This window comes from Canis aureus, chromosome 10 (genome assembly GCF_053574225.1).
Source record: "Canis aureus isolate CA01 chromosome 10, VMU_Caureus_v.1.0, whole genome shotgun sequence".
NCBI classification, from domain to species: domain Eukaryota; kingdom Metazoa; phylum Chordata; class Mammalia; order Carnivora; family Canidae; genus Canis; species Canis aureus.
This window is the reverse complement of record NC_135620.1, coordinates 805362-877450: the sequence shown is the minus strand read 5'-3', so window position 1 is coordinate 877450 and position 72089 is coordinate 805362. Positions and strand designations below refer to the sequence as shown.

Sequence of the window (72089 nt, the reverse complement as noted above, 5' to 3'; positions counted from 1 at the left end):
TGGGGGACTCCAGCACTCGCCCCCCCACACCGTGTGATTCTTGCTCTCCCCTAAAGAGAGAAGGGTCTCCTTCCCCAGGGGAAGGCGCGCACCCTCTGCTCTGAGCCTGTTTGCTGTAGAAAGTCAATAAAGTGTTGTGGTGCAAAAATGCACAACCAGCCCATTTCTGTGTCTCCCAGAACTCTGTGCATGGGGCGTGGAGAGACCCACAGTGAGGAGGAGGGGGCACCACTGAGGCCACAACCAGCTCATGCAGGGGTGCCGCTAGGCACACACAGTTGACGTCCCCATGTGCCATCCAGGGGCGGCCGGACGCCAGGGTCAGGCCTCACAGACTTTACTGGGACTCAACCTGTGCCCCGTGGGCCAGAATGGGTGGGAGAGTGTGACAGCCAGGGAGCCTCAGGTCACCAGGGTCTGTGCAAAGTGAGAGGTCACTGCTCCCTCTGTCCAGGGGGCCGGGGCTGGCCGGATTCCGGGGCACTTTCTCCCTCCCCGCATCCCCGTGCCTGGGTGCCTGGGGCACAGAGGGCCTGCGCGGTGGTCAGCGTGGCCATGGAAGTGATATCAGGACAGCAGGCCCTTGTGTTGTGCCCAAGATTGCGAATCCAAGACCACCAAGGAACCAACACCAATGCAAACTCCCGAGGGTTTCTTTACAAGCTGGAGCCCCCACTGGGACCAACCAAAAGTTGGTCCAAGTGCACCAGACACATTGCAGCAGGGACTTGGACCCTGAGACTAAGAGGCGAGGCAGCTTTATAGGGGCCAGTGGACCATGGGATACGCAGAAATTTGCACAGTCATGTCGGTCCACATGTAGGTGGCCGATTGAATTACACCTTACCCTATAGTATCCACTTGAGCTGGTCTATTACTTTGGTCAGAATCGCCAGTCGGAGAAGGACAAACATTATATGTTCTCATTCATTTGGGGAATATAAATAATAGTGAAAGGGAATATAAGGGAAGGGGGAAGAAATGTGTGGGAAATATCAGAAAGGGAGACAGAACGTAAAGACTGCTAACTCTGGGAAACGAACTAGGGGTGGTGGAAGGGGAGGAGGGCGGGGGGTGGGAGTGAATGGGTGACGGGCACTGGGGGTTATTCTGTATGTTAGTAAATTGAACACCAATAAAAAATAAATTAAAAAAAACAAACAAAAAAAAAGAGAGAATGTGATATACTGTTACTGTAAAAATTTTCTATTAAGTTTTTCTTTATTAAATCATATCTCATTCATTAAAAAAAAAGAAAGAAAAAAAAAGAAAAAAAAAAGAATCGCTGCGGGGTTTTGGCGGGCACAAAGCACGGTTACATTGTTATGAGCAGATTTCCGATTAGGGTGTGCCCAGCGGAATGACTAGGGTGGGGCAGCGCCTTAAGCCATAAGCAGGTCATTTGGGGGTCATAGGGGAGGTGGCGGATGTAGCACAAAATGGAATCACTCCTGCTCTGCTTGTCCAGGGGTAGGGGATTTTTGTTAAATTTCCTGGGTCCTACACTTGCAGCTCATGCACCTGGACCACCCTCACCAGGTGGACTCAGCGTGCACACCTTTTGGTGCTGGATCTCTCACACCAACGTGTGGAGCGCACCCTCCTTGCCCGAGTGAGTAGGGGGTGAGTGAGCATGGGGCTCGGCCTGAAGGCCAGTCAGCACAGGGGAACAAGGAACCCCAGCCCCATCCCCACTCTGACTCCCACATACAGGCAGCCTCATGGCTCCCCGCCATGGGCAGCCGGTTCCTCAGGAGCTCCCCCCAAGGGTGGCCCGAATGTCTGGCTCCCTACTGGAGAGGCATTGGGGAGAAGAGAAGCAGCCGGCGCTCGGCAGGACCCACTGCCAGACATGGGAATGTGGCCGAGCCGGACCTTCCAGCTCAGCTGACTCTCCAGCGGAAAGACACTGCATGAGCGAGCCCCGGGGTGGATAGGAGAGCCCAGCTAGACACCCAGCGCCAGCCCCAGAAATGATGTTGTGCCAACCATTTCCGGGTTTTGGGTTACCCAGCCAGAGGATACGATAGCTGCACGTGATAGCTGCATGTGATAGACACACACACCCCAAAACCAACAAAAGTCAGAATCCCCCCAATGTTGTCAAACAGCAGCCGGATGGTTACATACACCACACTCTGATCCCCAATAGGATACATGGAAGATGATATAAACCACGACTGGAGACGTGCTGAAGGCATGGAGATGTGCCTGCTGGGTTCCAACAAGGGCACAGAGGGAAAGGAAGCATCCTGCTGATGCGGGGCCCATGTTAGGAAAGGACACCAGTTCCCTGTGAAGGCTACAGAGGGTGAAATCTCTCCTTCTCTCTTTGTGCTTCTGGTTTTCCTCCTACATGCCATTTTCCTCAATCATATTAGAAAGAATTTATTTTAGGTTTTTAAATTTCTTTTTATTGGAGTCCAATTTGTATGAATTCTTCTTTCAGTATGGGTGTCATTCAGGAGAGAAGGAGAGATAAAGATTTTCCTAGACAGGCAACATATAAAGGAGTTCATGACCACTTAACCAGTCCAGTAAGGAATTTTAAGAGGGACTCTTCTAGTGGGGGGAAAAAAGACACCAAAAGAAACAAAGACTAGAAAGGCCCAGAGAACATCACCAGAAACACCAACTCTTCCAGAAACACAAAGGCACAAAGTTCATATATTTGAATAATCACTCTGAATGCTGATAGACTAAATGCTCCAATCAAAGGTATAGGGTATCAGAGTGGCTTAAAAAACAGGATCCGGTATGCCTGGATGGTTCAGGGGTTAAGCCTCTGCCTTTGATTCAGGGTGTGATCCTGGAGTCTGGGATCAAGTCCCATATTCTGCTCCTGGTGGGGAGCCAATTCTCTCACTGCCTAATTTTCTGCCTCTCTCTCTCTCTCTCTCTCTCTCTCCCTCACTCTCTCATTTTAATCGTTATTAAAAAAACAAGATCCATCTGTATGCTGCCTACAATATGCTCATATTAGACTTATAGACACCAACAGATTGAAAGTCAGGGGATGGAAAATCATCTATCATGCTAATGGATATCAAAAGAAAGCTGGAGGACCCATACTTATATCAGACAAACGAGATTTGAAACCAAACCCTAGGGGACACCTGGTGGCTCAGTGGTTGAGCATCTCCTTCGGCTCAGGGGGTGATCCTGGGATCCCAGGATCAAGTCCCACATCGGCCTCCATTTGTGGAGCCTGCCTTTCCCTCTGCCTATGTTTCTGCCTCTGCTTCTCTGTGTATCTCTCATGAATAAATAAATAAATAAAATATTTAATCTCAAAAAGAAAGAACAAATACTGTAAGAAGTGATGAAGAAGGGCATTATTTCATAGTTAAAAAGACTCTCCATCAGGATCAAACAACTAAATATTTATGCTGCCAACATGCGAGTACCTACATATGGAACCCAATTACCAATAAAAGTACAGGAACTCACTGACAATAATACAATGACGGGATTTTAACACCTACCCACTTATGGCAATGGACCGATCGTCTATGCAGAAAATCAACAGGGGAACAATAGCCTTGACACACTGGACCACAGGGACTCCACAGATATAGTCTGAATATTTCTTCCTAAAGCAAAATACACATTCCTTTCAAGTGCACATGGGACATTCTCCAGAACAGATCATATCATGGGCCACAAATCAGCCCTCAACAAGCACAACAGGTACAAGAAGGTTGATATCACACCCTGTACATTTTCCTTTTTTTAATTTTTTTTATTTATTTATGATAGTCACAGAGAGAGAGAGGCAGAGACACAGGCAGAGGGAGAAGCAGGCTCCATGCACCGGGAGCCCGATGTGGGATTCGATCCCGGGTCTCCAGGATCGCGCCCTGGGCCAAAGACAGGCGCCAAACCGCTGCGCCACCCAGGGATCCCACACCCTGTACATTTTCGACCACGACGCTATGAAACTCGAAGTCGACAGTAAGAAAAAATTTGGACAGACCTAAAATACGTGGAGATTATGAACATCCTACCAGAGAAGGAATGAAGCAACCAGGAAATTAAAGAGGAAATTTAAAACAAATGAAAATGAAAACATGTTTCTCCAAACCACTGGGATGTAGCAAAGGCAGTCCAAAGAGGGAAGTACATAGCAATACAGGCCTATCTCAGGAAACAAGAAGTCTCTAATACACAACCTAACCTTACACCTAAAGGAGCTGGAAAAGGAATAGGAAACAAAGCCTAAAGCCTACAGAAGTAGGGAAAAAATAAAGATGAGAGCAGAAATAAACTATACAGAAACAGTAGAATGGAATAACGAAACTAAGAGCTGGTTCTTCAAAATAATTAATAAAATGGATCAAGCCCTAGCCAGCCAAATGAGCGAGAAATGAGAAAAGACCTAAATAAATAAAATCACAAAAGAGAGAAGAGAGATCACAATCAACACCAGAAACATAAGACAATCATAAGGGAATACTATGAAAGATTATATGTTAACAAACTGGGAGACCTGGAAGAAATGGACAAATCCCTAGAAATGTACAAACAAGCAAAACTGAAATAGGAAGAAATAGAAAATGTGAATAGACCCATAACTAGCAGAGGAATTGATTCAGCAAGGTACCTGGGTGCCTCAGTGGTCGAGCATGTGCTTTGGCTCAGGTCATGATCCCGGGGTCCTGGGGAATCAAGTCACACATCAGGCTCCCCGCATGGAGCCTCATTTTCCCTGTGCCTATACCTATGAATCTCTGTGTCTCTCATGAATACATAAATAAAATCTTTAAAAAAGAAAAAAGATAAAAAGATGAGAAAGGACCCAAATAAAATCACAAATGAGAAAAGAGAAATAACAACCATCACTAGAGAAACACAAACGATTATAAGAGAACATTATGAAAAATTATATGCCAGCAACCTAGAACCTGGAAGAAATAGATAAATTCCTAGAAATATATAACATAGCAAAAATGAAAAATGAAGAAATAAGAAATGTGAACAGACAGTTAACCAGCAAAGAAATTGAATCAGCAATTAGGGTTCCCCAACAGGAGACGCTTAGATCAATAGAACAGAATGGAAAGCCAAAACAAGATACAAACATGTATCTATGACCCATAATGGACAACAAGGAAGGAAGGAATATCCAATGGCACAAGACAGTCTCTTCAACAAACACTAACCCTGACCCCCAGTTAAGAACAAATGGTGTTGGGAAAACCAGGCAGCCAAATGCAGAAGAATGAAACTGGACCACTTTCTTACACCATATATATAAAAAATGAATTCAAAATGGATGAAAGACCTAAATGTGAGATCTGAAACAATACAAAGAAGAAAAGATAGGGATCCCTGGGTGGCGCAGCAGTTTGGCGCCTGCCTTTGGCCCAGGGCGCGATCCTGGAGACCCGGGATCGAATCCCACATCAGGCTCCCGGTGCATGGAGCCTGCTTCTCCCTCTGCCTGTGTCTCTGCCTCTCTCTCTCTCTCTCTCTGTGACTATCATAAATTAAAAAAAAAATACTTTAAAAAAAATAAGAAAAGATAGGCAGCAACGTTTTTGACATTGGCCATTGGATCTTCTTTCAGGATATGCCTCTGAGGTGAGGGAAACAAAAGCAAAAATACTATTGGGACTTCATCAAATTGAAAAGCTTCTGCAAAGTGAAGGAAACAACTAAAGCTAAAAAGCAACATACAGGAGGAGAGGCAAGATGGCGGAAGAGTAGTGTCCGCAAGTCACCTGTCCTGACCAAATTACCTAGATAAACTTCAAATCATCCTGAAAATCTAGGAATTCAGCCTGAGATTTAAACAGAGACCAGATAGAATGCTACAGTGAGAAAAGTTCACACTTCTATCAAGGTAGGAAGATGGGGAAAAAGAAATAAAGATACAAAAGGCCTCCAAGGGGGAGGGGCCCCACAGAGCTGGGCTAAGGCCAGGGCGAGTGCCCCCCGGGCAGGAGAGCTCTGTCCCAGAGAAGCAGGAGCTGCAACATTCTTCCAGGGGGAAATGACGCCCGCAGGGATTCAGAGCAAGACCCCAGGAGGGCGGGGATACCCTCGGCCTCCATGGGACACAAACATACACCTCCACTCCCAGGAGATTGCACCGAGCTCCCTAAGGGCTGTAGGGCACATGCATTGACCCAGGAGCAGCTCTGAGGGGATCCAGCAGCGGCTCTGTGCAGAGGGGGCAGTGGGTCCCTGGGAACAGCTAGGTGGCGGCGCCTAGGGCAGAGGAAGTGGCTTCGTGTGGAGGGGGCTGCGGGGCTCCAGGAGCAGCTCAGAGGGGCTATGACGGCTACATGGAGAGGTGCCTACCCGGCCGGGAGCGAAAATCCAACAGTGCAGGTCCCGGAGCACCGGGCCGGGACACAGCCCAGGATTCGGCCTCCCCCGGGACAGGCAGAGGCCTGGAGGGCCCAGGACAGAAAGGACGCTCCTGCCCAGAGCTGAGCAGATCAGCAGCCCTGCCCCAGAGCCTCCAGGCCCTGCAGATGGACTGCTCCAGAGTTACTGAGGGGGCTGAATACAGGTGTTCCGACCTGGCTGCTGCCACTGGGGTTGTTCCTCCTTGGGCGTCACAGGGTATACAACCCCCACTGAGTGCTTCACCAGGCAGGGGGAGAGGAGCTCCCCCAAGGGCTAGCACCTGAAAATCAGCACAACAGGCCCCTCCCCCAAGAAGACCAGCTAGACGGCCAAGTTCCACGAGAAGTCAAGGGACTTAAAGTAGACAGAATCAGAAGATACTCCACCATGTTTTTTTAAAATTTCTGATTGCTTCCCCCATCCTTTCCCCCCTTTCTTTCTTTTTCTTTCTCCTTTTATTCTCTTTTTTGCTTTTTCTTCATTTTTCCTTTTTTCTTTTTCTCTTCTCTTTTTTTCTTTCTCTCTTCTCTTTTTCTCCTTTTCCCAATACAACTTGTTTTTGGCCACTCTGCACTGAGCAAAATGACTAGAAGGAAAACCTCACCTCAAAAGAAAAAACAGTCCTCTCTCCCACAGAGTTACAGATCTGGATTACAACTCGTCAGAAAACCAAGTCAGAAGCACTATTATACAGCTACTGGTGGCTCTAGAAAAAAGCATAAAGGACTCAAGAGACTTCATGACTGCAGAATTTAGATACAATCAGGCAGAAAGTAAAAATCAATTGAGTGAGATGCAATCCAAACTAGAATTCCTAATGACGAGGATTAACGAGGTGGAAGAATGAGTGAGTGACATAGAAGACAAGTTGATGGCAACGAGGAAAACTGAGGAAAAAAGAGACAGACAATTAAGAGACCAGGAAGACAGATTAAGGGAAACAAACGACAGCCTGAGGAAGAAAAACCTATGTGTAATTGGGGATCCCGAGGGTGCCGAAAGGGACAGAAGGCCAGAATATGTATTTGAACAAATCCTAGCTGAAAACTTTCCTAATCTGGGAAGGGAAACAGGCATTCAGATCCAGGAAATAGAGAGATACCCCCCTAAAATCAATAAAACCCGTCCAACACCTCGACATTTAATAGTGAAGCTTGCAAATTCCAAAGATAAAGAGAAGATCCTTAAAGAAGCAAGAGACAAGAAATCCCTGACCTTTATGGGGAGGAGCAGACCTCTCCACAGCGACCTGGCAGCCCAGAAAGTGCTGGCTGGATATATTCAGGGTCCTCCATGAGAATAACATGCAACCAAGAATACTTTATCCAGCCAGGCTCTCATTCAAAATGGAAGGAGAGATAAAGAGCTTTCAAGACAGGCAGGAACTGAAAGAATATGTGACCTCCAAACCAGCTCTGCAAGAAATTTTAAGGGGGACTCTTAAAATTCCCCTTTAAGAAGAAGTTCAGTGGAACAATCCACAAAAACAAGGACTGAATAGATGTCCTGATGACACTAAACTCATATCTGTGGATAGTAACTCTGAACGTGAATGGGCTTAATGACCCCTTCAAAGCGCAGGGTTTCAGACTGGATAAAAAATCAGGACCCAACTATTTGCTTTCTACAAGAGACTCATATTAGAGAGAAGGACACCTACAATCTGAAAATAAAAGATTGGAGAACCATTTACCATTCAAATGGTCCTCAAAAGAAATCAGTGAAAAAAAAAAAAAAGAAAGAAAGCAGTGGTAGCCATCCATATATCAGATAAACTAAAATTTACCCCGAAGACTATAGTGAGAGATGAAGACGGACACTAAATCATACTTAAAGGATCTATCCAACAAGAGGGCTTAACAATTCTGAATATATATTCCCCGAAAATCGGAGCTGCCAAATATTTAAACCAATTAATAACGAAAGTGAAGAAATACTTAGATAATAATTATCTTATACTTGGTGACTTCAATCTAGGTCTTTCTACCCTCGATAGGTCTTCTAATCACAACATCTCCAAAGAAACGAGAGCTTTAAATGATACACTGGAGCAGATAGATTTCACAGATATCTACAGAACTTTACATCCAAACTGAACTGAATAAACATTCTTCTCAAGTGCACATGGAACTTTCTCCAGAATAGACCACATACTGGGTCACAAATCACGTCTGAACCGATACCAAAAGATTCAGATCATCCCCTGCATATTCTCAGATCATAATGCCTTAAAATTAGAACTACATCACAATAAGAAGTTTGGAAGGACCTCTAACATGTGGAGGTTAAGGACCATCCTGCTAAAAACTAAAGGTTCAACCAGGAAATTGAGGAAGAATTAAAAGGATTCATGGAAACTAATTGGAATGAAGATACAAACGTTCAAAATCTTTGGCATGCAGCAAAAGCAGTCTGAAGTGGGAAATACAACACAATACAAGCATCCATTCAAAAACTGGTGAGAACTCAAACACAAAAGCTAACCTTACTCATAAAGGAGCTAGAAAAAAAAAACAGCAGCTAGATCCTACACCCAAACAGAATAAGAGATTTAATTAAAATTTGAGCAGACCTCAAGGAAACTGAGACCATAAGAAATGTGGAACAGATCAACAATACCAGGAGTTGGTTCTTTGAAAGAATTAATACCATACATAAACCATTAGCCAGTCTTATTAAGAAGAGAGACAAGACTCAAATTAATAAAATCATGAATGAGAAAGAGATCACTACCAACACCAAGGAAATACAAACGATTTTAAAAACATATTATGAACATCTATACGGAAATAAATTAGGCAATCTAGAAGAAATAGATGCTTTCCTGGAAAGCCACAAACTACCAAAACTGGAACAGGAAGACATAGAAAACCTAAACAGACCAATAACCAGGGAGGAAATTGAGGCAGTCATCAAAAACCTCCCAAGTCACAAAAGTCCAGGGCCAGATGGCTTCCCAGGGGAAATCTATCAAACGTTTAAAGAAGAAACCATACCTATCCTACTAAAGCTGTTTGGAAAGATAGAAAGAAATGGAGTAATTCCAAATTCATTCTATGAAGCCAGCATCACCTTAATTCCAAAACCAAAGACCCCACCTAAAAGGAGAATACAGACCTATATCCCTGATGAACATGGATGCAAAAATTCTCAACAAGATACTAGCCAATAGGATCCAACAATACATTAAGAATATTATTCACCATGACCAAGTAGGATTTATCCCCGGGACACAAGGCTGGTTCACCACGTGTAAAAAAATCAATGTCATTCATCATATCAGCAAGAGAAAAACCAAGAAACATATGATCCTCTCATTAGATGCAGAGAAAGCATTTGACAAAATAGAGCATCCATTGCTGATCAAAACACTTCAGAGCGTAGGGATAGAGGGAACATTCCTCGACATCTTAAAAGCCATCTACGAAAAGCTCACAGCAAATATCATTCTCAGTGGGGCAGCACTGGGAGCCTTTCCCTTAATATCAGGAACAAGACAGGGATGTCCACTCTCACCATTGCTATTCAACATAGTCTGGAAGTCCTAGCCTTAGCAGTCAGACAGCAAAAAGACATTAAAGGCATTCAAATTGGCAAAGAAGAAGTCAAAATCTCCCTCTTCTCAGATGACATGATACTCTACCTAGAACACCCAAAAGCCTCCCCCCCAAGATTGCTAGAACTCATACAGCAATTTGGTAGCATTGCAATATAAAAACTCAATATTCAGAAATCAATGGCATTTCTATACACTGACAATGAGACTGAGGAAAGAGAAATTAAGGAGTCAATTTCATTTACAGTTGCACCCAAATCAAAAGATACCTAGGAATAAACCTAATCAAGGAGGTAAATGATCTATACCCTAAAAACAATAGAACACTTCTGAAAGAAATTGAGGAAGACACAAAGAGATGGATAAATATTCCATGCTCATGGATTAGCAGAATTAATATTGTGAAAATGTCAATGTTACCAAGGCAATGTACACGTTTAATGCAATCCCTATCAAAATACCATGGACATTCTTCTGAGAGTTAGAACAAATTATTTTAAGATTTGTGTGGAATCAGAAAAGACCCCGAAAGCCAGGGGAATTTTAAAAAGAAAACCATATCTGGGGGCATCACAATGCCAGATTTCAGGTTGTACTACAAAGCTGTGGTCATCAAGACAGTGTGGTACTGGCACAAAAACAGACACATAGATCAATGGAACAGAATAGAGAACCCAGAAGTGGACCTTGAACTTTATGGTCAAATAATATTCGATAAAGGAGTAAAGACTATCCATTGGAAGAAAGACAGTCTCTTCAATAGATGGTGCTGGGAAAATTGGACATCCACCTTCAGAAGAATGAAACTAGACCACTCTCTTTCACCATAAACAAAGATAAACTTAAAATGGATGAAAGATCTAAATGTGAGATAAGAATCCATCAAAATCCTAGAGGAGAACACAAGCAACACCCGTTTTAAACTTGGATACAGCAACTTCTTGAAACGTACATCCATGAAGGCAAAAGAAACAAAAGCAAAAATGAACTATTGTGACTTCATCAACATAAGAAGCTTTTGCACAGCAAAGGATACAGTCAACAAAACTAAAAGACAACCTACAGCATGGGAGAAGATATATGCAAAAGACGTTTCAGATAAAGGGCTAGTTTCCAAGATCTATAAAGAACTTCTTAAAATCAGCACCAAAGAGACAAACAATCCAATCATGAAATGGGCAAAAGACATGAAGAGAAATCTCACAGAGGAAGACACTGACATGGCAACATGCAATGAAAACATGCTCTGCATCACTTGCCCTTAGGGATATACAAATCAAAACCACAATGAGATACCACCTCACACCAGTGAGAATGGGGAAAATTAAAAAGGCAAGAAACCACAAATGTTGGAGAGGATGCGGAGAAAAGGGAACCCTCTTACACTGCTGGTGGGAATGTGAACTGGTGCAGTCACTCTGGAAAACTGTGTGGAGGTTCCACAAAGTGTTAAAAATAGACCTGCCCGATGACTCAGCAATTGCACTATTGGGGATTTACCCCAAAGATTCAGATGCAATGAAACGCCGGGACACCTGCACCCCGATGATTATAGCAGAATGTCCACAATAGCCAAACAGTGTCAGGAGCCTTGGTGTCCATCGAAAGATGAATGGATAAAGAAGATGTGGTTTATGTATACAATGGAATATTATTCAACCATTAGAAACGACAAATACCCAACATTTGTTTCAACGTGGATGGAACTGGAGGCTATTATGCTGAGTGAAGTAAGTCAATTGGAGAAGGACAGTGTATGTTCTCATTCCTTTGGGGAATATAAATAATAGTGAAAGGGAATATAAGGGCATGGAGAAGAAACGTTTGGGAAATATCAGAAAGGGAGAGAGATCATAAAGACTCCTAACTCTGGGAAAAGAACTAGCGGTGCTGGAAGGGGAGGAGGGCGGGGGGTGGGGGTGAATGGGTGACAGGCACTGAGGGGGACACTTACGGGATGAGCACTGCGTGTTATTCTGTATGTTGGTCAATTGAACACCAATAAAAAATAAATTTATTTTAAAAAAAAGATCAAACAACTGCATATTTATGCTGCCAACATGGGAGTACCGAAATATAGAAACCAATTAACAACAAACGTACAGGAACACACTGATAATAATACAATGACTGGGGATTTTAACACCCACTTATGGCAATGGACCGATTGTCTATGCAGAAAATCAACAGGGGAACAATAGGCTTGACACACTGGATCAAAGTGACTCAACAGATATAGTCTGAATATTTCTTCCTAAAGCAGAATACACATTCCTTTCAAGTGCACATGGGACACTCTCCAGAGCAGATTATATCATGGACCACAAATCAGCCCTCAACAGATACAACAGGTACATGAAGGATGGTATCACACCATGTATATTTTCGGATGACGACGCTATGAAACTTGAAGTCGACAATAAGAAAAAATTTGGACAGACCAAATATTTGTGGAGATTATGATCATCCTACCAGAGAAGGAATGGAGTAACCAGGAAATTAAAGAGGAAATTTAAAACAAATGAAAATGAATACATGTTTCTTCAAACCTCTAGGATGTAGCAAAGACAGTCCTTAGAGGGAAGTAGATAGCAATACAGGCCTACCTCAAGAAACAAGAAGTCTCCAATACACAACCCAACACTACACCTAAAGGAGCTGGAAAAGGAATAGGGAACAAATCCTAAGCCTCCTTAAGAAGGAAAAAATAAAGATGAGAGCAGAAATAATTAATACAGAAACAACAAAACAGTGGAATGGAATAATGAAACTAAGAACTGGTTCTTCAAAATAACTAAGAAAATGGATCAAGCCCTAGCCAGCCTTATCAACAAGAAAACAGAAAAGAACTAAATAAATAAAATCACAAAAGACAGAAGAGAGATCACAATCAACACCAGAAAATAAGACAATTATAAGGGAATACTATAAAAGATTATACACTAACAACCTGGGAGACCAGGAAGAATTGGAGAGATCCCTAGAAATGTGCAAACGAGCAAAACTGATAGAGGAAGAAATAGAAAATGTGACTAGACCCATAACTAGCAAAGGAATTTAATCAGCAAGGCACCTGGGTGCCTCAGTGGTTGAGCATCTGCTTTGGCTCAGGTCATGATCCCGGGGTCCTGGAGAATCATGTCCCACATCAGGCTCCCTGCATGGAGCCTCATTTTCCCCCTGCCTATACCCTGCCTCTCTGTGTCTTGCATGAATACATAAATAAAATATTTAAAAAAGAAAAAAGATAAAAAGATGAGAAAGGACCCAAATAAAATCACAAATGAGAAAAGAGAAATAACAACCAAAACTAGAGAAATAAAAACGTTTATAAGAGAACATTATGAAAAATTATATGCCAGCAACCTAGAACCTGGAAGAAATAGATCAATTCCTGGAAATATATAACACAGCAAAAATGAAAAAGGAAGAAATATGAAACTAGAACACACAGATAACCAGCAATGAAATTGAATCAGCAATCAGGAATCTCCCAACAGGAGATGCTTAGATCAATAGAATAGAATGGAATGCCGAAACAAGATACAAACCTGTAACTCTATGATCCATTAATCGACAACAAGGCAGCAGGGAATATCCAATGGCACAAAGACAGTCTCTTCAACAAACCCTAACCCTGATCACAGGATAAGAACAAATGGTGTTGGGAAAACCAGGCAGCCACATGCAGAAGAATGAAACTGGACCACTTTCTTACACCATATATATAAAAAATAAATTCAAAATGGATGAAAGACCTAAATGTGAGACCTGAAACCATAAAAAGAAGAAAAGATAGGCAGCAACATCTTTGACGTTGGCCATTGGCTCTTCTTTCTAGATATGCCTCTGAGGTGAGGGAAACAAAAGCAAAAATACTCTTGGGACTTCATCAAATTCAAAAGCTTCTGCAAAATGAAAGAAACAACCAACGCTAAAAGGCAACATACAAAATGAAAGGAGATATTTGTAAATAACACATCCAATAAACAGTTAGTATGCAAAATACGCAAAGCAAATATAAATCTCAAACTCCTAAACACAAATTATCCAACTGCAGATGGGTAGAAGACATGAATGGACTTTGTCTCTGACAAGACATCCAGATGGCCACCAGACACCGAAAGACACTCCGCGTCACCCATCATCAGGGAAATTCAAATGAAAACCACAATAAGATGTCACCTGACAGCCGACAGAATGGCTAAAATTAACAACAGAAGAAACAACAGGTTTTGTTGAGGCTATAGAGAAGAGGGAGCCCCCTTACACTCCTGGTGGGCAGGCGAACAGTTGCAGCCACTGTGAAAAACACTGTGGAGGGTCCTTGAGACGTTAAAAATAGGGGATCCCTGGGTGGTGCAGCGGTTTGGTACCTGCCTTTGGCCCATGTCGCGATCCTGGAGACCTGGGATCGAATCCCACGTCGGACTAACAGTGCACGGAGCCTGCTTCTCCCTCTGCCTGTGTCTCTGCCTCTCTCTCTGTGACTATCATAAAAAAAAATTTAAAAAGAAGTTAAAAATAGCGCTACCCTATGATTCCCAAATTGCAGAGCTAGGTATTTACCCCGATGATACAAAAGTCTTTTAGTAGATTCCAAGTAGGACACGCAGACCAGTGTTTGTAGCAGCGTTATCAACAACAGCCAAACTGTGGATACAGCCCAGATGTCCATCGAGTGATGAATGGGCAGAGACGATGTGGTAAATATACCCACTGCGACATCACTCGGTCATCAGAAGCGATGAAAGGAAGCCATTTACAATGACGTGGGAAAAGTGGAAAGGACTTATGCTTAATGAACTCAGTCAGAGAAAGATACGAAATACCATACAATTGCATTCACATGTGCTTTTTAGGAAACCAGACAAACTGGCAAAGGGGCAGAGGGGGGGATGAGAGAAGCAAACAAAAAAACACACTCTTAACCACAGAGAATCAACTAATAAATACCAGAGGAAGGTGAGGGAGATGGGGAATCAGGGGATGGGGATAGTGGAGGGCACCTGTGGCCAGTACCAGACATTGTAACCAAGAGTTGAATCACTATGTGGTAAACCTGAAACTATATCATACTGTGTATACAAACAGGAATTCAAGTAAAACTTTAAAATAATAATTGGTAGTATTGATGAAACATGTAGGCACTAGAGATAAAATCAGAAAGGCAACTGAAAATCCAAATAAAGAGTCTTTAGAGCCACAAATCCCCTCCTTAGCTCAGCTCGGGAGAAGGCTGCTATGTCTATTCTCACCCCAGCAGAAGCCTGGATTTTGATTCTCTGGGGAGGCCACTGACTTGGTGGAGTCAGGCTATCTTTGAACCCAAAACCTAAATAGAGTGCATAAAACTAAACGGCCCAAGATGCTAGGAGTCCCAGTGCAGGCACATGCCAAGTCCCAAACTCTAACCATACACAGACATAACCCTAACCCTACACTTAAGCCTAATGTTAACCTAACCCTTAAACAAGACCCATCACTAATAGAAAAACAAACACAAACCCCAAGACCAAAACACATTCACTGAACCTTCCCGCCAACCCTCACCCTAACTCCTAAATGCAGGTGCACCTAAACTTAGGTTTCCTTAACCCTGACCCCTACATTAAATCTAACACGAACTAACCTCTAACCCTATCCTTAAAATAAGGTATTCAAATCCTATTCCTAACCTTAACCTGTACCCTAACCCTAACCCTCTAATACTAATCCTATCTCATACCGCAAACTGTACACTAACCCATACCCTAAAACCAAACCCTAACCCACTCCCTAACCCTATATCTTGCCCTTTTCCAAAACCGTACCCTGACCCTGACCTGACCCTAACCCTAAATTCTAACCAAACACTAACACTAACCCTAGCCCTAACCCCTATCCTAATCCTAACCCTCGCCCTAACCCTAAACCTAGCCCTGACTTTAACTCTAACCCTTAACTCTAACCCCTAACTCTAACCCCTAACAATAACTCACACCCTAACCCCTAACCCTAACTGCAAACCTAAGCCCAACCCTAACTCTAACCATAACCCTATCCCCAACTCCTAACCTCCTGCCCTCATCCCTAGAGCCTAAACCCTAACCCTAACACTAAATCCTGTCCCTTACCCTAACCACCATCCTAACTCTTAACACTGACCAATACCCTTATGCCTTACCTAACCTCTAATTCGTAACCATAAGCATAATCACTAACCCCTAACATCTAACCTAAGGCTAACCACCAACTTCCTCCCCTCCCCTAACCCTACCATTCATTCTACCCTTTCACTTACACTGTGGTTCTGAGGAGTCCCTTCTGATATGGACGTGGCCCCCAATGGCTCCTCCAGATTCCTCCAAGGGGTCCTGAGGAAGCCGGGCTCCTGTGAGTGTGGACGTGGCCCCACGTGTTCCTGAGTCATAGTCAGCGGGTCCTGAGGATGCTGGGTCTCCTTTCACTGTGGACTATGCCTCACATTCTCTGGAAGCCTCACAGCAGGTCCTCAGGAGGCCGGGGGCTCCTGTCACCCTGGACATGGCCCCACGTCCCCCAGAAAACTCACTGCAGGTCCTGAGGAGGCTGTGGGCTCCTGTCAGCATACACACAGCTCCTTATGTCCCGAAGCCAAAGTGCAGGTCCTGAGGAAGACAGGGTTCCTGTCAGCATTGACGTGGTCCCACATTTTCCTCAAGCCTCACCATAAGACCTGAGGAGGCTGGGGGCTCCTGTCAGCATGGACGTGGCCTCAAATCTTCCCAAAACTTCACAGTGGGTCCTGAGGAGGCTGGAGACTCCTGTCACTGTGGGTGCGGCACCCACATTTTTCTTAGGCCTCACCACAGGCCCTGACAAAGCTGGGGTCTTCTGTCCACATGGACGCATCCACATATTTCCCCAAGTCTACACCAGGGGTCCTGAGGAAGTCAGCGTCCTGTTGTGTCCATGTGGCCCCAAGTCCTCCTGAAGCGTAGCCGAGGGTTCGAGGAGGCTGGGGCTCCTGTAACCATGAATGCGGCCCCTCAGTTGAGCTTCCAGAAGCCTCAACTTATGTCCTGAGGGACCCGGGAGCTCCTGCCAGAGTGAATGCGTCGCCATATCTTCCTGAAGCCTCCCCACAGTTCCTGAGGCTGCTCAGGGGCGCCTGTCAGCGTGGATGCGGGCCCACAATTTCCTGAAACCTCCCCGCGGGTCCTGAGGTGCTCAGGGCTCCTGTCACCATGAATGTGGGCCCACATCTTCCTGAAGCCTCCCCACGGGTCCTGAGGCGGCCCAGGGGCTCCTGTCAGGGTGGATGCGGGCCCATATCTTCCTAAAGCCTCAACGGGGGTCCTGAGGAGACCGCGGTTCCTGTCAGCATGAATGTGGCCCAATTTCCCCCTGAAGACTCCCCGCGGGTCCTGAGGAGGCTGCAGCTCATCAGCATAGATGCGTCCACATGTCTTCTGCAGGCCTCCCCAGCACAGGCTGGCTCCTGTTAGTGCAGACAGAGGAGGCCTACTGCACATGCGTGCCCCATTGGAGGGGTCTGGGCTCAGGCGCCCCCTGCGGGATGCTCTGGTGCTACAGGAGACTGTGCAGGAGGCAGCAGGTGCTCTATGGGCCGCACCTGTCTCCTTTCAGGCTCCAGCTGGGGCCTGTTAGCTTCGGAAACATCTCACTGAAAAGGAGCCCAACACCTGGTTTCCCAGAAATACTTAAGGACAAGGAATTGGAGCCCACAGGACGCGAAATGAAATGTGGACCAGACTTTTACCACGTCCTGCAAAACTCACTCAACCCTCTTCCACTGTGGGCGGGACCGCGGGTTGGTGCAGCCACCCTGGAAACAGTGTGGAGGCCCCTCAGGAAGTTACAAATAGAGCCGCCCTGAGACCAGCAGGTGAACGGCCTGGAGCTCACTCCGAAGATACAGATGCAGTGAGACATGGGACACCTGCACCCCAATGTCCACAGCAGCTGGGTCCACAGTAGCCACACTGTGGGAGGAGCCTCGGTGCCCTCTGCCAGATAATGGACAAAGAGGATGGGAGATAGATGATGGTCATAGAGAGAGGAATGGTACTCAGCTATCAAAGAGAAGGAAATCTTTCCATTTTCAATAATGTGGATAGAACTAAAGGGATCATGTTAAGTGAAGTAAGTCACTCGGGAAAGAGAATGACCGTGTGGTGTCATTCATAGGTGGAATTAAAGAAGCAAAGCAGATGAACAACTGTGAAGGGAAGGAAAAACAAATAAGATGAATACAGATGCAGGAAATACAGACCCTTAATGATAGGAAACAAACTGAGGGTAGCTGGAGGGGGCAGATAACAGGGGACAGGCATGAAGGAGGGCACGTGATGTCTCAAGAACTGCTGTTATCTCCAACTGATGAATCCCTGAATTCTTCCTCTGAAAGTATAATACACTATACGTTAGTTAATTGGCTTTAAATTAAGTTAAAAAAATCAGTTCTTTCAGAGCACATTTCCTTCTGGACTCTCTATTTTGCTCATTCAGCTTATGCCGGGACCACCCTCCGTGGGTCTGATTTGTCTACGTAGGCTCCACGCCTCATCCTTGGCCCAGCATAGGGCTAGAACTCACAACCCCTGAGATCAGGACCGGAGGTGAGGTCAGGAGTCGGATGCTTAACCGACGGAGCCAGCCGGGGGCCTGAGAACCACACTGCTTTATCTCTGTGACATCTTTTGAAATAGGAAAGTGCTGCGTCCCACTCTGTCCTGCTTCTCCAATACTGATTTACTGTCCGGGGTCATTTGTTGTGGGGGTTGGATGTTATGGTTTTTTTTTTTTTTTTCCTATTTCTAACATCTGCCACCATGATTTTGATAGGAATGACATTGAAACTGAGGGTGGCTTCAGGAACTGCGGACATTTTCACAAGGTGAGGCTCCCACCCCACAAGCCCAGGACGGCCTCCCAGAGCCTGGTTTGGCTCAGTGCACAAGTCTTGTGGTCCTATGGTTCAGTCTCATTATTTATTCTCCTTGATGCTCCTGAGAAGGGCGTCACATCCTTCATTTCCTTCCTGAGTGCTCATTGTCAGGACACAGTAAGGCTACTCTGCTCTGTAGGGTCAGTTTGTGTCCCGTGACTTTTGAACTCACTCCTTAATTCTAATAGGATTTGGTGGAGGCTCTCGGGTTTCTCGTTTCTAGTACCTCTTCTTCAGCATATAGGGACAGAGTGACGTCCCCCTTCCAGGTGTGGAACCTTTGCTGTTTACAGCTTAATGTCCTAGAAAGCCCCACAATTGAATCAAAACTGAGCCCAGGCCAAGGGCAGGAAGCCCATATTAGAATGAGAACAGCGCTCAATTCCCTTGAAGGCCCCATATCAAAATGTAAACAGAACTTGAGGAATTGCTTCTGCCCTTCTGGAGGTCCCCGAGACCAGCCCTTAAAACTAAGCTAAAACCCACCTCAGGGTCCAAGTCCCTGCTCTGCTGTGTCGGGTATACTTGGATACAAGATCGAGCTTGTAAATAATCCCTCGTGTGTTTGCATCGGAATCGGCTTCTTGGTGGTTTCTCATATTCACAATCTTGGGCACAACAGTCTGAGGTAAAAAACAAAACCAAAAGAAACTCGGACGCAGGCAGAGTGAAAGCAGGGTTCTGAGAGAAGCGGCAGAGACCCTGGGGATTGGCGGCTCCTTTGGTTCCTGCAGCCTGCAGACTGGGGGGCGAATCCTCAGCCCCAGGGCCAGAGGACCCAGTGTCCCCACCCGCATCCCCCCCATCAGCGCCGAGTCTCAGGGAGCAGCACAGCGCTGCCGCTGGAGCCCAGAGATGCTGACGCCCAACCCGTTTCTGATCCCCGCAGGTGCATATCCCAGGCAGATGTGCACCTGACAATCTGCACCACATTCCATCCCCAGACCCCACACAGACCACTCGCTTCCACCAAGTTGTCAGACCACAGAGGCTGCAGAGCTTCAGCTGTGCTTGGAAAGTATGGTCTAGCTTCCTTTGTACTTTGTGCTTTATTTTCATTTATTTTCTTTGATTCTTTTATATTAATTGCCTTACTTTAATTTTTATGTATGTACCTTATAAATTTCTTATTTTTACTTTCGTAGTATTTTAATTATGTTTCTTTTTTTAATTTTTTCAATTTATTTATGATAATCACAAACAGAGAGAAAGAGAGAGAGAGAGAGAGAGGTAGAGACACAGGCAGAGGGAGAAGCAGGCTCCAGGCACTGGGAGCCCGATGTGGGATTTGATCCAGAGTCTACAGGATCATGCCCTGGGCCAAAGGCAGGCACTAAACCGCTGCACCACCAGGGATCACGTTAATTGTTTCTATTTTGGGAGTTAGAATCTTTTAACAAGCAGGCCAAAATAATCTGTTTTTTTTTGGGGGGGGGAGGGCAGTTGTTATTGTTTTTCTTGGATTTCTTTTTCTTCCTTCTTTCTTTTCTGGAAAAAATAATGAGATGGAGAAATTCACCTCCATAAAATAACATGAGCTTCTAATCACAGCCAGGAAGTTCATCAATACACATATATGATGTCTAACTACAGTTTAAAACAATGATTATAAAGATAGCAGCTGGGCTGGATAAAGGGCACAGAAGAAAACTAGAGAAACGTTTACTGTAGAAATAAAAGAATGAAAATCTATTCAGGCCAATGTTAAAAATGCTATAACTGAGATGCAGTCCCAAGTGGAAACCTTAAAAACAAGAAAGGTTATGGACCACAGAGATAGACGTAGGGAAGTCAGCCACTTATTAAAACAGTAACATTCATACCATAGGAGACTCAGAAGATGAAGAGAGAGAAAAGGTGGGACGTGCTTAGACATTAGAAACGACAAATTCCCACCATTTAGTTCAACGTGGATGGAACTGGAAGGTATTATGCTGAGTGAAGTAAGTCAATCGGAGGACAAACATTGTATGTTCTCATTCATTTGGGGAATATAGATAATAGTGAAAGGGAATATAAGGAACGGAGAAGAAATGAGTCGGAAATATCAGAAATGGAGACAGAACATAAAGACTCCTAACTCAGGGAAATGAACTAGGGGTGATGGAAGGGGAGGATGGCGGGCGGTGGGGGTGAATGGGTTATGGGCACTGAGGGGGGCACTTGATGGGATGAGCAGTGGGTGTTATTCTGTATGTTGGCAAATTGACACCAATAAAATATAAAATTATTATTAAAAATAAAGGAAGAAAGAAAGAAAGAAAGAAAGAAAGAAAGAAAGAAAGAAAGAAAGAAAGAAAGAAAGAAAGAGTGGCACCTGTGTGGCTCTGTCAGTTAAGCTTCTCCCTTAGGCTCAGATCATGATCCAGGTCCCAAGGAAGGCTCCCTGTTCAGCAGGGAACCTGCTTCTCCCTCTCCCTCTGCCCCTCTCGTTCATGCTTTGTCTCTCCTCTCTCTCTCAAATAAATAGAAAACATCTTTGAAAAAGAAACAAACAAACCCACAAGGAAGAGAAATCGCCCATGTAGAAGAATTTCAAACAATTTGTGAAGACATTCCAGCCTCAAGTTCATGAGCATAGCTTCCCACTCTTAAGTGTGGAATACACATAGTAACTTCCTACTACAAAATATAATATGAAAATTTTAAAATATTGATAATATAATAATAATAATAATAATTAATAATAATAATAATCCGTTTACTACGGAGAAAGCTGACAAACACTACCTCAGCAAGATGATCAGATTGATACCAAGACTGATAAATCATGTTGATAGTATCTATCCTTTATATGATATAATGAAAATGGCAGTATATCTCTGTATATAATCCACAACAACAGTTCAGTCATGAGATAAACAACAGACATGTCCCAGCTGAGGGAAATTTTACAAAATACTCTACTTCTCAAAGTGTTCCAGTTCAACAACAAAAAGGAAAGGCTGAAAGACTGTCACAATCCAGAGGAGCCTAAGGAAACATGAGGACAAATAGAATGTGATATGAGGGATGGAAACTTAGCAAAAACTAAGGAAATCTGTATAAAGTATGGTCTTTGTTTTCGTTTTTGTTTTTGTTTTTTGTTTTTTGTTTTTTGTTTTTGGTCTTTGTTTAAAGTGAATTTTTTAATATTGATTCATTAGCTAATATTTGTACCATACTAATATAAGATATCAATAATTGGAGAAATTGAGTGCAAGTGCATGCGAATGCTCTGTACTATCTTCTCAATTTCCCTATAAATCTTTGGTTTTTCCTAATAAATAAGATTTATTTTGAAAATTGACTTAAATGAATGAGGCTCCAAATGTGAAGACATTTTTAGAATAGTTGAATTAACTTTTGCCTTATTCTTAAAGAGTTCCTTTGATGGAAACAAAGTAAGAATTTTATATCAGAAGGAAAGAAAAACACTTATGAACACGTACAATGCCTCCTCAACCTTAAAAGCAGGAACGGATAATAGCAAAAATCAGATAAAAATACTTCTATAATAATAGACACCATATTGTAAGTGCTTTTAAAATTAGCAACACATAACATTTATTTCCTTGACATTTGTCTTCCAAAGATTTCAAAGTGTTTCAGTGTCAGTTGAAACAGGGGAAGAATCTCAGGGAAGAATCCTTCACATAATAATAGGACCATTGGTAATAATATCTCTCAGTTCATTCCAAATCCATAAAGATGCGTTTCCTGATGAGTGACTGAGCTGTGAAGAAAGAGATGAGAAACCCTCATCCCTCTGAATTACTTGTGTCAGAATATTTTCACCATAGTACCACGGATAGTAAATTATCCTTATTAACAGGAAATACGTCTCAGATTGGAATCTGAGCAATCAGATGGGCAGAGAAAAATTGCTTTGACTCGCTCTTCATCTTTTAAAGACAAAGGAGAGCTTCTCTATGTACAAAGTCAGTTGTCAAGATAGCCTTAGGGAATAAGAGTCTGCAGCATGGATTCCCACTGTGCAGCTGGGAAGCCCGTGCCCCAGGTCTTCCTGAACCCAAACCCCTGGGCCTGTCCCCCAACAGACGCTGCCATGCTGAGGTCATTTGCAATTGCTCTCTTAGGAGCTCTGGGGAAGGGGGAAGGAGATAGGATGGAACGGGAAGCATGGAGGCCAAGAAAATTAAGGCCATTCCAATTTAAATTCAGTGTTAGCCAAAGTCCTCCCATCCCAGGTCCCTGTGAAGAAGAGCTGAAATTTACATTACTTCAGTTACAGGAAAAAAACAAAAGTTTACAGCTTAATGACCTAGAAAGCCCCACAATAGAATCAAAACTGAGCCCAGGCCAAGGACCTGAAGCCTCTATTAGAATGAAGACAGAGCTCAATGCCCTTGAATGTTCCATATCAAAATGTAAACAGAACTTGAGGAATTGCTCCAGCCCTTCTGGAGGTCCCCGAGACCAGCCCTTAAAACTAAGCTAAAACCCGCCTCGGGATCCAAGTCCCTGCTCCACTCTGTTGGGTATACTTGGACACAAGCTCAAGCTTGTAAATAAACGCACGTGTGTTTGAATCAGTGTCGGCTTCTCCGTGGTTTCCTGGATTCGCAATCTTGGGCACAACACTCTGAGATAAAAAAACAAAACCAAAAGAAGATCGGACGCAGGTAGAGTAAACGCAGGTTTCTGAGAGAATCAGCGAGACCCGGGGGCTTGGGGGCTCTTCTGTGGAGGCCCATGCAGACTGGGGGACCAGATGCTCAGCCCCAGAGCCAGAGGACCCAGAGACCCCACCCGCATCCCGCCCATCAGGGGGGGTCTCAGGGAGCAGCACTGCACCGCCCACTGGAGGCCAGAGGTGCTGACACCCACCCCGCCTCTGACCCCGCAGGTGCAGCTACCACGCAGATGTGCACCTGATAATCAGCGCCAGAGCCCATCCCCAGACGCTGCACAGACCACTCACTGCCACCATGTTGTCGGACCACAGAGGATGCAGAGATTCAGCTCTGCCTGGAAAGTAGGATCTAGCTTCCTTTGTACTTTGTGCTTTATTGTCATTTATTTTCTTTGATTTTTTAATTAATTGCCATATTTTAATTTTTATGTATGTACCTTATATATTTCTTATTTTTACTTTCATGGTACTTTAATTGTGTTTCATATTTTTGGATTTAGAATCTTTTAAAATGCAGGCCAAAATAATCTGGTGTTTTTTTTGGAGGGCAGTTGTTATTGTTTTCCTTGGTTTTTCTTTTTCTTCCCTCTTTCTTTTCTGGAAAAGGTAATGATGGATAAATTCACCTCCATAAAATAACATGAGGTAGTACTCACAGCCAGGAAGTCCATCAATAAACATATATGATGTCTAACTAAAGTTTAAAACAATGATTATAAAGATAGCAGCTGGGCTGGAAAAAGAGCACAGAAGAAAACTAGAGAATCCCTTACTGCAGAAATAAAAGAACTAAAATCTAGTCAGGCCAACGTTAAAAATGCTATAACTGAGATGCAGTCCCAAGTGGAAGCCATAAAAACAAGAAAGGTTATGGACCACAGAGACAGACGTAGGGAAGTCAGCCAATTATTAAAACAATAATATTCATATCTTAGGAGACTCAGAAGATGAAGAAAGAGAACAAGTGGGCCTTTCTTAGACATTAGAAACGACAAATACCCACCATTTGCTTCAACGTGAATGGAACTGGAAGGTATTATGCTGAGTGAAGTAAGTCAATCGGAGAAGGACAAGCATTGTATGTTCTCATTCATTTGGGGAATATAGATAATAGTGAAAGGGGATATAAGGGAATGGAGAAGAAATGTGTGGGAAATATCAGAAAGGGAGACAGAACATAAAGACTCCTAACTCAGGGAAATGAACTAGGGGTGATGGAAGGGGAGGAGGGCGGGCGGTGGGGGTGAATGGGTGATGGGCATTGATGGGGGCACTTGATGGATGAACACTGGGTGTTTTTCTGTATGCTGGCAAATTGAAAACGAATAAAAAATAAAATTATTATTAAAATAAAAGAAAGAGAGAAAGAGAGAAAGAAAGAAAGAAGAAAGAAAGAAAGAAAGAAAGAAAGAAAGAAAGAAAGAAAGAAAGAGAGAGAGAGAGAGAGAGAATGGCACCTGGGTGTTCATTCAGTTAAGCTTCTGCTGTAGGCGCAGATCATGATCCAGGTCCCAAGGCAGGCTCCCTGTTTAGCAGGGAACCTGCTTCTCCCTCTCCCTCTGCCACTCTCGATCATGCTTTTTCTCCTCTCTCTCTCATATAAATAAATAACATCATTGAAAAAGAAACAAACAAACTCAGAAGGAAGAGAAATCTCCCATGTAGAAGAATTTCAAACAATTCGTGCAGACATACCACACTCAAGTTCATGAGCATAGTTTAAACTTTTATGTGTGCAATATACATAGTAACTTCCTTCTGCAAAATATATTATGAAAAACCTAAAATAATAATGATAATAATAATAATAATAATAATAATAAAGAATCACTTAACTACGGAGAAAGATGACAAACACTACCTCAGCAAGATGATCAGATCGATACCAAGACTGATAAATCATGTTGATAGTATCTATCCTTTATATTATATAATAAAAATGGCAGTATATCTCTGTATATAATCACAAAAACAGTTCAGTCATGAGATAAACAACAGACATGTCCCAACTGAGGGAAATTTTACAAAATACTCTACTTCTCAAAGTGTTCCAGTTCAACAAAAACAAGGAAAGGCTGAAAGACTGTCACAATCCAGAGGAGCCTAAGAAAACAGGAGGATAAATGGAGTGTGATATGAGGGATGGTAATTTAGCAAAAACTAAGGAAATCTGAATAAAGTATGGTCTTTGGTTAATGCGAATATTTTAATATTGATTCATTAGTTCATATTAGTACCGTATTAATATAAGATATCAATAATTGGAGAAATAGAGTGCCAGTGCATGCGAATGCTCTGTACTATCTTCTCAATTTCCCTATAAATCTTTGTTTTTTTCCTAATAAATAAGATTTAGTTTGAAAATTGACTTAAATGAATCAGGATCCAAGTGTGAAGACATTAAGAATAGTTGAATTAACTTTTGCCTTATTCTTAAAGAGTTCCTTCCATGGGAACAAAGAAATAATTTTATATCAGAAGGAAAGAACAACACTTATGAACACGTATAATGCCTCCTCAACCTGAAAAGCAGGAAAGGATAATAAAAGCAAAAATCAGATAAAAATACTTCTATTATAATAGACACCATATTGCAAGTGCATTTAAAATTAGCAATGCATAACATTTATTTCCTTGACATTCGTCTTCCAAAGAGTTCACAGTTTTTCAGTGTCAGTTGAATTAGGGGAAGAATCGCAGGGAAGAATCCTTCACATAATAATAGGACCATTGTAATAATGTTTCTCAGTTCTTTCCAAATCCATAAAGATGCATTCCCTGATGAGTGACTGAGCTGTGAAGAAAGAGATGAGAAAGCATCATCCCTCTGAACTATTTGTGTCAGAATATTTTAACCATAGTACTACGGATAGTAAATTATCCTTATTACCAGGAAATACGTCTCAGATTGGATTCTGAGCAATTAGATGGGCAGAGAAAAATAACTTAGACTCACACCTCATCTTTTAAAGATAAAGGAGAGCTTTTCTATGTACAAAGTCAGTTGTTAAGATAGCCTTAGGGAATAAGAGTCTGCAGCATGGAATCCTCCTGCACAGCTGGGACGCCCACGCCCCAGGTCTTCCTGATCCCAAATCCCTGGGCCTGTCCCCCAACACACGCTGCCAAGCTGAGGTCATTTGCAATTGCTCTCTTAGGAGCTCCAGGGAAGGGGAAAGAGCTAGATAGGATGGGACTGGACACAAGGAGGCCGAGAAAATGAAGGCCTTTCTACTTTAAGTTCAGTGTTCGAACAAGTCCAGCCATCCCAGGCCCCTGTGAAGAAGACCTGAAATTTACATTACTTCAGTTACAGGAAAAAAACAAAGGTTTACAGCTTAATGGCCTAGAAAGCCCCACAATAAAATGAAACTGAGCCCATGTCAAGGGCTGGAAGCGCCTATTAGAATGAGAGCAGAGCCCAATACCCTTGAAGGCCCCATATCAAAATGTAAACATAACTTGAGGAATTGCTCCAGCCCTTATGGAGGACCCCGAGACAAGCCCTTCAAACTAAGCTAAAACCCACCTCGGGGTCCAAGTCCCTGCTCCGCTGTGTTGGGTGTACTTGGACGCAAGCTGGAGTTTGGAAATCAACCCTTGTGTGTTTGCATTGGTGTCAGCTACTTAGTGGTTTCTCAGATTCGCAAACTTGGGCACAACACCCCCATGTCCCCTCCTGCCTTGGCTGAACCCCTATCCCCTCCCACCCAGGGTGACACTCAGTCTCCTCCCTGCCTACAACAGCTGGGCACAGGCCGTCACACAGGTCCCATGAGCACGGTGGGGACTCCCGCCGTCCCTGGCCTCCCAGAGGAAGGAAGGAGGTTTTGGCAGTACACACTCCCATGGTGGCCCCAGGGATCCCCGCCCAGGCAGACAGGTTGGGGTCTGGGTCCCTGACGCCAGCTCCTCCTCCCCGGTTTTCCCACAGGAAATGAAGGAGGAGACCCTAGTCTCCTCTAGGGACATCACACTGGGGGACCTGGACATCAACAGGATGTTCAGCAGTCACGTCATGTTTTGGGACTACTAGGGGTAGGGTGAGGCTGAAGGGCCAGGGGGATCGAGACCCAGGAGGACCGGGGGCTTCTGGGTAGGGAACACAGGGCTTCAGAGCCTGGGGAAGAACAGCAGCCAAAAACACACCGCTCCATGGTAGATTGTTGGGGATGAACACCGTGCCCCCACCCTCGGGGTCTCAGGGATGAGGAGGCCACTAGGACAGGCCTCCAGGGATTGCCATGTAAGCTGAAACCCAAAGGGGTGAGGGACGGCACCCTGAAAAGCAAGGGGATGGGGTGAGGGCCATGGGGCCACTAAGGGGACCTGGGGGCAGGGTGCATGGCCGTGACTGGAGGACACACATCAATCTGATGAGGGTCGGATGGGTCAGGGTGATACCCACCCTCAGGACTTTATATATTTCTAAATTCTATGCATTCAATTTGAGACAATTTGAAATTTGTAAACATACATAGTATGATGACCCCCAGATAATGCCCCTCGTCCAGCCAGGGCCCTGCACTCACCACAGGGGTCCCCAGGGGCAGGTGTCACAGCATACCCCAGACTGGGGTCGCCTTTATCTGTAGACGTCTCTGTGTGCATCTTAGAGAAAGGGGATGCCCTGTGTCTGTAGGCCCCCCACATCATCCTCCCATTCCCCAGACCCACACCATCCCCTAACATCATCATCCCCCATGGCATAGCCCCTACACCATCCCCCTCACACACTCACAGCCTCACACAATCCCCACCCACACTATACCCCAACACCATCCCCGCTACACCATACCCCACAACCCACCACCATCATACCCTTTGCCCCCACACCATCGACCCCCACACCATCGTCCCTAAGCAAGGACCCAGTGCACCTGCACCCTGTGGGACATGCTCAGACTCCCCGGGGTTCTCTGGATACCCTGCTCACATCAGAAGCCCGGGTGTCCCATTGAGTACCCAGCGGTTGAAGGGAGGAGGGAAGGCAGGGAGTCCCGGACAGTGTGTGTGCAGGAGAGTGGTGCAGAAGACACACTGTGCCCTGCCTCCACCCACTGTCCCTCCGGGACAGGACACCAGCCCATAACCCAGAGGGACCTGGGCTGACTTGGGCCCAGGCTCTGTGGGGGCTGGGTTGATTTGAGCCCCCACCAGTCCCAACTCAAAGACTAATGGAATCAGGCCCGCATGGCCCTGGCCAACCCTGGATTCTGGCCCCGGGCTGAGCGAGCCCTCTCAAAGTGGATGTGGCCTCCTGGGCCCTGGGCGTGCCCCACCGATACAGGTCACTTATCTAGGGCAGCCCTGGGGATCCTGGGACACACCAGTGTGGGGAGAGGAGGGGTAAGCCGGTGAGCCACACCCACACCCACACCATGAGGCAGGGTCCTCCAGGTGCTGGGGCCCCAGAGGGTCCGAGGCAGGGGTCCAGCTGCCCTGCTGGGACCCAGCACAGGAGCCCATGACCAGCAGGTCCAGGTCAGCTCTGCTGTCCTCAGAACTGTCACTAAGGCTGAAACCTCAGGACACACGCCACCACCCGGGGTCCACACATGCTTCCAGATGGGGGACTCCAACACCCGCCCACCCACCCCATGTGATTCTTGCCCCCACATAAAGGACAGAAAGGTCTCCTTCCCCAGGGGAAGGCACGCACCTACGGCTCTGAGCCCATTTGCTCTACAAAGTCAATAAAGTGTTGTGGTGCGAAAATGCACAGCCAGCCCATTTCTGTGTCTCCCAGAACTCTGTGCACGGGGGGTGGAGAGACCCCCAGAGAGGAGGAGGGGGCACCACCTAGGCCCCAACCAGCCCCTGCAGGGTTGCCACCAGGCAAGCACAGCTGACGTCCCCACGTGCCTTCCCGGGGCGGCCGGACCCACTGCCGGACATGGGAATGTGGCTGAGCCGGAACTTCCAGCTCAGCTGACCCTCCAGCTGCAAGTCACTGCACGAGTGAGCGCCAGTGTGGCCAGGAGAGCCCAGCTAGCCGCCCAGTACCAGCACCAGAAATGATATTCTGCCAACCATTTTGGGGTTTTGGGTGACCAGCCAGAGGATCCGATAGCTGCACGGGATAGCTGCATGTGACAGACACACACGCACCTCAAAACCAACAAAAGTTGGAATCCCCCCAATGTTGTCAAACAGCAGCCAGATGGTTACATACACTACGCTGTGGTCCCCAATAGGATACATGGAAAACGCTATAAGCCATTACTGCAGAGGTGCTGGAGGCACCGAGATGTGCCTGCTGTGATCCAACAAGGAGTGCAGAGGGGCAGGAAGCATCCTCCGGAGGGGGGGCCCTCCTAGGAAAGGACACCAGGTCCCTGTGAAGGCTACGGAGGGTGAAATCTGTCCTCCTCTCTTTCAGCTTCTGGTTTTCCTCCTAAATGCCATTTTCCTCAATCATATTAGAAAGAATTTATTTTATGTTTTTAAATTTCTTTTTATTGGAGTCCAATTTGTATGAATTCTTTCTTCAGCAAGGGTGTCATTCAGGAGAGAAGGAGAGATAAAGATTTTCCTAGACAGGCAACATAAAGGAGTTCATGACCACTTAACCAGTCCAGTAAGGAATTTTAAGAGAGACTCTTCTAGTGGGGGAAAAAAAAGAGACCAAAAGCAACAAAGACTAGAAAGGCCCAGAGAAGGTCACCAGAAACACCAACTCTTCTGGTAACAGAAATGCAGAGTTCATATCTTTGAATAATCACTCTGACTGCTGATAGACTAAATGCTTCAATCAAAAGATATAGGGTATCAGAGTGGCTTAAAAAGCAGGATCCAGGATGCCTGGGTGGCTCAGGGGTTGACCCTCTGCCTTTGACTCAGGGTGTGATCCTGGAGTCTTGGATCGAGTCCCATATTGGGCTCCTGGTGGGGAGCATGTTTCTCTCTCTGCCTAATTTTCTACCTCCCTCTCTCGCTCTCTCTCTCTCTCTCACACTATCATAAATAAAATTATTATTAAAAAAAAACAACATCCATCTGTATGCTGCCTACAAGATGCTCACCTTTGACCTATAGACACCAACAGATTGAAAGTCAGGGGATGGAAAATCATCTATGACGTTAATGGATATCAAAAGAAAGCTGGAGGACTCATACTTATATCAGACAAATGAGATTTGAAACCAAAACCTGGGGGACACCTGGTGGCTCAGTGGTTGAGCATCTGTCTTCGGATCAGGGTGTGATTCTGGGATCCCAGGATCGAGTCCCACATCAGCCTCCCTTTGGGGAGACTGCCTCTCACTCTGCTATGTTCCTTCCTCTGCTTCTCTGTGTAATTCTCATGAATAAATAAATAAATATTTTAAATTTCAAAAAAGAAAGAACAAATACTGTAAGAAGAGATGAAGAAGGGCATTATTTCATAATTAAAAAGACTATCATGATCAAACAACTAAATATTTATGCTGCCAACATGGGAGTACCTAAATATAGAAACCACTGTTGGTGGGAATGTGAACTAGTGCAGCCACTCTGGAAAACTTTGTGGAGGTTCCTCAATGAGATAAAAATAGACCTTCAAGACAACCCAGAAATTGCACTGTTGGGGATTTACCCCAAAGATTCAGATGCAATGAAACGCCAGGACACCTGCACCCTGATGCTTATATTAGGAATGTCCACAATAGCCAAACTGTGGAAGGAGCCTCGGTGTCCATCGAAAGTGAATGGATAAAGAAGATGTGGTTTATGTATACAATGGAATATTACTCAGCCATTAGAAGTGGACTGCTCCCGAGTTACTGTGTGGGCTGAATACAGGTTTCCAGAGCTGGCCGCTGCCACTGGGGTTGTTCCTCCTGGGACCTCACGGGGTAAACTAACCGCACTGAGCCCTGCACCAAGCAGGGGACAGAACAGCTCCCCCAAATGCTAACACCTGAAAATCAGCACAATAGGCCCCTCTGCCAGAAGACCAGCTAGACGGACAAGTTCCAGGGGAAGTCAAGGGACTTAAAGTATACAGAAACAGAAGATACTCTCCCATGGTTTTTTTTTTATTTCTGATTGCTTCCCCCACCCTTTTTTCCCATTTTCTTTCTTTTTTTATTCTTTCTTCCTTTATTCTTTTTCCTTTTACTCTTTTCTTTCCTTCTTTCTCTCCTCTCTTTTTCTCCTTTTCCCAAGTCAATTTGTTTTTGGCCACTTGGCACTCAGGAAAATGACTAGAAGGAAAACCTCACCTCAAAAGAAAGAATCAGAAACAGTCCTCTCTCCCACAGAGTTACAAAATCTGGATTACAACTGAATGTCAGAAAGCCAATTCAGAAGCACTATTATACAGCTACTGGTGGCTCTAGAAAAAAGCATAAAGGACTCAAGAGACTTCAGGAGTGCAGAATTTAGATCCAATCAGGCTGAAATTAAAAATCAATTGAATGCAATGCAATCCAAACTATAAGTCCTAATGACGAGGGATAACGAGGTGGAAGAACGAGTGAGTGACATAGAACACAAGTTGATGGCAAAGAGAGAAACTGAGGAAAAAAGAGACAGACAATTAAAAGACCAGGAACACAGATTAAGGGAAATAAATGACAGCCTGAGGAAGAAAAACCTATGTGAAATTGGGGTTCCCAAGGGTGCCGAAATAGACAGAGGGCCAGAATATGTATTTGAACAAATCATAGCTGAAAACATGCCTACTCTGGGAAGGGAAACAGGCATTCAGATCCAGGAAATAGAGAGATACCCCCCTAAAATCAATAAAAACCGTCCAACACCTCGACATTTAATAGTGAAGCTTGCAAATTCCAAAGATAAAGAGAAGATCCTTAAAGAAGCAAGAGACAAGAAAATCCTGAACTTTATGGGGAGGAGCATTAGGGTAACAACAGACATCTCCACAGTGACCTGGCAGCCCAGAAAGGGCTGGCAGGATATATTCAGGGTCCTCCATGAGAAGAACATGCAACCAAGAATACTTTATCCAGCAAGGCTCTCATTCAAAATGGAAGGAGAGATAAAGAGCTTCCAAGACAGGCAGGAACTGAAAGAATATGTGACCTCCAAACCAGCTCTGCAAGAAATTTTAAGGGGGACTCTTAAAATTCCCCTTTAAGAAGAAGTTCAGTGGAACAATCCACAAAAACAAGGACTGAATAGATATCATGAAGACACTAAACTCATATCTGTTGATAGTAACTCTGAACGTGAATAGGCTTAATGACCCCATCAAAAGGGGCAGGGTTTCAGACTGGATAAAAAAGCAGGACCCATCTATAGCTGTCTACAAGAGACTCATATTAGACAGAAGGGCACCTACAACCTGAAAATGAAATGTTGGAGAACAATTTACCATTCAAAAGGTCCTCAAAAGAAAGCAGGGGTAGCCATCCTTATATCAGATAAACTAAAATTTACCCAGAAGATTGCAGTGAGAGATGAAGAGGGACACTAAATCATACTTAAGGGATCTATCCCACAAGAGGTCTTAACAATCCTCAATATATGCCCCGAATGTGGGAGCTGCCAAATATTTAAACCAATTAATAACCAAAGTGAAGAAATACTTAGATAATAATACACTTATACTTGGTGACTTCAATCTAGCTCTTTCTACCCTCGATAGGTTTCTAAGCACAACATCTCCAAAGAAACAAGAGCTTTAAATGATACACTGGACCCGATGGATTTCACAGAAATCTACAAAACTTTACATCCAAACTCAACTGAATACACATTCTTCTCAAGTGCACATGGAACTTTCTTCAGAATAGATCATATACTGGGTCACAAATAGGGTCTGAACCGATACCAAGAGATGGGGATCGTCCCCTGCATTATTCTCAGACCATAATGCCTTGAAATTAGAACTAAATCACAACAAGAAGTTTGGAAGGACCTCAAACACGTGGAGGTGAAGGATCAACCTGCTAAAAGATGAAAGGGTCAACCAGGAAATTGAGGAAGAATTAAAAAGATACATGGAAATTAATGAGAATGAACATACAACCGTTCAAATTCTTTGGGATGCAGCAAAAGCAGTCCTAAGGGGGACATATATCACAATACAAGAATCCATTCAGAAATGGGAAACTACTCAAATACAAAAGCTAACCTTACTCATAAAGGGGCTAGAGAAATAAAAGCCGATAGATCCTACACCCAACAGAAGAATAGAGTTAATTAAAATTCGAGCAGAACTCAAGGAAATCGAGACCAGAAGAACTGTGGAACAGATCAACAGAATGAGGAATGGAAATGGTTAAATGAATTAATAAGATAGATAAACCATTAGCCAACCTTATTAAACAGAAGAGAGAGAAGACTCAAATTAATAAAATCATGAATGAGAAAGGAGCTATCACTACCAACACCAAGGAAATACAAACGATTTTAACAACATATTATGAACAGCCATACACCAATAAATTAGGCAATGTAGAAGAAATGGACGCAATCATGGAAAGCCACAAATTAACAACTGGAACAGGAAGAAATAGAAAACCTAAACAGGCCAATAACCAGGGAGGAAATTGAAGCAGTCATCCAAACCTCCCAAGACACAAAAGTCCAGGGCCAGATGGCTTCCCAGGGGAATTCTATCAAACGTTTAAAGAAGAAACCATACCTCTCCTACGAAAGCTGTTTGGAAAGATAGAAAGAGATGGAGTACTTCCAAATTCGTTCTATGAAGCCAGCATCACCTTAATTCCAAAACCAGACAAAGACCCCACCAAAAAGGAGAATTACAGACCAATAGCCCTGATGAACATGGATGCAAAAATTCTCAACAAGATCCTAGCCAATAGGATCCAACAGCACATTAAGAAAATTATTCACCATGACCAAGTAGGACTTATCCCTGGGACACAAGGCTGGTTCAACACTCATAAAACAATCAATGTGATTCATCATATCCGCAAGAGAAAAACCAAGAACCATATGATCTTCTCATTAGATGCAGAGAAAGCATTTGACAAATAAAGCATCCATTCCTGATCAAAACACTTCAGAGCATAGGGATAGAGGAAACATTCCTCATCATCTTAAAAGCCATCAATGAAAAGCCCACAGCAAATATCATTCTCAATGGGGAAGCACTGAGAGCCTTTCCCTAAGATCAGGAACAAGACAGGGATGCCACTCTCACCACAGCTATTCAACATAGTACTGGAAGTCCTGCCTCAGCAATCAGACAACAAAAAGAAATAAAGTCATTCCAATTGACAAAGAAGTCAAACTCTCCCTCTTCGCCGATGACATGATACTCTACCTAGAAAAACCAAAAGCCTCCACCCCAAGATAGCTAGAACTCATACAGCAATTTGGTAGCGTTGCAGGATACAAAATCAATGCCCGGAAATCAATGGCATTTCTATACACTAACAATGAGACTGCAGAAAGAGAATTTAGGGAGTCAATCTCATTTACAATTGCACCCAAAAGCATAAGATACCTAGGAATAAACCTAACCAAGGAGGTAAAGGATCTATACCCTAAAAACTATAGAAAACTTCTGAAAGAAATTGAGGAAGACACAAAGAGATGGAAAAATATTCCATGCTCATGGATTGGCAGAATTAACATTGTGAAAATATCAATTTTACCAAGGCAATGTTCACCTTTAATGCAAACCCTATCAAAATTCCATGGACTTTCTTCAGAGACTTAGAACTAATTATTTTAAGATTTGTGTGGAATCAGGACCCCTGGGTCATGCAGCAGTTTGGCGCCTGCCTTTGGCTCTGGGCACGATCATGTAAACCCAGGATTGAATCCCATGTCAGGCTCCTGGTGCATGGAGCCTGCTTCTCCCTCTGTGTCTCAGCCTCTTTCTCTCTCTCTGTTTGTGACTATCATAATAAAAAAAGACTTGTGTGGAATCAGAAAAGACCCTGAATAGTGAGGCGAATTTTAAAAAAGACAACCATATCTAGGGGCATCACAATGCCAGATTTCAGGGTGTACTACAAAGCTGTGGTTCAAGACAGTGTGGTACTGGCACAAAAACAGACAAATGGATCAATGGAACAGAAGAGAGAACCCAGAAATGGACCCTGAACTTTATGGTCAACTAATATTCGATAAAGTTGGAAAGACTATCGATTGGAAGAAAGACAGTCTCTTCAATAAATGGTGCTGGGAAAATGGACATACACATGCAGAAGAAAGAATGAAACTACACCACTCTCACCATACACAAAAATAATCTCAAAATGAATGAAAGATCTAAATGTGAGACAAGAGTCCATCAAAATCCGAGAGAACACAGTCTATATCTTTTTTTCAACTTGGCCACAGTAACCTCTTGGAGATACATCCACGAAGGCAAAATAAACAAAAGCAAAAATGAACTATTGTGATTTCATCAAGATAAGAAGCTTTTGCACAGCAAAGGATACAGTCAATAAAACTAAAAGACAACCTACAGAATGGGAGAAAATATTTGCAAATGACGTATCAGATAAAGGGTTAGTTTCAAATATCGATAAAGAACTTCTTAAAATCAACAACAAAGAGACAAAGAATCCAATCATGAAATGGGCAAAAGACATGAAGAGAAATCTCACAGAGGACGACATTGCCATGGCCAACATGAACATAAAAAAAAATGCTCTGCATCACTTGCTATCATGGAAATACAAATCAAAACCACAATGAGAACCACCTCACACCACTGAATGGGGATAATTAACAAGGCAAGAAAAAAACAAATGTTGGAGAGGATGCAGAGAAAAGGGAAGACTCTTACACTTTTGGTGGTAATGTGAACTGGTGCAACCACTCTGGAAAACTGTCTGGAGGTTCCTCAAAGAGTTAAAAATAGACCTGCCCTATGACCCAGCAATTGCACTATTGGGGATTTACCTCAAAGATTCAGATGCAATGAAACGCGGGGACACCTGCACCCCGATGTTTACAGCAGCAACGTCCACAATAGCCAAAATGTGGAAGGAGGCTTGGAGTCCTTTGAAAGATGAATGGATAAGGAACATGTGGTTTATGTATACAATGGAATATTACTGAGCCATTAGAAACGACAAATACCCACCTTTTGCTTCAACCTGGATGAAACTGGAGGGTTTTACCCTGAGAGAAGTAAGTCAATCGGAGAAGGACAAACATATGTTCTCATTCAATTGGTTAATATAAATAATAGTGAAAGGGAATATAAGGGAATGTAGAAGAAATGTGTGGGAAATATCAGAAAGGGAGACAGAACATAAAGACTCCTGACTCTGAGAAAGGAACAAGGGATGCTGGAAGGGGAGGAGGGCAGGGGGTGCAGGTGAATGGGTGACGGGCACTGAGGGGGGCACTTGCCGGGATTAGCATGGGTGTTACTCTGCTTGTTGATAAATTGAACACCAATAAAAAATAAATTTATTTTTTAAAAAAAGTTCAAACAACTAAATATTTATGCTGCCAATATAGGAGTACCTAAATATAGAAACCAATTAATGACAAATGTACAGGAACTCACTGATAATAATACAATGACAGGGGATTTTACCACCCACTGATAGCAATGGACTGATCGTCTATGCAGAAAATCAACAGGGGAACAATTGCCTTGACACACTGGACCACAGGGACTCAACAGATATAGTCTGAACATTTCATCCTAAAGCAGAACACACATTCCTTTCAAGTGCACATGGGACATTCTCCAGAATAGATCATATCATGACCCACAAATCAGCCATCAACAGGTACAACAGGTACAAGAAGGTTGATATCACACCCTGTACATTTTCAGACCACGACGCTAAGAAACTCGAAGTCGACAGTAAGAAAAAATTTGGACAGACCAAAAATACGTGGAGATTATGAACATCCTACTAGAGAATGAATGGAGCAACCAGGAAATTAAGGAGGAAATATAAAACAAATGAAAATGAAAACATGTTTCTCCAAATGTCTGGGATATAGCAAAGGCAGTCCTAAGAGGGAAGTACATAGCAATACAGGCCTACCTCAAGAAATAAGAAGTCTCCAATATAAAACCTAATCCTACACCTAAAGGAGCTGGTAAAGCAATAGCAAACAAAGCCTAAAGCCTACAGAAGAAGGGAAAAAATAAAGATGAGAGCAGAAATAAACAATGCAGAAAAAACGAAACAGTAGAATGGAATAACGAAACTAAGAGCTGGTTCTTTTTTTTTATGATAGTCACAGAGAGAGAGAGAGAGAAAGGCAGAGACACAAGCAGAGGGAGAAGTAGGCTCCATGTACCGGGAGCCCGACGTGGGATTCGATCCTCGGTCTCCAGGATCGCGCCCTGGGCCAAAGGCAGGCGCCAAACCGCTGCGCCACCCAGGGATCCCTAAGAGCTGGTTCTTCAAAATAATTAATAAAATGTATCAAGCCCTAGCCAGCCTTATCAACGAGAAAAGAGAAAACCTAAATAAATAAAATCACAAATGAGAGAAGAGAGATCACAATCAACACCAGAAAAATAAGACAATTATAAGGGAATACTAAGAAAGATTATATGCTAACAAACTGGGAGACCTGGAAGAAATGGACAAATCCCTAGAAATGTGCAAACGAGCAAAACTGAAATAGGAAGAAATAGAAAATATGAACAGACCCATAATTAGCAAAGAAACAGAATCAGGAAGGCACCTGGGTGCCTCAGTGGTTGAGCATCTGCTTTAGCTAAGGTCATGTTCCCAGGCTCCTGGGGGATCCCGTCCCCACATCAGGCTCCCCGCATGGAGCCTCATTTTCCCTCTGCCTATAACTCTGCCTCTCTGTGTCTCTCATGAATACGTAAATAAAGGTGCAGCCACTGTGGAAAACAGTCTGGAGGGTCCTTGAGAAGTTAAAGATAGGGGATCCCTCGGTGGCACAGCGGTTTGGCAACTGCCTTTGGCCCAGGGCGTGATCCTGGAGACCCAGGATCGAATCCCACGTCAGGCTACTAGTGCAGGTAGCCTGCTTCTTTCTCTGCCTGTGTCTCTGCCTCTCTCTCTCTGTGACTATCATAAAAAAAAATTTTAAAAAGAAGTTAAAAATAGAGCTACCCTACGATTCCAAAATTGCACAGCTGGGTATTTACCCTGAGGATACAAAAGTAGTTTAGTAGATTCGAAGGGGAACACGCAGCCCAGTGTTGGTAGCAGCGTTATCAACAACAGCGAAACTGTGTATACAGCCCAGATGTCCATCGACGATGAATGGGCAGAGACGATGTGGTAAATATACACACTGCAACATCACTGGGTCATCAGAAGGGATGAAATGAAGCCATTTACAATGACGTAGGAGAAGTGGAAGGGACTTACACTAAATGAACTCAGTCAGTCAGAGTAAGACAGGTACCAAATACCATACAATTGCATTCACATGTGAATTTTAAGAAACCAAACTGGCAAAGGGGCAAATGGGGGGATGAGAGATGCAAACCAAGATACACACTCTTAACCACACAAAATAATCTAATAAATACCAGAGGAAGGTGGGGCGGATGGGGAATCAGGGGATGGGGATAGTGGAGGTCACCTCTGACCAGTACCAGGCGTTGTATTCAAGGGTTGAATCACTATGTTGTAAACCTGAAACTATATCATACTGTGTTTACAAAGAGGAATTCAAGTAAAACTTTAATAATTGGTAGTATAGAGGATACATGTGCGCACAAGAGATAAAATCAGAAAGGCAACTGAAAATCCAAACAAAAGTCTTTAGAGTCACAAACCCCTCCTTAGCTGAGCTCAGGAGAAGCCTGCCATGCCTATTCTCACCCCAGAGAAGCCTGGATTTTGATTCTCTGGGGAGGCCACTGACTTGGTGGAGTCAGGCTATCTTTGAAACCAAAACCTAAATAGAGTGCATAAAACTAAACTGCCCAATATGCTAGGAGTCCCAGTGCAGGCACATGCCAAGACACAAACTCTAACCATACACAGACATAACCCTAACCCTACACTTAAGCCTAATGTTAACCTAACCCTTAAACAAGAACTACCACTAATCAAAAACCAAACACAAACCCCAAGACCGAAACACATTCACTGAACCTTCCTGCCAACACTCACCCTAACTCCTAAACCTATTCTAAACCCTTAACCCTGACCCTTACCTTAAATCTAACCCTAACCTCTAACCATAACCTTAACTTAATGTACTCAAATCGTATTCCTAAACTTAACCTGTACCCTAACCCTAACCCTCTAATACTAATCCTATCTCATACCCAAAAGTGTACCCTAACCCGTACCCTAAAACTAATCCCTAACCCACTGCCTAGCCCACTCTTAACCTTTTCCAAGCCTTACCCTGACCCTGACCTGACCCTAACCCTAACCCCTACCAAACACTAACCCTAATCCTATCCCTAACCCCTATCCTAAACCTAACCCTCGCCCTAACACTAAACCAGCCGTAACTTTTACTCTAACCCCTAACCCTAACCCCTGACCCTAACTCACACCCTAAACCCTAACCCTAACTGCAAACCTAGCCCAAACCTAACTCTCACCATAACCCAAACCCCAACTCCTAACCTCCTGCCCTAATCCCTAAAGTCTAAACCCTATCCCTAACTCTAACTCCTGTCCCTCACACAAACCCCCATCCTAACTCCTAACCACTGACCCTTACCCTTATCCCTCACTCTAACCTCTAATCCGTAACCATAAGCATAATAATAACCCCTAACATCTAACCTAAGCCTAACCACCAAATGCCTCCCCTCCCCTGACCCTACCATTCATTCTACCCATTCACTTACCCTATGGTTCTGAGGAGTCCCTACTGATATGGACGTGGTCCCCAATGGCACCTCCAGAGTCCTCCAGGAGGTCCTGTGGAAGCCGGGGTCCTGTGAGTGCAGACGTGGCCCCACGTGTTCCAGAGACTTAGTCAGCGGGTCCTGAGTACGCCTGGTCTCCTGTCACTGTGGGTATGCCTCACATCCTCTGGAAGCCTCACAGCAGGTTCTCAGGAGGCCCGGGGCTCCTGTCAGCCTGGACATGGCCCCACGTCCCCCAGAAAACTCACCGCAGGTCCTGAGGAGGCTGTGGGTTCCTGTCAGCCTAGACGCAGACCCATGTCTCCCAAAGCCAAAGTGCAGGTCTTGAGGAGGACAGGGGTCCTCTCAGTCCTGACGTGGCCCCAGAATTTCCTCAGCCTCACCATAAGACCTGAGGAGGTTGGGGGCTCCTGTCAGCATGGACGTGGCCCCAAATCATCCCAGTCCTTCACAGTGCATCCTGAGGAGGCTGGAGACTCCTGTCAGTGTGGATTCGGCATCCACATCTTTCTTAGGCCTCACCACAGGCTCTGACAAGGCTGGGGTCTTCTGTCCGCACGGACACATCCCCATATTTCCCAACATCTACACCGGGGGTCCTGAGGACATCAGTGTCCGGTTGTGTGGATGTGGCCCCACGTCCTCCTGAAGCGTCACCACAGGTTCTGAGGTGGCCAAGGCTCCTGTCACTGTGGATGCGGCCCCCAGCTTCCAGAAGCCTCAACTTATGTCCTGAGGGGCCCATTAGCTCCTGACAGAGTGAACGCGGCACCACATCTTTCAGAAGCCTCCCCGCGTGTCCTGAGGTGGCCCAGGGGCTCCTGTCAGCATGGATGCGGACTCACATCTTACTGAAAAGCCTCACCATGTATCCTGAGGAGACCGGGGCTCCTGTCATCGTGAACGCTGCCCCCTGAAGACTCCCCGCAGATTCTGAGGAAGCTGTGGCTCATCAGCGTGGACGTGTCCCCACGTCTTCCTCAGGCCTCCCCAGCGCAGGCTGGCTCCTGTTAGTGCAGGCAGACAAGGCCTACTGCACATGCGTGCCCTCTGGGTGGTGCCTGGGCTCAGGCGCCCCCTGCAGGATGCTCAGGCGCTGCAGGAGGCTGTGCAGGAGGCAGAGTGCCCATCCCCAGGCCCAACTCTGCCTCCTTCCAGGCTCCAGCTGTGGCCTGTTATCTCCGGAAACGTCTGACTGAAAAGGAGCCCAACACCCAGCTTCCCCAAAAATACTTAAGGAGAAGGAATTGGAGCCCAAAAAACGAAATGAAATGTGGACCAGACTTTTACCACTTCCTGTAAAACTCCCTTAACCCTCTTCCACTGTGGGCAGGACAACGGGCTGGTGCAGCCACCCTGGAAACAGTGTGGAGGCTCCTCAGGAAGTTACAAATAGAGCCGCCCTGCGACCAGCAGGTGTACAGCCTGGAGCTCACTCTGAAGATACAGATGCAGTGAGACGTGGGACAACTGCACCCCAATTTCCACAGCAGCCGGGTCCACAGTAGCCACACTTGGGAGGAGCCTCGGTGCCCTCTGCCAGATGATGGGAGATAGATGATGGTCATAGAGAGAGTAATGGTACTCAGCTATCAAAGAGAAGGAAATCTTGCCATTTGCAATGACGTGGATAGAACTAGAAGGATCATCCTAAGTGAAATAGGTCAGTCGGAAAAGAGAATGACCGTGTGGTGTCATTCATAGCTGGAATTAAAGAAGCAAAGCAGATGAACTATTGTGAAAGGAAGGAAAAACAAATAAGATGAAAACAGATGCAGGAAATACAGACTCTTAATTAAAGGAAACAAACTGGGGATCCCTGGGTGGCGCAGCAATTTGGCGCCTGCCTTTGGCTCAGGGCGCGATCCTGGAGACCCGGGATCGAATCCCACATTGGGCTCCCAGTGCATGGAGCCTGCTTCTCTCTCTGCCTGTGTCTCTGTCTGCCCCCCCCCCCCCCGTGCGTGTGTGTCTATGGTAAATAAATAAATAAATAATTAAAAAAAATAAAGGAAACAAACTGAGTGTCGCTGCTAGGCGGGGATGGAGGAGGGGATAACATGGGACCAGCATGAAGGAGGGCACGTGATGTCACGAGTACTGCGGTTATCTCCAACTGTTTAATCCCTGAATTCTTCCTCTGAAAATATAATACACTATATGTTAATTAATTGGGTTTAAATTAAATTAAGTTAAAATCTGTTGTATCAGAACACGTTTCCTACAGGACTCTGTTCTGTTCCTTCACCTTATGCTGGGACCAACCCACATGGGTGTGGTTTGTTAAGTAGGCGTCAGGCCTCGTCCATGGACCAGCCCAGGGCGAGAACTCACGACCCTGAGATCAGGAGGTGAGGTCAGGAGTCGGATGCTTAACCGATGGAGCCAGGAGGGGTCCCGAGGAAAACACTGCTTTATCCTGTGTCTCTGTGACATCGTTTGAAATAGGAAAGTGCTGCGTCCCACTCTGTCCTGCTTTTCCAATACTGATTTGCTGTCCGGGGTCATTTGTGGGGGCGGATGGATGTTATGAGTTTTTTTTTCCTATTTATAGGATGTGCCACCATGATTTGACAGGAATGACATTGAAATTGAGGGTGGCTTCAGGAACTGTGGACATTTTCACACGATGAGGCTCCCAACCCACGAGCCCAGGACGGCTTCCCAAAGCCTGGTATGGCTAAGTGCACAAGTCTTGTGCTCCTTTGGTTCAGTCTCATTTATTCTCTGTGATGCTCCTGAGAAGGGAGTCACGTCCGTCATTTCCTTCCTGAGTGCTCATTGTCAGGACACAGCAAGCCCCACAATAGAATAAAAACTGAGCCCAGTCCAAGGGCAGGAAGCCTCTATTAGAACAGATCTCAATGTCCTTGAAGGCCCCATATCAGAATGTAAACAGAACTTGAGGAATTGCTCCAGCCCTTTGGGAGTTCCCCGAGACCAGCCCTTAAAACTAAGCTAAAACCCACCTCGGGGTCCAAGTCCCTGCTCTGCTCTGTCGGGTATACTTGGACACAAGCTCGAGCTTGTAAATAAACCCTCGTGTGTTTGCATCAGTGTCAGCTTCTCGGTGGTTTCTCAGATTCGCAATCTTGGGCACAACAGTCTGAGATAAAAAAAGAAAACCAAAAGAAGCTGGACGCAGGTAGAGTGAACGCAGGGTTCTGAGAGCAGCGGCAGAGACCTGGGGGCTTGGGGGCTCTTCTCTAGAGGCCCCAGCAGACAGGGGGGTGGGATGCTCAGCCCCAGAGCCAGAGGACCTAGCATCCCCACCCGCATCCCGCCCATTAGGGCCGGGTCTCAGGGAGCAGCCCAGCGCTGCCCGCTTGAGCCCAGAGACGCTGACACCCACCCCGCCTCTGACCCCCGCAGGATCAACTCCTAGGCAGATGTGCACCTGACAATCAGCACCACGGCCCATCCCCAGACCCCACACAGACCATTTGCTGCCGCCAAGTTGTTGGACCACAGAGGCTGCAGAGCTTCAGCTCTGCCTGGAAAGTACAGTCTAGATTCCTTTGTACACTGTGCTCTTTTTTAATTTTTTTCTTTGTTTCTTTTTTATTAATTGCCTTATTTTAATTTTTTGTATGTACCTTATATATTTCTTTTTTTACTTTCATGGTACTTTAATTGTGTTTCATATATTGGGATTTAGAATCTTTTAACAAGCAGGCTAAAATAATCTGGTTTTTTGGGGGGAGGGCAGTTGTTATTGTTTTTCTTGATTTTTCTTTTTCTTTCTCCTTTCTTTTTTGGAAAAAATAATGAGATTGAGAAATTCTCCTCCATAAAATAACATGAAGTAGTACTCACAGCCAGGAAGTTCATCAATAAACATATATGATGTCTAACTACAGTTTAAAACAATGATTATAAAGATAGCAGCTGGGCTGGAAAAAGAGCACAGAAGCAAACTTGAGAATCCCTTACTGTAGAAATAAAAGAACTTAAATCAAGTCAGTCCAACGTTAAAAATTCTATAACTGAGATGTAGTCCCAAGTGGAAGTCTTCAAAACAAGAAAGGTTATGGACCAAAGAGGCAGACTTAGGGAGTTCAGCCACTTAATAAAACTATAACATTCATATCATAGGAGACTCAGAAGATTAAGAGAGAGAAAAGGTGGACCTTGATCAGCCATTAGAAATGACAAATACCCACCATTTACTTCAAGGTGGATGGAACTGGAAGGTATTATGCTGAGTGAAGTAAGACAATCAGAGAAGGACAAACATTGTATGTTCTCATTCATTTGGGGAATATAGGTAATAGTGAAAGGGAATATAAGGGAAGGGAGTAGAAATGTGTGGGAAATATCAGAGAGGGAGGCAGAACATAAAGTCTTCTAACTCTGGAAATGAACTAGGGGTGATTGAATGGGAGGAGGGCAGGGGTGAGGATGAATGGGTGACGGGCACTGAGGGGGGCACTAGACGGGATGGGAACTGGGTGTCATTCTATATTTGGCAAATTGAACACCAATAAAAAATAAATTTATTATTAAAAAAAAAGAAAGAAAGAGTGGCACCTGGGTGGCTGAGTTAGTTAAGCTTCTGCCTTAGGCTCAGATCATGATCCAGGTCCCAAGGCAGGCTCCCTGTTCAGCATGGAACCTGCTTCACCCTCTCCCTCTACCCCTCTCGCTCATGCTTTTTCTCCTCTCTCTCTCTCATATAAATAAATAACATCTTTGAAAAAAAAATCAAACAAACCTGGAGGGAAGAGAAATCTCCCATGTAGAAGAATTTCAAAGAATTTGTGCAGACATTCCACCGTCAAGTTCATGAGCATAGCTTCCCACTCTTATGTGTGCAATACACGTAGTAACTTCCTTCTACAAATATATTATGAAAAACCTAAAATAATAATGATAATACACTAATAATAATAAAAATAATAATAAAAATAACAAAAATGAATCAGTTTACTGCGGAGAAAGCTGACAAACACTACCTTAGCAAGATGATCAGATCGATACCAAGACTGATAAATCATGTGATAGTATCTATCCTTTATATGATATAATAAAAATGGCAGCATATCTCTGTATATAATCCACAAAAACAGTTCAATCATGAGATAAACGACAGACATGTCCCAACTGAGGGAAATTTTTCAAAATACTCTCCTTCTCAAAGTGTTCCAGTTCAACAACAACAAGGAAAGGCTGAAAGACTGTCACAATCCAGAGGAGCCTAAGAAAAAATGAGGACAAATGGAATGTAATATGAGGGATGGTAACTTAGCAAAAACTAAGGAAATCTGAATAAAGTATCGTCTTTGGTTAATGTGACTATTTTAATATTGATTCATTAGCTCATATTTGTACCGTACTAATATAAGATATCAATAATTGGAGAAATTGAGTGCAAGTGCATGTGAATGCACTATACTATCTTCTCAATTTCCCTATAAATCTTTGTTTTTTTCCTAATAAATAAGATTTAGTTTGAAAATTGACTTAAATGAATCAGGCTCCAAGTGTGAAGACATTTTAAGAATAGTTTAATTAACTGTTGCCTTATTCTTAAAGAGTTCCTTTGATGGAAACAAAGTAAGAATTTTAGATCAGAAGGAAAGAAAAACACTTATGAACACGTATAATGCCTCCTCAACCTGAAAAGCAGGAACGGATAATAAATAGCAAAAATCAGATAAAAATAATTCTAGTATAATAGACACCATACTGCAAGTGCATTTAAAATTAGCAACGGGGGATCCCTGGGTGGCGTAGTGGTTTGGCGCCTGCCTTCGGCCCAGGGCGCAATCCTGGAGACCCGGGATCGAGTCCCACGTCGGGCTCCCGGTGCATGGAGCCTGCTTCTCCCTCTGCCTGTGTCTCTGCCTCTCTCTCTCTTTGTGACTATCATAAATAAATAAAAGAAAAAAATAAAAAAATAAAATTAGCAATGCATAACATTTATTTCCTTGACATTTGTCTTCCAAAGAGTTCACAGTGTTTCTGTGTCAGTTGAAATAGGGGAAGAATCTCAGGGAAGAATCCTTCACATAATAATACGACCATTGGTAATAATGTCTCTCAGTTCATTCCAAATCCATAAAGATGCATTTCCTGATGAGTGACTGAACGGTGAAGAAAGAGATGAGAAACCCTTCCCTCTGAATTACTTGTGTCAGAATATTTTAACCATAGTACTACAGATAGTAGTAAATTATCCTTATTAACAGGAAATACATCTCAGATTGGAATCTGAGCAATCAGATGTACAGAGATAAAACTCTATGACTCGCTCCTCAACTTTTAAAGACAAAGGAGAGCTTTTCTATGTACAAAGTCAATTGTCAAGATAGCCTCAGGGAATAAGATTCTGCAGCTTGGAATCCCGCTGCACAGCTGGGACGCCCATGCTCCAGGTCTTCCTGATCCGAAATCACTGGGCCTGTTGCCCAACACAGGATGCCACGCTGAGGTTATTTGCAATTGCTCTCTTAGGAGCTCTGGGGAAGGGGGAAGGAGCTAGATTGGTGGGACAGGAAGCAAGGAGGCTGAGAAAATTAAGGCCATTCCAATTTAAATTCAGCATTAGCACACGCCCAGCCATCCCAGGCCCTTGTGAAGAAGAGCTGAAATTTACATTGCTTCAGTTACAGGAAAAAAACAAAAGTTTACAGCTTAATGTCCTAGAAAGCCCCATAATTGAATCAAAACTAAGCCCATGCCAAGGGCTGGAACCGTCTATTAGAATGAGAGCAGAGCTCAATACTCTTGAAGGCCCCATATCAAAATGTCAACAGACCTTGAGGAATTGCTCCAGCCCTCTGTAGGACCCCAAGACAAGCCCTTAAAACTAAGCTAAAACCCACCTCAGTGTCCAAGTCTCTGCTCCGCTGTGTTGGGAGTACTTGGACGCAGGCTCGAGTTTGGAAATCAACCCTTGTGTGTTTGCATTGGTGTCAGATACTTAGTGGTTTCTTGGATTCGCAATCTTGGGCACAACACTCCCATGTCCCCTCCCACCTTGGCTGAACCCCTATCCCCTCCCACCCAGGGTGAAACTCAGTCACTTCCCCGCCCACAACAGCTGGGCACAAGCCGTCACACAGGTCCCACAGGCATGGGGTACTCCCGTCATCCCTGGACTCCCAGAGGAAGGAAGGAGGTTTCCGCAGGACACACTCCCATTGTGGCCCCAGGGCTCCCTGCCCAGCATGGCAGCTCGTGACAGGTCAGGGTCTGTATCCCTGGCGCCTGTTCCTCCTCCCTGGTTTTCCCACAAGAAATGAAGGAGGATGCCCTTTTCTTCTCCAGGGACATCACGAAAGTAGACCTGGATGTCAACAGGACGTTAGGCAGCCACATCATGTTTTAGTACTGCTAGGGGGTCGGGTGAGGCTGCTTGTACAGGGGGCTTTGGGGCCCCGGGGGCTTCTGCGTAGGGAAAACAGGGCCTCTGTGCCAGGGGGAGCAACGGCAGCCAACAACACACTGCTCAATGGTAGGGTGATTGGGATGACCACCGTGCCCACCCCCCAGGCCTCAGGGATGAGTAGGCCAGTAGGATGGGGCCTCCAGGGGTTGCCATGGGAGCTGAACACCAAAAGGGATAGGGATGGCCCCATGAGAAGCAGGGGATGGGGTGGGGGATGTGGGGGGCAGGGACCGGACCTGGGGGCCAGGCGGCATGGCCGCGGCTGAAGCAGGACACACATCGATCCCATGAGGGTCGGATGGGTCAGAGTGACACCCACTCTCGGTACTTTATATATTTCTAAATTCTATGCATTTAATTTGAGACAATTTGCAATTTGAAAGCATACATATTATGATGACCCCCAGATAATGCCCCTGGTCCAGCCAGGGACCTGCACTGACCACACCGTGCCCCAGGGGCAGGTGTCACAACAAACCCCAGACTGGGGTCGCCTTTAACTGTAGAAGTCTCCTTCTGCATCTTAGGGGAAGGAGATACCCTGTGTCTGCAGGCCCCCCACGACATCCCCCTCATTCCCCACTCCTACTCCACCCCCCTACATCATCATTCCCAATGGCATCCCACCTGCACCATCCCCCTCACACCCACACAGCCACACACAAGCCCAACCCACACTATACCCCAACACCATCCCCCTACACCATCCCCCACACATAACCACAATCATACCCCTGCCCCCACACGATCCACCCCCACACCATTTACCCCCAGCAAGGACCAGGTGCAGGTGACCCCTGTGGGACATGCTCAGCCTCCCGGCATTTCTCTGCATACCCTGATCCCATCAGAAGCCCGGGTGTCTCAAAGAGTACCCAGGGGTTTCAGAGAGGAGGAAAGACACGGAGCCCCTGACAGGGTGGGTGCAGGTGAGTGGTTCAGAGGATGCACCGTGCCTTGCCTCTGCCCACTGTCCCTCCTGGAGGGCGGCACACCCTGCACAGGACAGGAGCCTCTAACCCATAGGGACCTAGGCTGACCTGGCCCCGGGCTCTGTGGGGGCTGAGTTGATTTGAGCCCCTCCAGGCCCAACACTAAGACTAACGGGATCCAGCCCCCCATGGCCCTGGCCAGCCCTGGATTCTGGCCCCAGGCTGAGCGAGCCCTCTCACAGGTGGATGTGGCCTCTTGGGCCCTGGGCGTACCCCACAGATCCAGGTCACTCACCTAGGGCGCCCTTTGGATCCTGGGACACCCCAGGGTGGGGAGAGCAGGAGTAGGCCGGTGGGCCCCACCCGCACCAACACCAGGAGGCAGGCTGCTCCAGGTGCTGTGGCCACTGGGAGCCCAAGGCCGGGGTCCAGCTGCCCTGCAGGGACCCAGCGCAGGAGCCCATGAGCTGCAGGTCCAGGTCAGCTCTGCTGTCCTCAGAACCGTCTCTCAGGCTGAAACCTCAGGACATATGCCCCCACCCAGATTCCACACATGCTCCCAGGTGGGGGACTCCAGCACCCGCCCCCCCAACCCGTGTCATTCTTTCCCTCCCCTAAAGGACAGAAAGCTCTCCCTCCCCAGGGGAAGTTCAGAATGGGCATGCAGTTTTGGGGGGCACAAAGCAGGGTTACATTGTTATGAGCTGATTTCCGATTAGGGTGTGCACAGCGGCCTGACTATGGTGGGGCAGCACCTTAAGCCATAAGCAGGTCATGTGGGGGTCATCCTGGAGGTGGCAGGTGTAGCATAAAATGGAATCAGTCCTGCTCTGCTTGTCCAGGGGTAGGAGATTTTTGTTAAATTTCCTGGGTCCCACACTTGCAGGTCACGCACTTGGGCCACCCTCACCAGGTGGACTCAGCCTGCACACCTTGTGGGTTGGGATCTCTCACACCAGCGTGTGGAGGGCACCCTCCTTGCCCGAGTGAGTAGGGGCTGGGTGAGCATGGGGCTCGGCCTGAAGGCCAGGCAGCACAGGAGACTGAGGAACCCAGCCCCGTCCCCACCCCAACTCCCACACACAGGCAGCCCCTGGGCTCCCCGCCATGTGCACCCAGCTCCTCATGCGCTCCCCACATGGCGGCCCCGAGTTCTGGCTCCCTGCTGGAGAGGCACTGGGGAGAAGAGAAGCAGCTGCCATTGGCGGGCCACACTTCCGGACATGAGAATGTGGCCAAGCTGGACCTTCCAGCTCAGCTGCCCCTCCAGTGGAATGTCACTGCACAAGCGAGCACCGGGTCAGCCAGGAGTGCCTGGCTAGCCTCCCAGCTCCAGCACCAGAAATGATATTGTGCCAACCATTTTGGCATCAGGGTGACCCAGCCAGAGGATCTGATAGCTGCAAGTGATAGCTGCATGTGATAGACACACACACACCCCAAAACCAACAAAAGTCAGAATCCCCTCAATGTTGTCAAACAGCTTCCGGATGATTCCATACACGACGCTGTGGTCCCCAATAGGATACATGGAAGGCGGTATAAAGCATGACTGCAGAGGTGCGGGAGGTACGGAGATGTGCCTGCTGGGTTTCAACAAGGAGCACAGAGGGTCAGGAAGGGGGAGCCAATCCTAGGAAAGGATACCAGGTTGCTGTGAAGGCTATGGATGGTGAAATCTGTCCTCCTCCATTTCAGCTTCTGGTTTTCCTCCTAAATGCCATTTTCCTCAATCATAATAGCAAAAATTTATTTTATGTTTTTAAATTTCTTTTTATTGGAGTCCAATTTGTATGAATTCTTTCTTCAGCAATGGTGTCATTCAGGATAGAAGGAGAGAGAAAGATTGTCCCAGACAAGCAAAATATAAAGGCGTTCAGGACCACTTAACCAGTCCAGTAAGGAATTTTAAGAGGGACTCTTCTAGTGGGTGAAAAAAAGAGACCAAAAGCAACAAAGACTACAAAGGACCAGAGAATGTCACCAGAAACACTAACTCTACCGGTAACACAAAGGCAATAAGTTCATATCTTTCAATAATCACTCTGAATGCTGATAGACAAAATGCTCCAATCAAATGATAGAGGGTATCTGAGTGGCTTAAAAAGCAGGATCCAGGATGCCTGGGTGGCACAGGGGTTGAGCCTCTGCCTTTGACTCAGGGTGTGATCCTGGAATCTGGGATCCAGTCCCATATTGGGCTCCTGGTGGGGAGCCTGCTTCTCTCTCTGCCTATTTTTCTGCCTCTCTCTCTCTCTCGCTCATAAATAAAATTGTTATTAAAAAAACCAGATCCAGCGGTATGCTGCCTACAAGATGCTCACATTAGACCTATAGACACCGGGAGATTGAAAGTAGGGCATGGAAAACCATCTATAAATGTAATGGATATCAAAAGAAAGCTGGAAGACCCATACTTATATCAGACTAACTAGATTTGAAACCAAACCCTGGGAGACACCTGGTGGCTCAGTGGTTGAGCATCTGCCTTCAGATCAGGGGGTGATCCTGGGATCCAAGGATCGAGTCCCACATCGGCCTCCCTTTGGGGAGCCTGCCTGTCCTTATGCCTATATTTCTGCCTCTACTTCTCTGTGTATCTCTCATGAATAAATAAATAAAATATTTACATTTCAATAAAGAAAGAACAAATACTATAAAAAGCGATGAAGAAGGGCATTATTTCATAATTTAAAAGACCCTCTATCAAGATCAAAAAACTAAATATTTATGCTGCCAACATGGGAGTACCTAAATATAGAAACCAATTAACAACAAACGTACAGAAACTCACTGATGATAATACAATGACATGGGATTTTAACAACCACTTATGGCAATGGACTGATCGTCTATAGAGAAAATCAACAAGGGAAAAATAGCCTTGACATACTGGACCACAGGGACTCAACAGATATACTCTGAACATTTCAACCTAAAGCAGAATACACATTCCTTTCAAGTGCACATGGGACATTCTCCAGAACAGATCATATCATGGCCCACAAATCAGCCATCAACAGGTACAACAGGTACAAGAAGGTTGATAGCACATCCTGTACATTTTCAGACCACGACGCTATGAAACTCGAAGTCGACAGTAAGAAAAAATTTGGACATAGCAAAAATACGTGGAGATTATGAACATCCTACTAGAGAATGAATGGAGCAACCAGGAAATTAGAGAGGAAATTAAAACAAATGAAAATGAAAACATGTTTCTCCAAATGTCTGGGATGTAGCAAAGGCAGTCCTAAGAGGGAAGTACACAGCCATACAGGCCTACCTCAAGAAACAAGAAGTCTCAAATACACAACCTAACCCTACACCTTAAGGAGCTGGAAAAGGAATAGCAAACAATGCCTAAAGGTATAGAAGAGGGGAAAAAATGAAAGCAGAAATAAACAATACAGAAACAACAAAGCATAGAATGGAATAATGAAACAAAGGGACGGTTCTTCAAAACAATTAAGAAAATGGATCAAGCCCTAGCCACCCTTATCAACGAGAAAAGAGAAAAGACCTAAATAAATAAAACCACAAATGAGAGAAGAGAGATCACAATCAACACCAGAAAAATTAGACAATTATAAGGGAATACTATGAAAGATTATACGCTAACATACTGGGAGACCTGGAGGAAATGGACAAATGCCTAGAAATATGCAAATGAGTAAAACTGAAATAGGAAGAAATAGAAAATGTGAACAGACCCATAACTAGTAAAGGAATTGAATCAGCAATGCACCTGTGTGCCTCATTGGTTGAGCATCGGCTTTGGATCAGGTCATGATCCTGGTGTCCTCGGGAATCAAGTCTCACATCAGGCTCCCCACATGGAGCCTCAGTTTCCCTCTGCCTATACCTCTGCCTCTCTGTGTCTCTCACGAATACATAAATATAATCTTTAAAAAAGAAAAAAGATGAAAAGATGAGAAAGGACCCAAATAAAATCAGAAATGAGAAAAGAGAAATAACAACCAACACTAGAGAAACACAAACGATTATAAGAGAACATTATGAAAAATTATATGCCAGCAACCTAGAACCTGGAAGAAATAGATCAATTCCTGGAAATATATAACACAGCAAAAATGAAAAAGGAAGAAATAAGAAACTTGAACAGACAGATAACCAGCAAAGAAATTGAATCAGCAATCAAGGGTCTCCCAACAGGAGACGCTTAGAACAATAGAACAGAATGGAAATCCGAAACAAGATACAAACCTATAACTCTATGATCCATTAATCGACAACAAGGCAGGAAGGAATATCCAAAGGCCGTAAGACAGTCTCATCAACAAACCCTAACCCTGACCCCAGGATAAGAACAAATGGTGTTGGGAAAACCAGGCAGCCACATGCAAAAGAATGAAACTGGACCACTTTCTTACACCATATATATAAAAAATTAATTCAAAATGGATGAAAGACCTAAAAGTGAGACCTGAAACCATACAAAGAAGAAAAGATAGGCAGCAACGTCTTTGACATTGGCCAATGGATCTTCTTTCTAGATATGCCTCTGAGGTGAGGGAAACAAAAGCAAAAATACTATTGGGACTTCATCAAATTGAAAAGCTTCCACAAAGTGAAGGAAACAACCAAAGCTAAAAGGCAACAAACAAAATGAGAGGCGATATTTGTAAACAATACATCCAATAAAGAGTTAGTATGCAAAATACATAAAGCAAATATAAATCTCAGCATCCTAAACACAAATTATACAACTGCAGATGGGCAGAAGAAATGAATGTACTTTGTCTCTGACAAGACATCCAGATGGCCACCAGACACACGGAAAGACACTCAGCGTTACCCATCATCAGGGAAATGCAAACCAAAACCACAATGAGATGTCACCTGACATCTGACAGCTGCCAGAATGGCTAAAATTAACAACACAAGAAACTATAGGTGTTGGTGAGGCTATGGAGAAGGGGGATCCTCCTTACACTCCTGGTGGGCATGTGAAAATGTGCAGCCACTGTGGAAAACAGTGTGGAGAGTCCTCGAAAATTTAAAAATAGGGGATCCCTGGTGGCGCAGCGGTTTGTCTCCTGCTTTTGGCCCAGTGCGTGAACTTGGAGACCCAGGATCGAAACCCACATCGGGATCCAGGGACTCCTGTCAGGGTGATGCAGGTCCAGGGGCTCCTATCAGGGTGATTCAGGGTTATGCGGGCCCAAGGGCTGCTGTCAGGGTGATGTGGGCCCACATCTTTCTGAAGCCTCCCCGAGGGTCCTGAGGCGGCCCAGGGGCTCCTGTCAGCGTGGATGCGGGCCCACAATTTCCTGAAGCCTCCCCGTGGGTCCTGAGATGGCCCAGGGGCTCCTGTCCGGGTGGATTCTGCCCCAAATCTTCCTGAAGCCTCACCGCGGGTCCTGAGGAAACCAGGACTCCTATCAGCATGAACACCGCCCAATGTCCCCCTGAAGACTGCCCGCGGGTCCTGAGGAGGCTGCAGCTCACCAGGGTGGACGCGTACCCACGTCCTCCTCAGGCCTCCCCAGCAGAGGCAGACTCCTTTTAGTGCAGACAGAGGAGGCCGACTGGGCATGCGCGCCCCCTGGGTGGGGCCTGGGCTCGGGCGCCCCCTGCGGGATGCTCAGGCACTGCAGGAGGCCCTGCAGGAGGCAGCGGGGGCTCCCGGGCCGCACCTGCCTCCTCCCAGGCTCCAGCTATGGCCTGTTAGTTTTGGAAACGTCTCACTGAAACGGAGCCCAACACCCGGCTTCCCCAGAAATACTTAAGGACAAGGAATTGGTGCCCACAGGACATGAAATGAAATGTGGACCAGACTTTTACCACGTCCTGCAAAACTCACTCAACCCTTTCCACTGTGGGAGGGACTGCAGGATGGTGCAGCTGCCCTGGAAACAGTGCGGAGGCTCATCAGGAAGTTACAAATAGAGCCGCCCTGCAACCAGCAGGTGCAGGACCTGGAGCTCAATCCGAAGATATAAATGCAGTGAGACTCGGGACACCTGCACCCCAATGTCCACAGCTGCCGGGTCTACAGTAGACACACTGTGGGAGGAGCATCAGTGCCCTCTGGCAGATGATGGATAAAGAGGATGGGAGATAGATAATGGTCATAGAGAGAGGAATGGAATGAAACTATCAAAGAGAAGGAAATCTTGCCATTTACAATGACGTGGATAATACTAGAGGGATCATGTTAATTGAAATAAGTCAGTCGGGAAAGAGAATGACCGGGTGGTGTCATTCATACGTGGAATTAAAGAAGCAAACCAGATGAACATCTGGAAGGAAAAACAAATAAGATGAAAACAGATGAAGGAAATACAGACTCTTAATGATAGGAAACAAACTGAGGGTCGCTGGAGGGGAGGGGAGGGGGGAGAGGATAACAGGCGACCGGCATGAAGGAGGGCACGTGATGTCACGAGGACTGCTGTTATCTCCAACTGGTGAATCCCTGAATTCTTCCTCTGAAAGTTAATACATTATACGTTAATTAATTGGGTTAAATTAAATTAAGATAAAAAAAATCAGTTGTATCAGAATACATTTCCATCTGGACTCTCTGTTTTGCTCTTTCAGCTTATGCCGCGACCACCCCCCGAGGGTCTGGTTTGTTTAAGTAGGCGCCACACCTAGTCCATGGCCCAGGCCAGGGCTAGAACTCACGACCCCTGAGATCAGGACCAGAGGAGAGGTCAGGAGTTGGATGCTTAACTGATGGAGCCAGCCGGGGGCCTGAGAACCACACTGCTTTATCCTGTGTCTCTGTGACATCCTTTGAAATAGGAAAGTGTTGCATCCTGCTCTGTCCTGCTTCTCCAATACGGAGGTATTTGTGGGGGCGGATGGATGTTAGGGAATTTTGTCCTATTTCTAAGATCTGCCACCATGATTTTGATAGGAATGACATTGAAACTGAGGGTGGCTTCAGGAACTGTGGATATTTTCACAAGATGGGGCTCCCACCCCACGAGCCCAGGACGGCCTCCCAGAGCCTGGTATGGCTCAGTGCACAAGTGTTGTGCTCCTTTGGTTCAGTCTCATTATTTATTTTCCTTGATGCTCCTGAGAAGGGAGTCATATCCTTCATTTCCTTCCTGCATGCTCATTGTCAGGACACAGCAAGGCTACTCTGCTCTGTAGCGTCAGTTTGGGTCCCGTGACTTTTGAAATCACTCCTTAATTCTAACAGGTTTTGGTGGAGGCTCTCGGGTTTCCTGTTTCTAGTACATGTCTTCAGCATATAGGGACAGTGTGACGTCCCTCTTCCAGATGTAGAACCTTTGTGTTTACAGCTTAATGTCCTAGAAAGCCCAGCAATGGAATAAAAACAGAGCCCAGGCCAAGGGCAGGAAGCCCCTATTAGAATGAGAACAGAGCTCAATGCCCAAGAAGTCCCCATATCAAAATGTAAACAGGACTTGAGGAATTGCTCCAGCCCTTCTGGAGGTCCCCGAGACCAGCCCTTAATACTAAACTAAAACCCACCTCAGGGACCAAGTCCCTGCTCCGCTGTGTTGGGTATACTTGGACACAAGCTCGAGCATGGAAATGAACCCTCGTGTGTTTGCATCGGTGTCGGCTTCTCGGTGGTTTCTCGGATTCACAATCTTGGGCACAACAGTCTGAGATTAAAAAAGAAAACCAAAAGAAGCTGGAACACAGGCAAAATAAACGCAGGATATGGAGAGAAACGGCGGAGACCCGGGGGCTTGGGGAATCTTCTGTGAAGGCCCCTGCAGACTGGGGAGCGGGATGCTCAGCCCCAGAGCCACAGTACCCAAGTCCCCACCGGCATCTGGCCCAGTCTCAGGGAGCAGCACAGCGCCGCGTGCTGGAGGCCAGAGGCGCTGACGCCCACCCCGCCTCTGACCCCGCAGGTGCATCTCCCAAGCAGATGTGCATTGGACAACCAGAGCCATGGCCCATCACCAGACCCCGCACAGACCACCCGCTGCCACCAAGTTGTGGAACCACAGAGGCTGCAGAGCTTCATCTTCAGCTCTGCCTGGAAAGTAGGGTCTAGCCTCCTTTGTACTTTGTGCTTTATATTCATGTATTTTCTTTGATTCTTTTTTATTATATGCCTTATTTTAATTTTTATGTATGTACCTTATATATTTCTTATTTTTACTTTTATGGTATTTTAATTGTGTTTCCTTTTTTAATTATTTAAAATTTATTTATGATAGTCACAGAGAGAGAGAGAGAGAGAGGCAGAGACACCGGCAGAGGGAGAAGCAGGCTCCATGCCGGGAGCCGAACGTGGGATTCAATCCCGGGTCTCCAGTATTACGCCCTGGGCCAAAGACAGGCGCTAAACCGCTGTGCCACCCACGGATCACTTTAATTGTGTTTCTTATTTTGGGATTTAGAATCTTTTAACAAGCAGGCCAAAATAATCTGTTTTTTTTTTTTTTTTGGAGGGCAGTTGTTATTGTTTTTCTTGGTTTTTCTTTTGCTTCCCTCATTCTTTTCTGGAAAAAAACAATGAGATTGAGAAATTCACCTCCATAAAATAACATGAGGTTCTACTCACAGCCAGGAAGTTCATTAATACACATATATGATGTCTAACTACAGTTTAAAACAATGATTATAAAGATAGCTGCTGGGCTGGAAAAAGAGCACAGAAGAAAACTAGAGAATCCCTTACTGTAGAAATAAAAGAACTAAAACCTAGTCAGGCCAACGTTCAAAATGCTATAACTGAGATGCAGTCCCAAGTGGAAGCCTTAAAAACAAGAAAGGTTATGGACCATAGAGGCAGATTTAGGGAACTCAGCCACTTATTAAAACAATAACATTCATATCATAGGAGACTCAGAAGATGAAGAGAGAGAACAGGTGGGCCTTGCTCAGCCATTAGGAACGACAAATACCCACCATTTGCTTCAACGTGGATGGAACTGGAGGGTATTATGCTGAGTGAAGTAAGTCAATCGGAGAAGGACAAACATTGTATGTTCTCATTCATTTGGGGAATATGGATAATAGTGAAAGGGAATATAAGGGAAGGGAGAAGAAATGAGTCAGAAATATCAGAAAGGGAGACAGAACGTAAAGACTCCAAACTCTGGGAAATGAACTAGTGGTGATGGAAGGGGAGGAGGGCGGTGGGTGGGAGTGAAAGGGTGACGGGCACTGAGGGGGGCACTTGACGGGATGAGCACTGGGTGTTATTCTGTATGCTGGCAAATTGAACACCAATAAGAAAATAAATTTATTATTAAGAAAGAAAGAAAGAAAGAAAGGAAAGAAAGAAAGAAAGAAAGAAAGAAAGAAAGAAAGAAAGAAAGAAAGAAAGAAAGAAAGAGTGGCACCTGGGTGGTCATTCAGTTAAGCTTCTGCCTTAAGCTTAGATCAAGATCCAGGTCCCAAGTCAGGCTCCCTGTTCAGCAGGGAACCTGATTCTCCCTCTCCCTCTGCCCCTCACGCTCATGCTTTTTCTCTCCTCTCTCTCACAAATAATTAAATAACATCTTTGAAAAAGAAACAAACCCAGAAGGAAGAGAAATCTCCCATGTAGAAGAATTTCAAACAATTTGTGTAGACATTCCACCCTCTAGTTCATGAGCATAGCTTCCCACTCTTATGTGTGCAATACACATAGTAAATTGCTTCTACAAAATATATTATGAAAAACTGAAAATAATGATAAAATAATAATAATAATAATAATAATAATAATAATAAAGAATCACTTTACTACGGAGAAAGCTGACAAACACCTCAGCAAGATGACCAGATCGATACCAAGACTGATAAATCATGTAGATAGTATCTATTTTTTATATGATATAATGAAAATGGGAGTATATCTCTGTATATAATCCAAAAAAACAGTTCAATCATGAGATAAACAACAGACATGTCCCAACTGAGGGAAATTTTACAAAATACTCTACTTCTCAAAGTGTTCCAGTTCAACAACAACAAGGAAATGCTGAAAGACTGTAACAATCGAGAGGAGCCTAAGAAAACATGAGGACAAATGGAATGTGATATGAGGGGTGGTAACTTAGCAAAAACTAAGGAAATCTGAATAAAGTATCGTGTTTGGTTAATGTGACTATTTTAATATTGATTCATTAGCTAATATTTGTACTGTAGTAATATAAGATATCAATAAATGGAGAAATTGAGTGCAAGTGCATGCGAATGCTCTGTACTATCTTCTCAATTTCCCTGTAAATCTTTGTTTTTTTCCTAATAAATAAGATTTATTTTGAAAATTGACTTAAATTAATCAGCCTCCAAGTGTGAAGACATTTTAAGAATCATTGAATTAACTTTTGCCTTATTCTTAAAGAGTTCCTTCCATGGGAACAAAGTAAGAATTTTATATCAGAAGGAAAGAAAAACACTTATGAACACGTATAATGCCTCCTCAACCTGAAAAGCAGGAACGGATAATAAATAGCAAAAATCAGATAAAAATACTTCTATTATAATAGACACCATATTGCAAGTGCATTTAAAATTAGCAATGCATAACATTTATCTCCTTGACATTTGTCTTCCAAAGAGTTCACAGTGTTTCAGTGTCAGTTGAAACAGGGGGAGAATCTCAGGGAAGAATCCTTCACATAATAATAGGACCATTGGTACTAATGTCTCTCAATTATTTTCAAATCCATACAGATGCATTTCCTGATGAGTGACTGAGCTGTGAAGAAAGAGATGAGAAACCCTCATCCCTCTGAATTACTTGTGTCAGAATATTTTAACCATAGTACTACAGAATGTAAATTATCCTTATTAACAGGAAATACATCTCAGATTGGAATCTGAGCAATCAGATGGGCAGAGAAAAAACGCTTTGACTCGCTCCTCATCTTTTAAAGACAAAGGAGAGGTTTTCTATGTACAAAGTCAGTTGTCAAGACAGCCTCAGGGAATAAGAGCCTGCAGCATCGAATCCCGCTGCACAACTGGGACGCCCGCGCCCCAGATCTTCCTGATCCCAAATCCCTGGGCCTGTCCCCCAACACACACTGCCAGGCTGAGGTCATTTGCAATTGCTCTCTTAGGAGCTCCGGGGAAGGGTGAAGGAGCTAGATAGGATGGGAAGGGATGCAAGGAGGCCAAGAAAATGAAGGCCTATCCACTTTACGTTCAGCGTTTGAACAAATCCAGCCATCACAGGCCCCTGTGAAGAAGAGCTGAAACTTACATTACTTCAGTTACAGGAAAAAAACAAAAGTTTACAGCTTAATGTCCTAGAAAGCCCCCACAATAGAATAAGAACTGAGCCCATGTCAAGGGCTGGAAGTGCCTATTAGAATGAGAACAGAGCTCAATGCCCTTGAAGGCCCCATATCAAAATGTAAACAGAACTTGAGGAATTGCTCCAGCCCTTCTGGAGGACCCCGAGACAAGCCCTTAAAACTAAGCTAAAACCCACCTCGGGGTCCAAGTCCCTGCTCCGCTGTGTTGGGTGTACTTGGACGCAAGCTCAAGTTTGGAAATCAACCCTGTGTGTTTGCATTGCTGTCAGCTCCTTAGTAGTTTCTCGGATTCGCAATCTTGGGCACAACACCCCCATGTCCCCTCCCACCTGGGCTGAACCCCTATCCCCTCCCACCCAGGGTGACAGTCACCTGCCCGCCCACAACAGCTGGGCACAGGCCGTCACACAGGTCCCACGGGCATGGTGGGCACTCCCGCCGTCCCTGGCCTCCCAGAGGAAGGAAGGAGGTTTTGGCAGGACACATTCCCATGGTGGCCCCAGGGCTGCCTGCCCAGCATGGCAGCTTGTGAGAGGTCAGGTCTGTGTCCCTGACACCTGCTCCTCCTCCCTGGGTTTCCCACAGGAAATGAAGGAGGACGCCCTTGTCTCCTCCTAGGACATCACGCAGGTAGACCTGGACGTCAACAGGACGTTGGGCAGCCACATCATGTTTTAGGACTGCTAGGGGGTCAGGTGAGGCTGCTGGGCCAGGGGGCTTCGGGGCCCCGGTGGCTTCTGGGTAGGGAAAACGGGGCCTCTCAGGCCAGGGGAGCAACAGCAGTCAACAAGTCACCACTCCATGGGACATGAGGGACAGTGGGCAGAGGCAGGGCATGACGCATCCTCTGCACCACTCAGGTGCACCCACCCTGTCGGGGGCTCCCTGTCTTTCCTCCTCCCTGCAACCCTTGGGTACTCTATGGGACACCCAGGCTTCTAATGGGATCAGGGTATGCCGAGAACCCCGGGGAGGCTGAGCATGTACCACAGGGGGCACCTGTACTGGGTCCTTGCTCGGGGTAAATGGTGTGGGGGTAGATGGTGTGGGGGCAAAAGTATGATTGTGGTGGAGTGTGGGGATGGTGTAGGGCGGATGGTGTTGTGGTATAGTCTGGGTGGGGATTGTGTGGGTCTGTGTGGGTGTGAGGGGGATGGTGTAGGTGGGATCCCATTTGGCATGATAATGTAGGGGAATGATGTGGGAGTGGGGAATGAGCGGGATGTCGTCGGGGGCCTGTGGACACAGGTATCTCCTTCCCCTAAGATGCAGAAAGAGACTTCTACAGTTAAAGGTGAACCCAGTCTGGGGTTTCTTGTGACACCTGCCCCTGAGTCGTGGCGTGGTCAGTGCAGGGCCCTGGCTGGACTGGGGGCATTATCTGGGGGTCATCATAATTTGTATGTTTTCAAATTGCAAATTGTCTCAAATTAAAGGCATAGAATTTAGAAATATATAAAGCACTGAGACTGGGTGTCACTCTGACCCATCTGACTCTCATAGGATCGATGTGTGTCCTGCTTCAGCCATGGCCATGCTGCTTGGCCCCCAGGTCCAGTTCCTGCCCCCCCACGTCCCCCACCCCGTCCCGTTTCTCAAGGGGCTGTCCCTCTCCCCTATGGTGTTCGGCTCCCATGGCAACCCCTGGAGGCCCCATCCTAGTGACCTCCTCATCCCTGAGGCCCCAGGGGTGTGGGCACGGTGGTTGACCTGGCCCTGGGCTCTGTGGGGGCTGAGTTGATTTGAGCCCCCACCAGGCCCAACACAAAGACGAATAGGATCCAGCCCGCCATGGCCCTGGCCAGCCCTGGAATCTGGCCCCGGGCTGAGCAAGCCCTCTCACAGCTGGATGTGGCCTCTTGGGCCCTGGGTGTACCCCACAGATCCAGGTCGCTGACCTAGGGTGCCCTGTGGATCCTGGAACACCCCAGGGTGGGGAGGCAGGGGTAGGCCAGTGAACCCCACCCACACCCACACCAGGAGGCAGGCTGCTCCAGGTGCTGGGGCCCCAAGGACCCTGAGGCCGGGGACCAAGTGCCCTTTGAGGACCCATCACAGGAGCCCATGGGCTGTAGGTCCAGGTCAGCTCTGCTGTCCTAAGAACCGTCTCTCAGGCTAAAACCTCAGGACACATGTCCCCACCTGGATTCCACACATGCTCACAGGTGGGGGACTCCAGCACCCGCCCCCCCAACCCATGTCATACGTGTCCTCCCCTAAAGGACAGAATGGTCTCCCTCCCCAGGGAAGGCACGCACCCTCGGCTCTGAGCCCATTTGCTGTAGAAAGTAAATAAAGTGTTGTGGTGGGAAAATGCACAGCCAGCCCATTTCTGTGTCTCCCAGAAAACAGTGCACGGGACTTAGAGAGACCCCCAGAGAGGAAGAGGGGGCACCACCCAGGCCCCACCAGCCCCTGCAGGGGCACTGCCATGCACACACAGCGGACTTCTCCATGTGCCTTGCAGAGGCGGCCAGACGTCAGGGTCAGGACCTGACAGACTTTACTGGGACTCAGGCTATGCCCCGCAGGCCAGGAGGGGTGGGACAGAGTGACAGCCAGGAAGCCTCAGGTCACCAGGGTCTGTGCAAAGCCACCCGGAGGTCTGTGCTCCCTCTGTCCAGGGGGCAGGGGCTGGCTGGGTTCCGGGGCAATTCCTCCACCCATCATCCCCGTGCCTGTGTGCCTGGGGTAGAGAGGGCCTGTGCGGTGGTCAGCATGGCCCTGGAAGGGATGTCATGACAGTAGTCCCTTGTGTTGTGCCCAAGATTGTGAATCCAAGAAACCACCGAGGAGCCAACACCGATGCAAACTCCCGAGGGTTTCTTTATAAGCTGGAGCTTGTGTCCAAGTGCACCGGACACAGCGGAGCAGGGACTTGGACCTCGAGACTAAAAGGCGTAGTAGCTTTATAGGGGCCAGTGCACATGCATATGCAGAAAGTTGCACAGTCATGTCGGTTCACACGCAGGTGGCCGATTGAATTACACCTTACCCTATAGTATCCACTTGAGCTGGCCTATTACTTTGGTCAGAATCGGGGCACAGTTTTGGGGGGCACAAAGCAGGGTTACATTGTTATGAGCTGATTTCTGATTAGGGTGAGCCCAGCGGCCTGACTAGGTTGGGGCAGTGCCTTAAGCCATAAGCAGGTCATGTGGGGGTCATCCTGGAGATGGCAGGTGTAGCACAAAATGGAAACAGTCTTGCACTGCTTGTCCAGGGCTAGGAGATTTTTGTAAAATTTCTTGGGTCCCACACTTGCAGCTCACGCACCTGAGCCACCCTCACTAGGTGGACTTTGCGTGCACACCTTGTGGTGTGGGATCTCTCACACCAGAGTGTGGAGGGCACCCTCCTTGCCCGAGTGAGTAGGGGCTGGGTGAGCATGGGGCTCGGCCTGAAGGCCAGGCAGCACAGCAGACCGAGGAACCCCAGCCCCATCCCCACCCCAACTCCCACACACAGGGAGCCCCTGTGCTCCCTGTCATGTGCCCCCTGCTCCTCAAGAGCTCCCCCCAGGGTGGCACCGAGGTCTAGCTCCCTGCTGGAGAGGCATCCGGGAGAAAATAAGCAGCCAGCGCATGGCATGACCCATGCCGCACATGTGAATATGGCCAAGCCGGACCTTCCAGCTCAGCTAACCCTCCAGCGGAAAGTCACTGCACAAGCGAGCCCTGGGTCTGCCAGGAGAGCCTAGCTATCTGCCCAGCTCCAGCACCAGAAATGATGTTGTGCCAACCGTTTTGGTATTTGGGTACCCAGCCAGAGGATCCAATAGCTGCATATGATAGCTGCATGTGATAGAGACACACACACCAGAAAACCAACAAAAGTCGGAATCCCCCCAATGTTGTCTAACACCAGCCGGATGATTCCATACATGACGCTGTGGTCCCAAATAGGATACATGAAAGACGCAATAAACCACGACAGCAGAGGTGCTGGAGGCACAGAGATGTGCCTGCTGGGTTCCAACAAGGAGCACAGAGGGGAAGGAAGCATCCTACGGAGGGGAGGCCCCTCCTTGGAAAGGTCATCATATCCCTGTGAAGGCTACAGATGGAGAAATCTGTCCTCTCTATCAGCTTCTGGTTTTCCTCCTAAATGCCATTTTCCTCAATCATAAGACCAAAAATTTATTTTATGTTTTTAAATTTCTTTTTATTGGAATCCAATTTGTATGAATTCTTGCTTCAGCAAGGGTGTCATTCAGGAGAGAAGGAGAGAAAACAATTTTCCCAGACAGGCAAAATATAAAGGAGTTCATGACCACTTAAACATTCCAGTAAGGAATTTTAAGAGGGACTCTTCTAGTGGGGGAAAAAAAGAGAACACAAGCAACAAAGACTAGAAAGGCCCAGAGAACGTCACCAGAAACATCAACTCTTCCGGTAACACAAAGGCACAAAGTTCATATCTTTGAATAATCACTCTGAATGCTGATAGACTAAATGCTCCAATCAAAAGATATAGGGTATCAGAGTGGCTTAAAACACATGATCCGGGATGCCTGGGTGGCTCAAGGGGTTGAGCCTCTGCCTTTGACTCAGGCTGTGATCCTGGAGTCTGGGATCAAGTCCCATATTGGGCTCCTGGTGGGGAGCATGCTTTTCTCTCTGCCTAATTTTCTGCCTCTCTCTCTCTCTCTCTCTTTCTCATAAATAAAATCGTTATTAGAAAAACAAGATCCATCTGTATGCTGCCTACAAGATGCTCACGTTAGACCTATAGACACCAGCAGATTGACAGTCAGGGGAGGGAAAATCATCTACCACGCTATGGATATCAAACGAAAGCTGGAGGACCCATACTTATATCAGACAAATGAGATTTGAAACCAAACCCTGGGGGACACCTGGTGGCTCAGTGGTTGAGCATCTGCCTTCAGCTCAGGGTGTGATCCTGGGATCCCAGGATCAGCCTCCCTTTGGGGAGCCTACCTCTCCCTCTGCCTATGTTTCTGTCTCTGCTTCTCTGTGTATCTCTCATGAATAAATAAATAAAATATTTATATTTCAAAAAAGAAAGAACAAATACTGTAAGAAGTGATGAAGAAGGGCATTATTTCATAATTAAAAAGACACTCTATCAAGAACAAACAACTAAATATTTATTTTCTGCCAACTTGGGAGTACCTAAATATAGAAACCAATTAACAAGAAACATACAGAAACTCACTGATAATAATACAATGACAGGGGATTTTAACAACCACTTATGGCAATGGACCGATCGTGTATACAGAAAATTAACAAGGGAATTAGCCTTGACAGGGTGGACCACAGGGACTCAACAGATATACTCTGAACATTTCAACCTAAAGCAGAATACACATTCCTTTCAAGTGCACATGGGACATTCTCCAGAACAGATCATTCATGGCCCACAAATCAGCCCTCAACAGGTACAACAGGTACAAGAAGGTTGATATCACACCCTGTACATTTTCGGACCAGGACGCTATGAAACTCGAAGTCGACAGTAAGAAAAAATTTGGACATAGCAAAAATACGTGGAGATTATGGACATCCTACTAGAGAATGAATGGAGCAACCAGGAAATTAAAGAGGAAATTTAAAACAAATGAAAATGAAAACATGTTTCTCCAAATGTCTGGGATGTAGCAAAGGTAGTCCTAAGAGGGAAGTACATAGCAATACAGGCCTACCTCAAGAAAGAAGAAGTCTCCAATACACAGCCAAACCCTACAACTTCAGGAACGGGAAAAGGATAGCAAACAATGCCTAAAGGCTATAGAAGAAGGGAAAAAAAAGATGAGAGCAGAAATAAACAATACAAAAACAACAAAGCAGTAGAATGGAATAACAAAACAAAGGGTCGGTTCTTCAAAACAATTAAGAAAATGGATCAAGCCCTACCCACCCTTATCAATGAGAAAAGAGAAAATACCTAAATAAATAAAACCACAAATGAGAGAAGAGAGATCCCAATCAACACCAGAAAAATAAGACCATTTTAAGGGAATACTATGAAAGCTTATACACTAACATACTGGGAGACCTGGAGGAAATGGACAAATGCCTAGAAATATGCAAATGAGTAAAACTGAAATAGGAAGAAATAGAAAATGTGAACAGACCCATAACTAGCAAAGGAATTGAATCAGCAAGGCACCTGGGTGCCTCATTGGTTGAGCATCTCCTTTGGCTCAGGTCATGATCCCGGGGTCCTGGGGAATCAAGTCCCACATCAGGATCCCCAAATGAGCCTCAATTTCCCTCTGCCTATAGCTCTGCCTCTCTGTGTCTCTCATGAATACATAAATAATATCTTTAAAAAAGAAAAAGATAAAAAGATGAGCAAGGAACCAATTAAATCACAAATGAGAAAAGAGAAATAACAACCAACACTAGAGAAATACAAACGATTATAAGAGAACATTATGAAAAATTATATGCCAGCAACATAGAACCTGGAAAAAATAGATCAATTCTTGGAAATATATAACATAGCAAAAATGAAAAAGGAAGAAATAAGAAACTTGAACAGACAGATAACCAGCAAAGAAATTGAATCAGCAATCAAGGATCTCCCAACAGGAGACACTTAGATCAATAGAACAGAATGGAAAGCCAAAACCAGATACAAACCTGTAACTCTATGATCCATTAATGGACAACAAGGCAGGAAGGAATATCCAAAGCACAAAGACAGTCTCTTCAACGAACCCTAACCCTGACCCCTGGATAAGAACAAATGGTGTTTGGAAAACCAGGCAGCCACATGCAAAAGAATGAAACTGGACCACTTTCTTACACCATATATATAAAAAATAAATTCGGGATCCCTGGGTGGCGCAACGGTTTGGCGCCTGCCTTTGGCCCAGGGCGCGATCCTGGAGACCCGGAATCAAATCCCATATTGGGTTCCCGGTGCATGGAGCCTGCTTCTCCCTCTACCTGTGTCTCTGCCTCTCTATCTCTCTGTGACTATCATAAATAAATAAAAATTTAAAAAAATATTTAAAAAAAGAAAAATAAATAAATTCAAAATGAATGAAAGACCTAAATGTGAGACCTGAAACCATACAAAGAAGAAAAGATAGGCAGCAACATCTTTGACATTGGCAATTGGATCTTCTTTCTAGATATGCCTCTGAGGTGAGGGAAACAAAAGCAAAAATACTATTGGGACTTCATCAAATTAAAAAGCTTCTGCAAAGTGAAGGAAACAACCAAAGCTAAAAGGCAACATACAGGAGGAGGGGCAAGATGGTGGAAGAGAAGGGTCCCCAAGTCACCTGTCCCCACCAAATTACCTAGATAACCTTCAAATTATCCTGAAAATCTAGGAATTCGACCTGAGATTTAAACACAGACAAGATAGAATGCTACAGTGAGAAAAGTTCGCGCTTCTATCAAGGTAGGAATACGGGAAAAAGAACTAAAGAAAAAAAGGCATCCAGGGGGGAGAGGCCCCACGAGGAGCCAGGCTAAGGCCAGGGCGAGTGTCCCCCGGTCAGGAGAGCTCTGTATCAGAGAGGAGGAGCTGCACCAATCTTCCAGGGTGGAAAGGCGCCCACAAGGATTCAGAGCAGTACCCCAGGAGGGCAGAAATACCCTTGGGCTCCATGGGACACTCCCAGGAGAGTGCACCTAGCTCCTTAAGGGCTGCAGGGCACATGGATTGACCCAGGAGCAGCTCTGAGGGGCTCGGGTGGTGGCTCTGTGTGGAGGGGTTTGTGGGTCCCTGGGAGCAGCTAGGTGGCGGAGCCGAGGCCAGAGGAAGTAGCTCCTGGAGCAGCTCAGAGGGGCTTGGGCGGCAGCTACATGGAGAGGTGGCTGCACAGCTGGGAACGAGAATCCTCAGCATCAGCTCCGGAAAACAGGGCGCTGGGAAACAGCCCAGGATTTGGCCTCCCCCGGGACAACCAGAGGCCCGGAGGGCCCAGGACAGTAAGGGTGCTCCTGCCAAGAGCTCAGCAGATCAGCAGCCCCACCCCGGGCCCCCAGGCCCTGCAAATGGACTGCTCTGGAGTTACTGTGGGGGTTGAATACCGGTTTTCAGACCTGGCTACTGTCACTGGGGTTGTTCCTCCTTGGGCTTCACGGGGTAAACCACCCCCACTGAGCACTACATCAGGCAGAGGGAGAGGAGCTGCCCCAAGGGCTAACACCTGAAGATCAGCACAACAGGCCCCTCTCCCAGAAGACCAGCTAGACGGACAAGTTCCAAGGGATGTCAAGGGACTTAAAGTATACAGAATCAGATGATACTCCCCCCAATTTTTTTTAATTCTGATTACTTCCCCCACCCTTTTTCTCCCCCTTTCTTTTTCTTTCTCTTTTATTCTATTTTTTCCTTTTTTCTTCCTTTTTTCTTTTTTTCTTTTTCTCTTTTCTTTCATTCTCTCTCTACTCTTTTTCTCCTTTTCCAAATTCAACTTATTTTTGGCCACTCTGCACCGAGCACAATGACTAGAAGGAAAACCTCACCTCAAAAGAAAGAATCAGAAACAATCCTCTCTCCCACAGAGTTACAAAATCTGGATTACAATTCAATGTCAGAAAGCCAATTCAGAAACACTATTATCCAGCTACTGGTGGCTCTAGAAAAAAGCATAAAGGACTCAAGAGACTTCATGACTGCAGAATTTTGATCCAATCAGGCCGAAATGAAAAATCAATTGAATGAGATGTAAACCAAACTAGAAGTCCTAATGATGAGGGTTAACGAGGTTGAAGAACGAGTGAGTGACATAGAAGACAACTTGATGGCAAAGAGGGAAACTGAGGAAAACAGAGACAGACAATTAAAAGACCAGGAAGACAGATTAAGGGAAATAAACGACAGCCTGAGGAAGAAAAACCTATGTGTAATTGGGGGTACCGAGGGCACTGAAAGGGACAGAAGGCCAGAATATGTATTTGAACAAATCCGAGCTGAAAACTTTCCTAATCTGGGAACGGAAACAGGCATTCAGATCCAGGAAATAGAGAGATCCCCCCATGAAATCAATAAAAAGCGTCCAACACCTCGACATTTAATAGTGAAGCTTGCAAATTCCAAAGATCCTTAAAGCAGCAAGAGACAAGAAATCCCTGACCTTTATGGGGAGGAGCATTAGGGTAACAGCAGACCTCTCCACAGCGACCTGGCAGCCCAGAAAGGGCTGGCAGGATATATTCAGGGTCCTCCATGAGAAGAACATGCAACCAAGAATACTTTATCCAGCAAGGCTCTCATTCAAAATGGAAGGAGAGATAAAGAGCTTCCAAGACAGGCAGGATCTGAAAGAATATGTGACCTCCAAACCAGCTCTGCAAGAAATTTTAAGGGGGACTCTTAAAATTCCCCTTTAAGAAGAAGTTCAGTGGAACAATCCACAAAAACAAGGACTGAAGAGATATCATGATGACACTAAACTCATATCTGTCGATAGTAACTCTGAACGTGAACGGGCTTAATGACCCAATCAAAAGGCGCAGGGTTTCAGACTGGATAAAAAAGCAGGACCCATCTATTTGCTGTCTACAAGAGACTCATTTTAGACAGAAGAACACCTACAGCCTGAAAATAAAAATTTGGAGAACCATTTACCATTCAAATGGTCCTCAAAAGAAAGCAGAGGTAGCCATCCTTATATCAGATAAACTAAAATTTACCCCAAAGACTGAAATGAGAGATGAAGAGAGACACATCATACTTAAAGGATCTATCCAACAAGAAGAGTTAATGAACCTTAATATATATGCCCCAAATGTGGGACTTGCCAAATATTTAAACCAATTAATAACAAACGTGAAGAAATACTTAGATAATACATATCTTATGCTTGGTGACTTCAATCTAGCCCATTTTATACTTGATAGTTATTCTAAGCACAACATCTCCAAAGAAATGAGATCTTTAAATGATACACTGGACCAGATGGATTTCACAGATATATACAGAACTTTACATCCAAACTCAACTGAATACACATTCTTCTCAATTGCACATGGAACTTTCTCCAGAATAGACCACATACTGGGTCACAAATCGGGTCTGAACTGATACCAAAAGACTGGGATCATCCCCTGCAGATTCTCAGAGCATAATGCCTTGAAATTAGAACTAAATCACAACAATAAATTTGGAAGGGCCTCAAACACATGGAGGTGAAAGACTATTCTGCTAAAAGATGAAAGGGTCAACCAGGAAATTAAGGAAGAATTAAAAAGATACATGGAAACTAATGAGAATGAACATACAACCGTTCAAAATATTTGGGATGCAGCAAAAGCATTCCTAAGGGGGAAATACATCGCAATACAAGCATCCATTCAAAAACTGGAAAGAACTCAAATACAAAAGCTAACCTTACACATAAAGGAGCTAGAAAGAAACAACAGATATATCCTACACCCAACAGAAGAAGAGACTTAATTAGAATTCGAGCAGAACTCAAGGAAATCGAGACCAGAAGAAATGTGGAACAGATCAACAGAACCAGGAGACGGTTCTTTGAACAAATTAATAAGATAGATAAACCATTAGCCAACCAGATTAATAAGAAGATAGAGAAGACTCAAATTAATAAAATCATGAGTGAGAAAGGAGAGATCACTACCAACACCAAGGAAATACTAACGATTTTAAAAACATATTATGAAGAGCTATACACCAAAAAATTAGGCAATCTAGAAGAAATGGACGCAATTCTGGAAAGCCACAAACTAACAACTGGAACAGGAAGAAATAGAAAACCTAAACAGGCCAATAACCAGGGAGGTAATTGAAGCAGTCATCCAAAACCTCCCACGACACAAAAGTCCAGGGCCAGATGGCTTCCCAGGGGAATTCTATCAAACGTTTAAGGAAGAAACCACACCTCTCCTACTAAAGCTGTTTGGAAAGATAGAAAGAGATGGAGTACTTCCAAATTCTTTCTATGAGGCCAGCATCACCTTCATTCCAAAACCAGACAAAGACCCCAACAAAAAGGAGAATTACAGACCAATAGCCCTGATGAACATGGATGCAAAAATTCTCAACAAGATACTAGCCAATAGGATCCAACAATACATTAAGAAAATTAATGACCATGACCAAGTAGGATTTATCCCCGGGACACAAGGCTGGTTCAACACTTTCAAACAATCACTGTGATTCATCGTATCAGCAAGAAAAAAACCAAGAACCATATGATCCTCTCATTAGATGCAGAGAAAGCATTTGACAAAATAGAGCATCCATTGCTGATCAAAACACTTCAGAGCGTAGGGATAGAGGGAACATTCCTCAACATCATAAAGGCCATCTACACAAAGCCCACAGCAAATATCATTCTCAATGTGGAAGCACTGGGAGCCTTTCCCCTAAGATCAGGAACAAGACAGGGATGTCCACTCTCACCACTGCTATTCAACATAGTACTGGAAGTCTTAGCCTCAGCAATCAGACAACAAAAAGACATTAAAGACATTCAAATTGGCAAAGAAGATGTCAAACTCTCCCTCGTCACTGATGACATGATACTCTACCTAGAAAACCCAAAAGCCTCCCCCTCAAGATTGCTAGAACTCATACAGCAATTTGGTAGCATGGCAGGAAACAAAATCAATGCCCAGAAATCAATGGCATTTCAATACACTAACAATGAGGCTGAAGAAAGAAAAATTGAGGAGGCAATCTCATTTACAAATGCACCCAAAAGCATAAGATATCTAGGAATAAACCTAACCAAGGAGGAAAAGGATCTCAACCATAAACACTATAGAACGCCACTGAAAGAAATTGAGGAAGACACAAAGAGATGGAAAAATATATTCCATGCTCATGGATTGGCAGAATTAATATTGTGAGTGGAGGTTCCTCAAAGAGATAAAAATTGAATTGCTCGATGACCCAGCAATTGCACTTTTGGGAATATACCCCAAAGACTCAGATGCAAGGAAACGCTGGGGCTCCTGCACCCTGATGTTTATAACAGAATGTCCAAATTAGCCAAACTGTGGAAGGAGCCTTGGTGTCCATTGAAAGATGAAAGTGTAAAGAAGATGAGGTTTATGTATAAAATGGAATATTATTTAGGCATTAGAAATGACAAATACCCACCATTTGCTTCAACGTAGATGAAACTGGAGGGTATTATGCTGAGTAAAGTAAGTCAATCGGAGAAGGACAAACAGTGTATGTTCTCATTCATTTGGAGAATATAAAAAATAGAAAAGGGAATTTAATGGAATGGAGAAGAAACATGTGGGAAATATCAGAAAGGGAGACAGAACATAAATACTCCTAACTCTGAGAAAGGAACTAGGGATGCTTTACGGGGAGGAGGGCAGGGGGTGAGGGTGAATGGGTGAAGGGCACTAGGGGGGCCCTTG

The 72089-nt window shown here is 45.2% G+C and overlaps 1 long non-coding RNA gene across 4 annotated transcripts; it reads right to left on the bottom strand.

Moving 5' to 3' along the window:
- Positions 1-25881: 25881 nt before the first annotated feature.
- Positions 25882-47149, bottom strand: LOC144321556 (uncharacterized). 4 transcript variants are annotated; one of them, XR_013387164.1, is made up of 5 exons: positions 47038-47149; positions 45900-46075; positions 44925-45046; positions 43180-43316; positions 25882-26275 (listed from the first exon to the last, which is right to left on the bottom strand). It is a non-coding gene; the product is annotated as an uncharacterized LOC144321556 (long non-coding RNA). The 4 variants fall into 4 exon arrangements; XR_013387162.1 differs by lacking the exon at positions 45900-46075 and having other exon boundaries at positions 44925-45068; XR_013387163.1 differs by lacking the exons at positions 45900-46075; positions 47038-47149 and adding an exon at positions 45166-45832 and having other exon boundaries at positions 44925-45068.
- Positions 47150-72089: the final 24940 nt, after the last annotated feature.